A 55,166-nucleotide genomic window follows, 5' to 3' on the forward strand; every position below is an offset into this window, starting at 1 on the left:
GACTTCCCGGGCGGTCCAGTGGTTAAGGCCCCACACTTCCAATGTAGGCGCTGCAGGTGCTATCCCTGGTCAAGGAACTAAGATCCCACATGCATTGTGGTGCACTCAAATTTAAAAAATAAATAAAAATATAAAATAAACACAAACCCAGTGTCTGAGTCCTGAGAGCTGCCAGTGGAGAGGATTTAAAACACAACACCTACAAGTCCATTGCCAATATCAGAGAACCAGAGGTGGCTGGTGGAGGTTACTAAGAGACCTGCCAAGTGCTGCCCAGCCCCATTTGCACTCTTGGGAGGTTGGGGGAGGCTCGCAGGCCTGGGGCTCCCTGGTCCATGAGGCTAGGGAAGGGCTAGGCTGACCCTACTTGGGCGCACAGGGTCAGGCCTCCCGGCCGGCAGACAGAGCTAGAGCCTGGAGACTCAGCCGCGCCCCTGCTTCCCTCCCTTTGCCAACCCCCACCGCTTCCGCCAAAGGTCCTTGTAGAAAAATTCCAGCCGCGCCCCTGGACCGGGGTTTTTCCAGTGGGGTGGGAGTTGTGAGGCGTGTCTGGCGGCCGCAGAGGGGGTAGTAATCGGGGCTCCCTTCCCATCGTTGTCCCCAGGGCTCTGGCTGGCCTTGGCTCCTTGGGGACAAGCAGGCCGGCCAGGGGAGCCAGGCTCGGGACGTCCTAGCAAACAGGAAATGAAACAAAGGCAGCCGCTTATCGGTCGCCCCGCATTCCTTTCAGGTGATGCCCAGGCGGCCTGGGGGACGTGGCTGGCTCTGAGGGGCTGCCCTCCAGGGGATACACCTCCCTGCTGCCTCCTCCAGTGACTCTAGCTGGGGGCAAGGAGGACTGGTGCCGGGGGAGGACTATGCCCAGGCACAGCCTCCCTGAGCCTCTGGAAAGACAGGGCTCCACACTGACCTCTGTGCCTAGAGGCTTGGGAAGGGAATGGAGAGGAAAGAATGGGTCGGGTTATTCAACCATCCCACAAACTGCAACGCCACCTTATCCAGGGGACAGGTCTGGGTACCAGGACTCATTAGTGAGCCAGACCCAGTCTCTGTTTCTCAAGGAACTGCCAGCATAAGGAAGATAGTGAAATACTGGTGAAAGGGCAGGATGCAGTTGAGTTCAGGGAGGGGGTGTCTAAGCCATGTCAAGAGGGGTTGGGGTGGTTTGGGGAACCATGGCTCCCTTGCACAGCACCTGGCACATTCCTTGCTCTCCCCCGATACTGTCTGAGTGAAGAAGCCTTGGAGCTGGGTTGGGAACAGCAGTGCGACGGGGGTAGGTGGCATGGAAGGGCATCTGGACTGAGAGAAAACAGCATGTGCAAATGCCCAGTGGTCTGCGTGTGTGCTGACGTTAGGGAGCAGGGAGGACTCTGGGGTCGCCTGGGCAGTGGGTGAAGGAGCTGGTGAGGTCCTGATGGCCTTGAATGCAAGTGAGGTCTGGACTTCATTCCGCTGGCACTGATAGCCTGGGGACATGGGATAGAGAGAGGGCTCACAGAGGCAGGCCCAATCTGGCCTAGGGGTAGAGGTGGGGGGGGGTCCCTTCGCCTGGGTGGCTTGGAGAAGCTGATCTGCAGAGACAGAGGCTCCAGCTTCTATGGGGCTATGCCCCCCTTGCCTGCTGGGCACTGGCGCCAGCTCTGCTGATTGGTGGGTTGGACTGCCCCCCACCCCAGGCAGCGCTGACTCAGCGTCTGAGAGGTGATTCCCACGGGCCCGCATCTCTCTGGGGGCCAAAGGCCGCGCCATCCATGTCCCACCCCAGTGGATCAGTGTCCAAGGTCACTGAAATTCGGGCTGAATGGAGGCTAAGATTTCTGGTCCCCGACCCCCACCCCTGCCAACCAGCAAAGCCTCAGGCAGTCCGTTCTGCAGTCCCCCCATATGCCACTCCAACTCTGGCCTGGATTTCCACGCCCAGAAATTTCAAGATACCATAGTTATCAATACTTTGTATTTTTTATTTTAAAACAGTGAAAAGAAAAATAAATATCTTTGAAGAATAAAAGTACAAGGGTGGGGTGAGGTCATGGGCTGGAGACTGGGGCGGGGGGCCGGTGTCCTGGCTTCAGTGATCTTGCGTAGGGGTCTCGCTTCTCCCCGGCCAGCCCCTGCCTGGCCTCGCTGGGAGGTCTGGGGGCTCCGCCAGCCCGTGGCTCCCAGGCCGGGCGCTGCGTCAGCGGAACCGTGCAGGGATTAGACCTCTGGCGCCTGGAGTCCCGTCGGGCGGACGGGCAGGCGGGGCGGGGGGCTGCCGCCCCACGAGCGGGGCTCTTCCCAGTGTGGTGCCCGTGGCCTCAGTGGTGTCCCATGTCCTCCATTCCCACGCGGCCCCAGACGCCCAGCACGAAGCTCTCGATGTCGCACTCGTTGGCGCCGCGCACGATACGAAAGTGGCCCCTCTCGCCCCAGGCCGGGCCCCATGAGTTGGCCGCCGTCTGGGAACACAGAGGGGGCTGTGAGGAGGGGAATCGCAGTGGGGGAGAAGGGCAGGAGGGCCAGGGGAAGGTGACAGTGGCCGCAGGGCACGCGGTGCCGGGACTCACCCAGTACTTGACGGTCCTCCCGTCAGGCAGTGTCTCCTCGCCCCACCTGCCGGGCAGAGCCACAAGGGCGCTGATTCACCTACTTTCAGGGGCTCCTGCCCACTGCGGCCTTCCCTAGCTAGGCCCCTGCTGCCTTTGGTGACTTGGTGTCCCCTCAGGACTTGGGCCGGAGAAGGCAATGGCACCCCACTCCAGTATCCTTGCCTGGAAAATCCCATGGCTGGAGGAGCCTGGAAGGCTGCAGTCCATGGGATCCCAAAGAGTCAGAGTCGGTCGGACACGACTGAACAACTTCACTTTGACTTTTCACTTTCATGCATTGGAGAAGGAAATGGCGACCCACTCCAGTGTTCTTGCCTGGAGAATCCCAGGGACGGGGGAGCCTGGTGGGCTGCCGTCTACGGGGTCGCACAGAGTTGGACACGACTGAAGCAACTTAGCAGCAGCAGCAGGACTTGGGCAGTTCTCTGTCCCTCTTTGCCCAAGTCGCACCAGGCTCCCCAGGTGGTGCGAGCGGAAAGAATCCCTGGGTGGGGAAGACCCCTGGGAGAAGTGGATGGCTACCCACTCCAGTATTCTTGCCTGGAGAATCTCAGGGACAGGGGAACCTGGTGGGCTACCGTCCAGAGGGTCACAAAGAGTCGGAAAAGACTGAAGCGACTTAGGACGGCACACCACTGTCCCTCTCTGCACCTCCCTCAGTCTCCACATCTCTAAGTCCCCCACGGGGCACAAAGGGACATCTGCAAGGGGGAGCAGAAAAGCCTATACCTTCCAGAAACCCACATCGGGGAGGGGGCACACATCTGCCTGTCTTCCATCCTTACCTGGCTGGTTGAGGGGGTGGAGGTGGGTACGAAGTATATTTTATCGATTAGACTATTGAAATCAATGACTCTGGCATCTCCTGTTACATCAGTGGGGTAAACTGAGGGCTGGAGGTATGAGTCAGTGAGTCAGGCAAAGCTGGGACAGGCGCTGAGCTGCAGAGAGCTGGAGCAACCCTTGGATCCTTGTCTGTATTTGATTTGGAGTGATTTCTCCTGGTGTGTAAGGAACTGTTCTAGAACACTTTGAAAGGCCTCTAATTCTTGGTGTGCCCTGAGGCAAGTACTTCCTCTTTCTGAGTCTCAGTTTCCTCCTCTTTGAAATGGAGCTTTGCAGAGAGGTGGCAAGGATTCAAGGGAGGTTTAGAGCCCCTAGCTGCCCCCAGCCCCCTTGCCCACCAAGCTGCTTACCCTGTGATCTTAACCGAATGGGTCCCATGCCGGCGGTATCGCTCCGGCCTCCCGAGGCTCACTGGTGTGTGGCTGTAGATACCGCTCTGATATAGGAAGAAGTCCTCATGCACCTCCATGAGGGCTGTGGGCAGAGGTCAGAGGAGGTGGCTCAGCCCATCAGCACAGGCACTGATGCCTAAACCTGGAGATACATGCCCAGGTCCCAGAGCCTCTGGTACCAAGGCTCTAAGTGGCCCCTCCAGGTGCCACCCCTGAGGAGGGGACACAGTCCCCCACTCCTGGCCCCAGTGGACTTGCTGCTCAGGGCTGTAGGGACCACCTGTGCCACGGTGCCCAGTCTCAAGCAGGCACAAGCTTCTGATATCACGGGGCAGGATGAGGGGCATTTACCTTGGACAGGGCCATTCTCCATCAGCTCCTTCATGATCTCTTTCTCCTGGAGGGTGAGGGGGTGAGGAGGAGAGGATGCATCAGGCGTGAGGCTCCAGCCTTTGGTCAGGCTTCCAGCTCTCTCCTGCCTTTGCCCCTCACTCAAGTGCAGACTTACGTTGGAGCCGAGGCGGTAGGCAGGAGTGACCTGGTAGATGTCATTGGCATGGACATAGCTATTGGGGCAGCGCGCGGTGGCCTGGCGTTTGCCCCGACCCATGGCCCGGCTGTGCATCATGCAGGGGGGTGCGGGGACAGCCTCGTCCCGCCCATGGCCGGAGAATGGGTAGCAGTGGTCAGACACAACTCTGCAGGGGCAGCAGGAGGGAGCGGGAACAAGAATGAGCATGGGGCAGCATGGCCCAGCCCTTCCTGCAGGCTTTTGCTTCCTGAGACCCCAGCTTATGCCCTCTTCCCTGTCCGTGCCCCCTGCTGCTCACCCTCGTCGGCGCAGGAACCACCAGGCACCATCCAGTCGCCCACCATGGCAACCCTGCTGGTTGTGCGTGTCACAAGACAGCAGGTTCTGGGGCGACAGGACAGGTGACATGTGCCCCAGAGAATGGATTGAGACTCGATCGGATGCCACAGCTGGGAAGGGAGGTAGAGGGGCTGTCAGGGGGTCAGGCCTTGGCCCCTCTTTCCCGCCTGGCAAGCCCCTGCCCTTGAACCTACCTGCCGTGGAGAAGGCCCAGGAGCCTGCACAGTTGCCCTGGTCTAGAGGGTCGTGGATCAGGTTGGGCCACTTCTCAGAGGCCTCGAAGGTTCTGGGCAGCACCTCCCCTGGACCCAGCATTGTCTGCAAGGTAAAGGCCACTCTTGTCTGTCTCCTGCCTCTGCCCCAGCCTGACCCTCCAGGGCCCTAGGCATGGGAGGTTTCCCAAGAGTCCAGAACCTTCAGCAATTTGATCTTGAGCCCGCCAAGATTTGAGAGATTTGATCTGAGAGATTCCAGCAACCTCTACCTTGACCCAGAGGGAGACGCAGGCACCATTTAGTGCCTCCCTAGCGTCAGCTGGGGAGTGACTAGTCCTGTTTACAGGTGAAGCAGTTGAAGCCAGGAACAGGTAAGTGACTGGGCCACCTTCCATTCCGGCTTCTTTCCTGCTCTGCACCTTCTGATCCACTTACATCCTTCTTTCCAACAGGACCTTGGGATTCGGGCCCCAAAGGGCAGGGGAGGGAAGAAGCAGTAAGGTCCCGTGACTGGGCAGGCTGCCAAAGCAAACAGCAGGAGGCAGAAAATAGCCAGAGGCCCCAGGGAGTAAGGGCAGGGGCAGGGTCTGGTCACCCCAGCCTTGAGCTGAACTCCCTCTGCAGGGCTGGCCACACCAGCCAAACACCAGCCCCTCCTTGCCCGCCACTGACAGAGCCTCCGGCATATGGCCCAGCCCTGTCCCGCTGAAGCGCCCCTTCCTCACCCTTGGAACTGTCCTGGCTCTGGTTCCCATTTCTCCCTCTAGAGGGTCCCATTGGTGGGAAGGGAGAAACCCCCTCCTCCCTTGAGGTTCTGCTGAGATGGCATTTGTTTCCGAGAATTGCTGCTCTCTGGCCAAAACTGGGGGAGTGCCTGTCCCTTCCTTCCCAAAATACCAAGGTGACCTCCTGGCCCTTTAGGGCCCTGACCCCATCATACTGGGACCAATGACATTTTTTCCCAAGCTGGGGAGGCTCACCCAGGGAGGGTAAGATGCCGGGACCACAAAACTCTGAATCTGAGCACCAGTTCTTACAGTGCAGTCTATCGAGTTATAGGCAGAAACTTAAGGCCCAGAGAAGGGGAGTCACTTGGCCACAACACACAGTCTATCAGTGGGCCTGGGCCCTTGGAGAAACAGGGCACACGGGCCAGGGTCCCTGGGGTCATAGGCCAAAGGGAGATGGCAGGATTGTAGGCAGGGGTGCACTTACGTGAATCTCATTCATATTGGTGACGGAGGAAGATGGGCGGACAGTGCCTAGGCGGTAGCGAATGCCCTCATCCAGGGTCATGCCCCAGAAGGCACTGTGGTTCCCAGCCCGCCAGCTGAAAGAGAGGGGGTGGAGGTCACAGGCCTGCCAAGGCTGGAGGTCCTGGAGGAATGCGCATGTGAGTGGGAGAGACGCCTACTGGCTGAGTGTGCGCACGAATAAGACCTGAGTGTGGGCGCCCCTGGCAGGACGCGCCTCTCAGGCAGAAAGTACCCATGTACGTGCGTGCACGTGTGCCCACTGGGGTCATGCTTCAGGCCTCTCACCCGTAGTTGCCTTGGTTGATGGCCTTGATCATGTCTTCATCCACCAGGCATGGTTCCTGGTCACACTCCCACTGCTCTTTCTCATGGCAGGTACTGGAAAAACAGGAGGGAAGAAGAAGTGAGGTAAGGCTGGGCATCCTTGGAAGGGAGGAGGCCTTGGAGGTCTGAACATGTGGGCCTGAAATTCCACATCAGCACCTACGAGAGGACCCCCCAGGTGATCCCATGCAGCCCGGTGGCTTTAAATGTCAGTTTCAAGTTCATGATTCTCAAGTTTACATCTGCTCCTCAGATCTCTCCCTGAACTCCAGATTCTAGGATCTTGGCTGCTACACAGCCTCACCTCCGGGGCGTCTGATAGGTTACACTCCTCACATCTCACATCTCAAACCTGCTCTCCCCTCTCCTACTCCCAGGCCTGCACCTGCCACAGTCCTCGAAAACAGCCACTCCATCCTTCCTGGAGCGCAGGCCAAAAGCCTGGGAGGCACCCTTGACTCTTTCTCTCACGTGCTGACCTGATTCATTGGCAGATCTGTTGACTTTACCTTAAAAACACATCCAGAATCCAAACCGCATCTCATTCTTTCCTGCAGCCACCGTGGTCCAATCACCTTTCACCTGGATTAGGCTGCAGCCTCCTCACTGTTCTCGCTTTTCGGCCCTGGGCCCCACCCCTTCAGTATATTTTTAACACAGTGATCCTGTTAAACCCAAATCACATCATGCCATTCTCCTGCCCAAAACTCGCCATTGGCTTCACATGACAGGATAAGAGCCAAAGTCCTTCCATGCCAACAAGGCCTCGCACGATCTGTCTTCTCTCTGGCCCCCTCCTCTAAGACCTGGTTCCTAAGGCCACAACCAGCTGGTCCCCTGACGGTCGACACGAGTCGTGCTCCTGCCTCTGGGCCTTTGAGCTCTCCTTCCTAGGAGGAAGCATCCTCATGGCCCCCTCTCACTTCTTCAGATGTCACCTTCTCAGGGCGGCTTGCCCTGAACACCCTATCTCAGCATCCTCCACCCTTCCTACCCTGCTTTCCTGCTTTATTTTCTCCTCAGCCTGTCATCACTATCTGACATATTATAGCTTTAGTTATTTATACTCTTTATACCTATTTCCTCATAGGATCTAATGTCCTTGAGGGCAGGTATTATTTGATATCATCAGTGCCCCCAAACAAAATCTAACACATGGTAGGGACCTAATAAATATTTGTTGAATGAATGAATGAATGAACGGGGCAATATAGTGAAATGATTAAGACCATGGATTCCGAATCGAATCGAGGGTTCTGATTTTAGCTGACTAGTGGCCTTTCTGTTCTTTGCTGTTTAGTTGCTGCATCATATCTGACTCTTTTGTGATCCCATACACTGTAGCCCGGAGCTTCCCTGGTGGCTCAGTGGTAAAAAAAAATATCCCCCTGCAATGTGGGAGACCTGGGTTCAATCCCTGGGTTGGGAAGATCCCCTGGGGGAGGACATGGCAACCTGCTCCAGTACCCTTGCCTGGAGAATCCCATGGACAGAGGAGCCTGGTGGGCTACAGTCTACAGGGTCGCACAGAGTCAGAGATGACTGAAGCAGCTATGCAGCAGCAGACTGTAGTCCATCAGGCTCCTCTGTCCATGGGATTTCCAGGTAAGAATACTGGAGTGGTTTGCCATTTCCTTCTCTGGGGAATCTTCCCGACCCAGGGATCGAACCTGCAGCTCCTGCATTGGCAGGCAGATTCTTCACCACTGAGTCACCAGGGAAGCCCGTGTGACCTTAGGTAAGTTATTTAAAACTCTCCCTCAATGTCATCTGTAAAATGAGGATAATAATAGTGCCAACTTCCAGGGATTAAAAGGCAAGCTTGCAAAGCCCAAGGCCTGGCCCATGTTATGTGCTTAGAAATTGTCATCTCCTATTATTGTTCTCAGTACAGGAACCCCGACTCCCCACCCCCTTGAGTTTCAGATTCAGATCCAACTGGCCTCCTGACATCTCCTCTGGGTATGTGAGTAGCATCTCAAAATGACTAAACTATCTCCCCCAAACCTGTTCCTCCCCCTAACAACATCCTCAGCTCAGACAACACCACCTTATCTACTGGGCTGTTCAAGCCAGAACTCCGTGTGGTCTGTGACGTCTCCACCATTACTCACCCCTGCCCCCACCACCCACATCATGTTGAAGATTGCTTTCTGCCACATGCCTCCCCAATTAGCAGACCCAGCATCATGAAAGACTCGGAACCCACTTGCCTCTTACCCCTCCACCACTATCACCCTACTCTGGTCCCGGGACCACGGCAGTGGCTTCCTTACCAGGCTCTCTAACACTTTATAATCCCCTTCCCCCAGTACACACATCCCACTCTTAAAGCCAATAAGATCTTTGAGCAACACACATCAGTGTGTGCTCCCTAAGTGGCTTCCCACAACACTTGGAACAAAATGCAACATCCTAGGCACAGTGTATGAGACTCAGGGGACATGGCCTGCACTTCCCCAGGCGTCTCTCCCCATTTCACAGCTCCAGCTGCAATGAGCTTGTCCCCACCTCCTGGCCTTTCCACCAGCCATCGCCCCCCTTGTTCCCTCCTCCTGGGCCTGGGCCACTGACGCTCTCATCTCCCTGGTATCTGCATAAACGTCCCTTCCCGAGTGGACTTCCCTCGCCCCCACCCCACTCAGAGCTAGGATCCCCTGTTGACCTCTGTCCCCCGTCACACCTGGAACAGGTTGTAATGACAGGTTTATGCTTTGTGTCACCTAGGCTCTCGTGCAGAGACAAGGACTGTCTGCCGCATACTGGCTGCAGCTCCTTGACCCAGCACCACGCTGGGCACATAGTAGGTCTCTGATAGGTGTCAACTGAACAGCTGAATCCTGTGAATTCTACAGTGCTGTGCCAAGCTCATAACTCTGCTATGACAAGATGCTGAACTTCGTCCTTCTGAGCCTGCCCGAGGCTCCCGCCTCCAATGTTGCCTTTTAAGGAGCCTCAAGGGGACAAGACCCAGTACGGCTGGGCTCTCCAGCCCCGGGAGCTGCAGGCATGTTCAGGAAGGTTCTTGTCTTCCCCTTCCCCCTCTGGCTCTCAAAACATCCCTGGAGGGCTCCCAGAGTCTGAGAGGCCCCCAGACACTGCCCCAAACCCTCCCTCAGGTGTCAAGTGCAGGGAACACAGCCAGAGCTGGACTGGCAGGGAAGTGGCTTGGTCAGGCCTCTCTTGCTGCCTCCCTCTTTGCCCCCGGGGCCGTCCGAGCAGGTCTAGGCAGGGCTGGTGGCAGCAGGTCCCAGCATTCCAGAGGGGGCCTGGGTGGCCAGGCAGAGGGAAGGGACAGAGTGTTAACCCCTTCATGTCCATCCTATCGGCGCCAGCAGAATCATGCAGGCGTGCTCCATCTTTTGAAACACACACACGGGTCACACACACTCAAAGCGTGCACATGTGAGTGCATCTGCACTCACCCTGACACATGCCGAAACGCATACATCCTCACTCTCACTGCGACCCAGGCACCCCTCACACCAGTGAGGCAATGGAAATCACTTACACATCACGCATTCCTAAAAGTTTCCTCCCCCCAGAGGCCCTCTCAGTCCCAGAGCAGGGGGTGGAGTGGGTGCAGGGCCTCCTGCTCTAAGTCTTAGGGTCCCCCTTATTTTCATTAAAGCACTCAAGGCTTCCCCCCTCACATCTCAGGCCCTCGATTAGGGTAGTGGCGTACCCCAACCCCTTCATCCTCTTGCTGGGAAGTGTGGGGAGGGGTGGGGGAGGGAGGAGGGGCCACATTCCAGGGAAGGCCCCACTACACTCTGGCTGGCTGCCAGTTCAGCCATCCCTGACCCTCATCCGGTCCAGGTCAGCGGATGCTGCAGTCAGAGGTTTCCTTCCTGGCGCCCCCTTCTTGGACTCTCCCGTGACAGTGAGAAAGGCTAGGAGGGGAAGTAGCCCGGCCCCAGACAGGAGGAGCTGCACCTGAAGCCAGGCATCCACGGTTAACTACTCCTGGGGACTGCTGTTGGAATGCTGGTGTAGAAGCTGACATGGTCCGGGTAAAAATTCCCATGTTACAGATGAGGAAACTGAGGCCTTGCCCCCAGCAAATGAGTGACAGGGATAGGATGTGAAACAAGTCTGTTGCCACAAAGCCCACCAGGCAAGCCCCCTCCAAGTCCCAAATACTCACCAGCGGTTACAGTTGTCCCAGTAGGTTCCCAAGACTGGATAGACACGACCCTTGTGCATACATCCTGGTGGAAGGGAAGACAGGAAGAGAAGCGGAACTAAGACCAGGGACGATGGGCTGAGATGGTCAGATCCTCAGAGGTCTGGTGTCCTGAATCCTCCCAGACACACACCAGCCCTCACTGAAAGCCAAGCCAAGCTACAACTTAAGACATCTCCTGAGAGTCTCCATATCAACTTCCCACTACTTGGAAGTTCTTCACTGACTCTAACCCAAATCCCTCTTGCTTCACTTGGAAGCCAGCCACAACATTCCTTAGATCCTATGCCAGTTAAATGAGCTGGTGTTTGGAGATGGGGAGTGGGACGAATATAGGAAAGCCAAAGCTAAAAGAAGGTACATGAGTCCCTTGAGATAACACGGGACTTCGGGATGACAACCCAGGCACACCTGCAGCCCTGTGGAATTGAAGGAAGGAAGTCAAGTGAGTCTCCTCTTGGACTGGGGTGGGTGGATGGTGGTAAGGGCTGAAGGTAGGAACAGACTTGACCCACCTCCCAGGGGTGACCAGCCATCTCAGAGATAAGGAATCCTGAGCAGAAGCAAAGGAACTGCTAGAATGACGCTGACCGAGGCTTGTGCGCTTTATCAGCCTGAGAGTGAGTCAGCAGGTGGGGCCAGCACCTTCTCAGTCCGGAATACAGAGACAGGAAGGACTGGGAGAAAGGGCAGGTGGCTGCCCTTCTCCTGGGCCAAATGAAAATCCCACCGACCGAGGCGCTTTTTCAATCTTACAGGAGAGATTCAAGTTAGACCAGAGTGTAAAAAGAGAGGGGTGGGGTCTCTTTCCAGATGCTACCCTGAAGCCTCCCCTGGAAACGTCAATGCATCAGCCTTGCTCCTGAGCCTTGATGAGTTTTGGGCTTGACAACATGACCCACCCCTGGCCGTCTGGTGCCCACCTTGGATGGGGGGGAAGGGGGGTGGCACGCCAAGGCAGAAGTCCCAGAAGTCAGGGCAGCAGTCGGAGACGGTGCGGTTGCAGAAGAGGTCACAGTAACAGGTCACACCCAGGTAGGGCAGGGCGCAGTCATCCGCGCGGCCACGGCAGCAGAGGTCCTGCTCCTGGCAGTACCGGCCCCCCGCGTCCCGAATGCCACGCTGGTGCAGAGCCGGTGCTAGCTCCCGGCGCCTACGACCCCGCCGGGCGCCCACGCCCAACTCGCCGGCCAGCAGCAGCAACAGCAGCAGCAGCAGCCCCAGTGGACGGCGCCACATGGTGCCTCCTGGGCCCAGGGAGGACAGAGGTCAGGTGTTAGAAGTGGCGAGCAGCAACGATTCCCTGGCACCCCCGGTGACCGCTCTCCCCTTCTTCCTGGGGCTGCGAGTCTGCGGGGATCCAACAAGGACCCTTGACTCCTGCGTCCCCTGGCAGGACAGGGGCGAGGAGCCACAGTCTATGTGCCCTGGTTTACAGGGCGGGGAGGGAGCTTGGGCAAGAAGTGGAGCCCCTCTCTGACCTGCCAGGGGACCCTCAGGGAATGGGAGGTGGGGACGATGGCCACACCCAGGCTTCGAACTCCAGGTCTCCTTCAATCCTGGATCCCTGCCCAGCCTCGGTCCTTGATGGGGGCCCTGACTTTGTCCCCTCACGTGTCCCTCGCGCTGTGCCCCTCTGCCCCCGTCTACTTTCCCTCTCTGCCACCTGTCTCGGCCCCTCCGCCTGCCCCTCCTCCTCTCTGCTCCTTCGGTCTACAACTGTCTCTCCCCCTCCGAGCAGGGGAGAGGCCCTACCTGGTGAGGGGTGTGGGCTGAGCCCCGCTGCCTCTCTCGCCTCCGCCTCCCCGCTCCCCGCGACCGCCGCGGGACACTCAAAGTCAAGTGAGGAAAGCTGGGCGGGATCGCTTTTTGTACCGCCCCGCGGGGCGCGCCGCCCTGGCCGGCGGAGGAAGGGAGGGGCCCCAGCGGGTTCGCACCTGGAATCGCCCCGCCGTAACCCCCGACGCCGGGACTTGGGGAGAGGGATCCTGAGCACGCGACTCACCTTGCCGGGTCTCGGGTGGAAGCCGTTCCCTTAGGGGGCCAGCTCCAACCGAGGCAGAAACGTTTAGTGGTCTGCTGACCCTGGGAAGGACTGCCCGGTGGGCTTCGCGGTGGGGCCGAGGGGCTTGCGCCGACAAAGGAAGATTAGGGGGCGGCGGAGTTCCGAATTTGGAACCTAAGTTAGAGAAATGATGCGGAGAGTGTGGGCGGCAAAAATGACTAAGCCTCCCTGCGACCCCTCAGTAATAAATACAGTCTTGGGCACCCTCTTCACTGGGCACCGCCCCCCTCCTCCCAAGCCTTGGAGCTGCCCCAAGCCGTCTCGGTTTCCAGGAATGACTGGAATCTGCAGGAGGATAGTTTAGGACCCTGCAGATGCCTTGGGAGACTCATCCTCCCTGGGGGGATTTCGGGGAAGATGGAGTGGGTGTGGTGGGGGGGGTGCTGCCTCCCTGCCCTAAGATCCCTCTTTGGGTCTGCCCTCCCCATCAGCCCAGGCATCTCACCAAACACTGCCCCTTCTATCAAATCCACCCCTTGGTGGGGTGGGGGTGGTCCTGCTCGGCACCTGTGCCCCTCCAGGGTCCCAAGGCAAGAGCCCTGCCAGCTGGCACCCCCTGCAGAGCCTCCCTCCTTCCTGCCCCAGGCTTGAAACTTTCCTTTGCCCAGGCTGGCCTGGGCCCCAAACAATGGGGCTTCTGTCCCGCCAGGCCCGCCATCACCTTTTACCTCCCCATTGCGCAATCCCCTGTCTTCCAAAGGTTGGGCCCGGGGCCAGAGGACTCTTAACAGCGGGAGGATGAAAGAGATTCCACCTGGACAGACCACCCCTCATCCTGGGCCTGAGCCTCACAGTCGCCCCTGGATGGAAAATGCAAGCACTGGGAATTCCCTTTGCCCTTGCTCTGACCTCCCTGCCGCCCTCCTCCAGACTTGGGGCATCTCAGCTGGCTGGCCCCTGGGGGAGGGGAGGGACCTGGACAACGGGCATCTGTGGTTGAGTTGACTGAGTTACCCCCTGCCTGGGGGTACTGGGCAGGGAGTCAAGAAGGGAATCCTGCCCTGAGGAGGGGTGTGGGGGTTAGAGGAGTAAGGTCCTGGAGCCCTAGCATTGGTGCGAACACTCAGGAGCTGGCCATCTGCTCCTTGCAGGGACCTGGGAGGACAGAACCAGATGAGACCCTTGAGGCTCAGAACAGACTTGCCCAAGGTCACACAGCCAAAAGGCAGGCTCGCTACCTGCCAACACTCCACTCCTTTCCCCCAGCCATCCTTAGTCACCCCCTTCGCAGGTCTCAACACCCTCCCTGTAGGGAAGTCCCTTTCTATGTCTAGCCTCCATTTGTCTTACTGCAAAGCCGGCCCCTCGTACTGGGAAGGAGATGGAGGCTGCCTTCAGAAGAGCTCGTGCCCAGAGAATCCACTTTCATGAATCCATTTCAGTGTGGTTCTGGGGCTGAGGACTGGCCCTGGGGCATCTGGCCTGTCCTTTGCCCCAGATCACCCCCTGCAGGCCCTCCATGTGAGTCTGTGTCATGCGCGTATCTGGGTTTGTGAGCGGTTTCTGTTTGAGTGTGTCTGAGTCTGCCTGTATCTCTGTTGCCTATCTGTCACGTGCCGGTGTGTCTGGCTGTTGCCTCTGTGCAGTCATGGGCCTGTCCGTACGTCAGTGTACTGCTTGCTTGTATTTGTGTGCTTGTTGGCTCCTGCGTCGGTGTGCATAGCTGCGTGACTGTCCCTGTCTGTGTCTGCCTGTCTACGAGGTGTCTGTGTATCTGGGTAGGTGTCTGTTTGTGTCTCTTCAGGGGTTTTAGCTATCTGCCTGTTCTTGCCTGCCTGTCTGCCCATGCACAGGAGACAGGAACGCAGAGTGAGGAAAGAGATCGGAGCCAAGAGCATGGCTCCGAGGTCCCTCGTCATCACTGAGCTTGGCACCGAGCCCGCCCCAGTGGAATCTTGTGACTCATTTGGTTCCTTGGCCAGGGAGGAGAGGAAAAGGGCAGGGCTCTGGGAGAGGGGCTGGAACCCCACTTTCCTTTTCCGCAGCTCCTCTCCTTCCTGGTGACTCGCTCTCTGCCTTTATTCTTGTCCAAGGGCCTAGGGCAGAGCAACAGGTGAGGAGATGGAAGCAGGCTTTGCCCTCTGAGCCCTGTGGCCTCTCGGGAGGCAGGTGGCCTGGGGCTCCACAGTGATTCTGTCCTTCCTCACTTTTCCCCCGGGCAGACCCTGCCCCTCTCGGGGCCTTGGTTTCCCATCTGTACCCTGATACTCCCTAGAGGCTCTTAGGTGCTCTTTTCTTTCTGCAAAGGGTGTGTGTGTGTGTGTGTGTGTGCGCTCGCTCATGTCCCACTCTTTTGTGACCCCATGAAACTTAAGCCTGCCAGGCTCCTCTGTCCATGGGATTTTGCAGGCAAGAATACTGGAGTGAGTTGCCATTTCCTACTCCAACCCAGGGATCAAACCTACATCTCTTGTGCTTCCTGCACTAGCAGGCAGATTCTTTACCACTAAGCCACCTGGGAAGCCCTTCTCCAAAAGGAGGTGAAGCTAAAAAGAGGCAGTGACCCACCTAAGGTCACACAGCAGAGCAGAGGCCTGGGCCTCCTTTCCTCTCCCCAGAATCCGGCACCACTCCCTCCCCTTTCGGGTTCCTCAGCTGCTCAGGGTGCTCAGCAGGGACCATTCTCCTCTGGAGGTTGAGCGGGGCCTCCTGGGAAGACAGTGACCCATCGTGCTCTGCTCAACCCAGGTCTGTGGCTGAGGACCCGCTACTTGAGGCCTGCAATCTCAGATGTATGGATCCCAAATGGCACTACATCCAGGGCTGGGAGGTCCCTTGGGAACCCCTGTGGTCAGCTGGGCAGGCCCAGAGCTTGAAGCAGTGTCTGAAATCCAGGGCAGGCCTAATATGGTCCATGCTGAGTCTTGTCCTGAACATGTTGGGCTTTTTGAGGCCTGCTGGACTGTGTTATTGAAGCACTGTTCACGGGGCTGTGTGGCAGAAGGTTGTGCTTTCGTGGCATGCTGAAGCTTGTGGGAGATAAGATTCGGGGCCAGAGGAAGGTGTTCCTGCTTGATGTTCTCATTCATTCCACAAATGTTTGTTGAGCATCTACTATGCGCCAGGCTCTGTGCTAGACGCTGAGTGTTCAGGATTGAACCAAATGTTCTACTGTTGCAACGTCTTCAAGCTAATGGGAAAAGAGACAAGCAAGCAAACACACAGACACACACACACATATATTCATTCTACCATGTAAAGGGCTATGAAACTGCCCATGACATGGGACCTCGAGTGCTGTGATTGTTGACAGTGTCAGAAAGGAGATGGCATTTGATCTGAAACTGAAGGATGAGAAGGAGGCAGCAAGTCCTGGAACCCGGGGGAGGGTGTTCCAGGAAGCCAGACCAGCATGAGCAGCAGTCCTGAAGTGGCACAAGTGAGTCAGTTTGAGACACAGAAGGAGGCCCAGAGTGGCCGTGCTATAGTGAAGACCGGGGCGGAGGAACAAGATGAGGCTGGGAGGTGGTATGCACGGCCCATCACCTCGGACCCTCAGGCTGTAGTAGGGAGCTTGAACTGTCTTCTGAGCACGAAAGAGATCTCAACGGGGCAGTGAAATAATCTGATTCACGCATGTAAAACCCCACTCCACCTGCTCTTTAGAGAAGAGATGAGTACAAGGTAAGAGTGAAATCAGGGGGCCCAAGGAGGAGGCGATGGTGTGGCCCAGGCTAGAGATGCTAAGGCTTGAATAAGGCTGGTGGCTGTGGAGATCCTGAGAAGAGGGCGTGTTGGAGACCTCTTCTGGAGGTGGAAGTGACAGAACTTGCTGGAGGGTCAGATGAGATGGGTGAGAGAGGAGGAATTGAGGACTTCTGGGTTCCTAGCCTGGTGGGCAATTTCTCTACCGTTCCCGTCCTGGGAGTCTGGGCAGGCTGGGCCACGGCTTGGACCCACAGAGACTGTGTGACCTAGGCTGGTTTCCAGCTCAGACTGGAAAAGTGGGAGGAAGACAGAGTCCAAGGACACTCCTAGGCAGAAGCTGGGCAGAGAAGAGGAGAGAGTGCAGTGGACTGAGCAGAAGCTGTCGGGGAGGAAGAGGAGGGCCAAGGTGAGGAAGCCAAGGGCAGAGGGTGTTTCAAGACCCAGGAGCGGGAGCTCCCCGTGAAGGCTGAGGAAGCTGAGGACAGAGACGTGTCCACAGCAAGGACGCCAGGGCAACCTTGATGGAGCAATCTCAGTGAAAGCCGACTGGCAGGAGTGGAACAGCAAATAGGAGCAAATGAACCGAAGAGAACAACCACTGGCAACTTTTTAGATTGTTTTACTGCAAGGGGAAGTCGAGAAATGGGGCTTTGGCTGGAAGAAAATAGGGAGGGTGAAGGGAGAGTTCTGTCCAAATACGGAGACTGTCATACCGTGTCTCTGTGCTGATGGCAAGGAACTGGGGAGGAACTGGTGTTCCAGAGAGAGGGGATTACCCAGGATCAGAGTCCTTGCTAAAGTAAGAGAGAGGACACCTAGAGCCCAAGTGGACAGAACTTAGGAGCAGGGACAGTCGTCTGAGAGGCAGAAGAAGAGGAGGTGCGTTTGTACAATCAGCCATGTGAAGCCGAGGGACCCTCCGCTGATGGTTTGCCAATGGGGTGCAAGCAAGTTGCAGCCAAAGCGAGACTGGAAAAGAGGAATAGACATGAAACAGTCCTCACAATCAAGCCCCCTGGAGACACAGAGTGGGATTTCCGGCAGTGCGCAGTGGCCACTCGAAGTTGCTGGCCATGCATTTGTAGTGACTGGCCAGCCCGTCTATTCGCTACTATGTGTTCCGCCATGCACGGCGTGTGCCAAACGTGGGCCTTTTCCCAGGTAACCCTATTAAATCAACTGGCAGATGGGAAAATCAAGACTCAGAAAGCCTTTCTGGCTTGCCCAAGGTCACACAGCTGGTAGGGGCAGAGCAGGACCTTGAGCCCAATCCCTGGAGCCTCTGCAGAGGCCAAAATGGTCTAAGGACTAAGCTGACTCTCACATCCGGTGGCGTTCATAGTCATCACTTGTGGCTGCAAGTGGGGAAATGCAGAAAAGAGAAACAGCTTTCCCTTTTGTGTAATATTTCTGTGAACTGGTGCTTGGGGTCAGTTGAGTACAAAGCGCCCTGAGTGCTGCTTCCTGCTGAGTAAGGACACCATTTCGTCACCTCTCTCTCTATCTAAATGACAAGCTTCTTTCAACTCTAGGCCAGGAGTGCAGAGATATTTGGGGCTGACTGCTCCCCCTCATCTGCTAATCATCTGCCCTCCTTCGATTCAGCATTACTTTCACTAAAGAGAGCTCCCTGGGGAACAGTAAACTTGGTGTTATCACCAGCAAACATCTTAGAAAGCAGGTTCTGTCTTCCCGTGCCTATTTACGGAAACATTCCCACACCTTGCTTGGTGTTTCCAGGAATTCCTGATCTTCCCAGCCAGGAAGAGCAACAAAAGAGTCTTGAAAAGTACAAGAGGTTCTTCCGTGGCTGCAAGCACATTGAATACTTCTACCTTTTAATTCCTCAGCAGAAAGTAATAAAATCCTAAAGGCTGAGTTAAGAACCAATCTATTAGAGTCCCTCTTAAGAGCTAGGTTCTCAGGGGGAAATACTGTGATGTGACCCTAGTGATTGCAGTGGGTTGAATGGAGCCCCCCCGCCCCCCCCCACACACACAAAGATATGCCCAAATCCTAAACCCTGAAACCTGTGGCTGGAAACTTACTTGAAAAAAGTCTTTTCAGATAAATTAAAGATCTTGGGATAGATAAGCCTGAATGTCTAGAGGGGTTGGGGTGTGCTAAATCCACTGACAATCTCCTTATAAGAAACACTCAGAGGAAGAGCAGGAAGTAATGAGACCATGGGTGCAGAGGTTGGCGTGAAGGGGCCACAAGTCAAGAGACACCTGGCGCTCCCCGAAGCCCAGTTCAGTTCAGTCTCTCAGTCGTGTCCGACTCTTTGTGACCGCACAGACTGTAGCACGCCAAGCTTCCCTGTCCATCACCAACTCCCAGAGCTTGCTCACACTCATGCTCATTGAGTCGATGATGCCATCTGACCACCTCATCCTCTGTCGTCACCTTTTCCTCCTCCCCTCAATCTTTCCCAGCATCAGGGTCTTTTCAAATGAGTCAGCTCTTCACATCAGGTGGCCAAAGTATTGGAGCTTCAGCTTCAGCATCAGTCCTTCCAATGAATATTCAGGACTGATTTCCTTTAGGATGGCCTGGTTTGATCTTCTTGCAGTCCAAGGGACTCTAAAGAGTCTTCTCCAACACCACAGTCCAAAAGCATCCAGAAGCTGGAGGAGGCAAGAAGCATATTCTCCCCCTGAGCCTCCAGAGAGAGACTAGCTCAGCCAAAACCTTGATTTTGAACTTCTGGCCTCCAGACTGTGAGAAATTACATTTTAAGCAGTCAAATCTGCGGCAGTTTGTGCCAGCAGCATTAGGAAACTAATGCAGTGGTCTAGGCTCTGTGAGGCCTGAGATGGTGTGTCAATCTGAACGTGCCAAATTCAGGGCTGTTTGCAGATGGAGCCAGCACCAAGCAGCTTGTGTTGGCAAAAGCAGAACAAACTGGCTCAGACGGCATCGACGTTTATCAAGAAATGGCTCAAATGCTCATTGGCAGTGATAGAGTGTAACGTCAAGGTTCAGAGCACAGACTTGGCAGCCAGAAGGAATAGGTTCAAATCCTGGTTCTGCCTCTCAGTGAGCTGCAAACCTGGGGCAGGTTTCTGAAGTTCTCTGTGCCTCAATTTCTCCACGTGTGAAATGAGGACACTGGGGACTTTCCTGATGAAACAGAGGTTAAGAATTCCCCTTCGGTGCAGGGACATGAGTTTGATCCCTGGTTTGGGAACATGCCTCGGGGCAACTAAGCCCACATACCACAACTAGAGAGCCTGGATGCTGCAACTGGAGAAAAAGCCTGCAGGCAGCGACGAAGACCCAGTGCAGCAAAAATAAAAATAAATAAGCAGATGTGTTCCAAAAAAAGAAAGAAGAACACTAATAACAGTCCCCACCTGCATAGAAGTTGTGACAATTATGACTTCATGTAAAGGCCTTTTAATCGACCATGCTGACTTATCACAAGTGTGAGAAGAGTGTCTGCTATTATTATGATAACCCAAATCCAGACAGCCACAGATGAGCTCAGAACAGACAAATAGATGCAAACGCGCCTGTGCCGATGTAAAGTGAGTCAAACCAGCTGAAACTACCATAAACCTGCTCCAACCTCTTGGGTCAAGCCATAGGAAAACCAGATGAAAGGAGTCAAACAGCATTACAGTGGTCTGAAATCTGCACACGTGTTTGCATACGTGAGGGGATCTCTGTTCTCTGCGTCAGCTTAGACGGTGACAAACAGCCCCACATGTGAGAGTGATGCTCAGGCAGAGACTATCTAAGAGACACCAAGACATAGTTCCCTGTTGGAAGCATGACCAGCAGGTGCTAAAAGAAACACTCACATGACTTCTCAGAGGCCAAGCCTCAGATGTTAGGAACCAACCTCATGTGACTTAGACAAGAGACCCGGTAGCTTGCCCCCAGATCCCTAGGGAAACTCAGGGACAAGAAATATAGTCAGAGTCCACAGAGACCTAGAAGGTTGTGAGAAGCCAAGGCCACTCTCTCCCTGGCTCAGGAAGGGGAGGTAACTCCCTCAGGACCTAGTGAGCCACAGGATGAGGGAGGGAGACCCTGGGGAGGAAGAGAGTTTCAGGCGAGAGATCAAACTTCAAGGCCTCTGTGGGTCCTCACGCTGTGGTCACAGGGGCCTTCACTGGCTCCGCACCACCCCAAGGGTGCTCTCTCCTGTTAGTCACTGTGTCTCCTGCTGGAGGGGGCAGATGCTGGGGAGGGGCTGGGGAGACTCCTGGGTGGGGATCTGGGGAGCTGGAGCCTTGAAACTCAAGGCTGGGTGAGCAGCAGCCCTTCTGTAGTTAACAAGCAGAGGAGATAAGGAGAGACCCCAAGAAGTCTCCATGGGATGACATGGCTGCTTGGACACAGAGGGGCTTGGGCAGAGAGAGCTCTAGGGTGCGGTGAGAGTCAGGGGCCTTGGGTCCCAGTCCTGGTTCTGCCTCTGACATGCTCTGTGACCTTGAACAAGTCGCCACTCTGTCTGTGACTTACTAACCCATATCTGAGAGAGAACCCTCCATAGTAACTGAGGTCCCTAAACTCATGCAAAAGAGAGAGAGGATGCATTCAGTCCAAACTTCCCACTTGCAACTGAAGATATGGAGACTAGACAGAGGAACTGAGCCACAGTTACACGGTGAGTGATCGGGGCTACTTACTATGTGCTCAATAAACTCCTTCTGCAAGGAATGCCCTTTCCAGCCAGCACAACTGCCAAGAGCACCTTCTAAGGGGCGGGAGTACGGGGTGGGGTGGGGGTCACTTGATGTGGTTTATTTTATGTAATCCTCCAACAGCCCTCTGAGGTATGCTCATCCCCATTTTACAGATGGGAAAACTGAATCCCAGAAACATGACTTGCACAGACACAGCTATTTGAATCCCCGTCTCTAGTTCCCCTAGGGCAGAAGGGAGAATGAGGACCCTATGTCAGAGGTCAAGGGTGTTGTGGAGGACATGCCCCAGAATCAACTTTTGGGGGCAAAGGAAGGGAGCAGGCTCAGGCCCACAAAGAAGCTGGGGGGAGGGTGGCACCCTACTGACTCATTTTATTTATTTATTTGGCCACACTGTGCAGCTTGTGGGATCTTAGTTCCCTGATCAAGGACTGAGCCTGGGCCCTCAGCAGTGAGAGTGTAGAGCTCTAACCACTGGACAGCCAGGTAATTCCCTCTCTGGCTCATTTTAAGGCAATTAGTTTTATTTGATTTTTCATTAATACATCCTCATGGTTCCAAAAATGTGTATAAAAAGCATACAGTAAAAATCTCACTTGGGGACTTCCCTGGTGGTCCAATGGTTAGTCCAGCTTACTTCACACTTCCAATGTGAGGTGGGCAACAGTTTGATCCTGGGTTGGGGACCTAAGATCCCACATGCTGCTCAGTGCAGCCAAATAGAAATAAATAAATAATTTTAAAATAAACTTAAAAAAATGTTCTATCACTAACAAAAGTCTCCTTTGGACACATGTGCCTCATTTGCCCTGTTCTGATTCCTCGTCCCCACCCCTACAGGTCACCACTTTTTATAGTATCTGAGGTTTTCTTGCAGAGTTCTTTGTTATGCTGTGTTAAGTCACTTCAGTCGTGTCCAACTCTGCGACCCTATGGAAAGTAGCTGGCCAGGCTCCTCTGTCCATGGGATTCTCCAGGCAAGAGTACTGGAGAGGAGTTGCCATTTCCTACTCCAGCACAGTTACTTTATGCACCTACAAAAATGAATATATGTTCATAACACCCTTTCTGCTTAAAACATAACAAACTACATATGCCGGGTTGTGCCTTTTCCCACTAGCCACACATCTTAGAGATTTTAATCAGCCAGTAGAGCTTCCCTGTTCTTTTTATCACTGCCTGATATCTACTGTAGATTGAAATAATCCATTTAATCAGTTTGAGTCCTTTCTAATTTCTCTCTCTTTTTTTGGTATTACGATAAGGCTGTGATGAATAATCAAGTACATACTTTGTTCAACATATGTGCAAGTGTATTTGCAGAATTAATTCCCAAAGTATCACAAACTCAGCAGCTTAAAATAACACCCTGAGAATCTGTAGGTCAGTCCTGCATGATGTAGCTGGGTCTCCTGCTCAGGAAGGAATCAAGGTGTTGGCAAGGCTTAGTTCTCATTTGGAGCCTCAGGAGGCAGATCCGCTTCCACGCTCACTCCAGTCATTGGGCGAACTTGCTTCCTTGTGGTCTCTGGTTTCTTGCCGCAAACAGCTGAGGGCGCTCCTCAGCTCCTAGAGGATACCTACATACTCTGCCATGTGGCTTTCTCCAAAGGGCACAATGCATCCTTCTCATGCTTCAAATGTCGGACTTCTTCTTCTGAGACCAGCTGGAGAAAACTTTCTGCATTTAACAGGTTCAGCTGATCAGGTCCAGCCCCCTAGGGAGAAAGTTCTGCCAATGACAGGAGTGCTCGAGGAAGTTGATTTGCCCCCAAATGAGAACTAAGCCTTACCAATACCTTGATTCCATCCTGAGCCCCCTCCACTGACTTGGGACCTTACTAACGTCTGCAAAATCTCTGTTTTAAAAAAATCTATATTTATTTTTTTTAAGAGTTTTTAAAATGTAGACCATGTTTTTTAAAGTCTTTATTGAATTTGCTACAATATTGCTTCTGTTTTATGATTTGGTTTTTCCGTAATCAGGCATGTGGGTGCTTGGCTCCCTGACCAGGGGTCGAACCCACCCCTCTGCACTGAAAGGCAAAGTCTTAACCACTGGATGGTCAGGAAAATCCCTGCAAAATCTCTTTTGCCATATAAAGGAACATAATCATTGAGTCCATATTTTTATCATATTTACAGATTCTGCTCACATGCAAAGGATCACACAAAGTTGAAAGCCGAGAAGGATCACCTTAGAATCCAGTCTAACACCAGGGTATTTGCAAAATACCCTGGATAGATAATGCCATCTTGTCCCCCACGGGTTGTCCCTCCCCCAGCAATGATGAGTGTTCCTGCTTTTCCACAGTGTCACCTAAACAATGATATCAAACTTGGGGATTTCTGCCAATCTGATGGGTGAAAATGGAATCTCAGTGTATTTTTAATCTCTGGTAGTCTTCGCATCAATAAGGTTGAGGATTTCTTCAAAAGCTTAAAAGTCATTTACGTTTCTTATTTGCTAATGGCTTGTGGTTTTGCGTCATAAAAAGGTCTTTCAAACTCCAAAGTTAATCAGAAACCCTTCTGTGTTTTCTTCTGCCGTTTTTATGGTTTCATAATGTATCCATGGGTTCATGGAACTGGAAGCTTTTCTTGTCATTTTCTCAGCGGAGAGCACCAAGCTGGATCCTGAAAGGCACTTGAGTTGCCAGTGGAGCCCGCTAGGTGCTGGGCTCCGATCCCCTTCAGCTCTGCCAGAAGTCTCAGCCAGTAGACCCTCCACCTGCCTCCCTCCAGTGCTCCTGTGTCCTGGGCTGGCACAGGGGGCCCAGGGTTGAGGCGGCCACTGCCCTGTCTGAGAAGTGAGATGAGCACAGGGCCAGACCAGGATTCAAGATGCAGAACCAAGCCTGTAGGCACAGGGGAGGGGAGGGGGATTCTGGTGGGAGTGTTTAGGAGACTCCAGGGAAGAGCTGGCATCTGAGTTGAGCATTAAAAATGAGGAGAAATGGCAGCATTGGGGGAAGGAGAACAGCAGGAGCCAAACAGGGAGGTGGAAAAATCAGCCTGAAATCTAGCCTGGAGAGAAGGATTTAGTGAACCATGAAGTCCTCCAGGGTAGAGGCAGGGGATGACTTATCTCTGTGCACCAGCCAGAGTTTGTCAAATGAAACCAAGCAGAAAGGACACAGGGCTTTGGATCCCAGGCAAAATCATTTTCCCTTTTGATGGTGAGAAGCAAAGACCTCCAAGAAGAAACCCCTGGCCATGATGTCATCTCAGAACCTGAGCGCTCTCTGCACACAACTGCCCCCTTGTGGCTGATCTGGGAACTCTCCGTGACTAGCCTCAGGTGTCAGATCTAAGCTGAGCCAATTCACTAACTGAGGGTGGAGAGGCGGCTGAGTGGGTCTCAGAGGATTGAAAAACTATGGCATTCTGTTCTGAGTCCAGTAGGCTCTCAGAGACCATCTGGTCTGACTTCTTCATTACATACAGAGAAACCGAGTATCCAAGAAAGTACTGCTAGGTCATGGGTGGAGAGATTACCAGACTTGGTAAAGTCTGTAGGCTGGCTCCACTTCTCACAGGTTGTAAGATCCCAGGAAAGTGGCCCTACCCCACTGACCCACAGTCTCCGTCTCTGTCAAATGGAGTCTGGGGCCTGGCAGAATTCCCTTTATGGTCATGTCAGGCTAAGTCACCAAGATCAACTCTCCCCTTGGAAACAATGAAAACTGCTGGTAAAGTAGTGTAACCAGAGGGTTACAGAGTTACCAGAAAACACACTGAAGGGAAAACAAAGACTTTGAGAGAGAAACCAAACAGAAAAAGTCTGTTTTCCTGATTCTGGCCAGTCTGGACTGTTGTTTTGCTGACTCTCTTGGGCCAGGGGCACAAATAAAGTTAGAGTACATAGTGAAAGATCGTATAGAAAACCTTCCCCACAACACGCTGGGAATCCCCAAAGCCGTGCTCCTAGAAGGAAGTCAGCCCTAGTGCAGACTTGCAGCCCCAGTTCATATGTGTTGGATGATGAAGTCTTGAACGTAGATTGACGTAGACTGATTCTAAGTGAGTAAGTGAAGTCGCTCAGTCGTGTCCGACTCTTTGCGACCCTGTGGACTGTAGCCCTCCAGGCTTTTCTGTCCATGGGATTCTCCAGGCAAGAATACTGGAGTGGGTTGCCATTTCCTTCTCCAGGGGATCTTCCCAACCCAGGGATTGCACCCAGGTCTCCTGCATTGCAGGCAGATACTTTATCCTCTGAGCCACCAGGGAAGCAAGTGAAGATCTTCTTTGGAGAGAGGGTTGATTAAATCTAGACTTGAAGGAGTTAAGCATATAGATTATAACCTCTAGGATAAACAGTAAAACAATAAAGACAGCACAATTTCCAGGTCAGTTTAGGGAAGTGGAGTCCCCTCTGGGTGCAGGTCTACTGACCAAATACCTGGGCAGATTAACATCAGACAGAGTGTGGGCTTTAAGGCAAGAAGTACTATTAGGACACAACTCAATATCAAAACAAACAAACAAACAACCCGGTCAAAAAAGAAAAATGGACAGAAGATATAAACAGACATTTCTCCAAAGAAGACAGACAGGTGGCTAACAGGAACATGCAAAGATGCCCAACATCGCTAATTATTAGAGAAATGCAAATCAAAACTACAATGAGGTATCACTTCACATCAGTCAGAATGGCTTTCATCAAAAAGTCTACAAATAATCGGCTTCCCTGGGGGCTAAATTGTGAAGAGTATGCTTTCCAATGCAGGAGACACAGGTTCAATGCCCGGTCCAGAAGGATCCCGTATGTCACAGAGCAACTGAGCCTGTGTTCCACAACTACTGAGCCTGTGCTCTAGAGCCGGAAAGCCACAGCTACGGAAGGCGCAAGACCTAGACCCCATGCTCCACAGCAAGAGACGCCATCACAGGGAGCTGCCCATGCACCGCAGCTAGAGAGTAGCCCTCGCTCACCACAGCTAGAGGAAAGCCCGTGCAGCGACGGAGACCCAGCACAGCCAACAGTTAACAAAAAAGTAAATAAAATTATTTTAAAATCTATAAATAATAAATGCTGGAGAGGCTGTGGAGAGAAAGGAACTCTCCTACGCTATTGGTGGGAATGTAAATTGGTACAGCTACTATGGAAAACAGTATGGAAGTTCCTTAAAAAACTAAAAATAGAGTTGCCGTGAAAGTTGCTCAGTCATGTTCAACTCTTTGTGACCCCATGGACTATACAGTCCATGGAATTCTCCAGGCCAGAATACTGGAATGGGTAGTTTTCCCTTCTCTAGGGGATCTTCCCAACCTAGGGATCGAACCCAGGCAGAGTCTTTACCAGCTGAGCCACAGGGAAGCTCATGAATGCTGGTGTGAGTAACCTATCCCCTTCTCCAGCGGATCTTCCTGACCCAGGAATTGAACTGGGGTCTCCCACATTGCAGGAGGATCCTTTACCAGCTGAGCCACAAGGGAAGCCCAAGAGTTGCCATATGCTCCTCCAGTTCCACTCCTGGGCATATATCCAGAGAAAACTATAATTTGAAAAGATACATGCATCCTAATGTTCATTGCAGCACTACTTAAAATAGCCAGACATGGAGGCAACCAAAATGCCCACTGAAGCTGTGGTACATGTATACAATGGAATATTACCCGCCATAAAAAAGAGTGAAATAATGCCATTTGCAGCAACGCAGATGGACCTGGAGATTACCACATTAAGTGAAGCACACCAGACAGAGAAAGACAAGTATCATATGATATCATTTACTCAGGGAATCTAAAAAATACAAGCGAACTTTTTTATAAAACAGAAATAGACCTACTGACATAGAGATGCAATAGACATGAGTTTGATCCTTGGGCTGGGAAGATCCCCTGGAGTAGGAAATGGCAACCTACTCTTACTCCAGTATTCTTGCCTGGAAAATTCCGTGGACAGAGGAGCAACAGTCCATGGGGTTGCAAAGAGTCAGACACAGCTGAGCAACCGAGCATGCATGCACTATTGTATATAAAATAGATAACCAATAAGGATCTACTGTGCAGCACAGGGAACTATACTCGATATTTTTAATAACCTATAAGGCATAAGAATCTGAATGTATCTGAATATAAAAGAACATCTGAATCACTGTGCTATATACCTGAAACTAACACAGCATGGTAAAGCAACTGTACTTCAATAAAAAAAAAGACGTACTATTAGGAATAGAGGGGACCACTCTACAAATAATAAAGAATGCTGGCAAATAAACTGAACAGGCATTCCACAAAAGAGAAAACCAAATGATTGATAATATGAAAAAATGCTCATCCTTACACATAATCTAAACATGCAAATTAAGACCACAATAAGATGATACTACACGCTTATAATGGGATAATATCATATTGGGATAAGTTACAATTTGAACAATATCATATATTGGAGATTACTAGATATACAGAGGCAGGAAAATATGACTGGTAGTCAAGAGAAAAAATAGGAAATTGTGTCAGAACCACAATGATCCATATACCAGAGTTAATAAAACTTTAAAACTTTAAAATAACTTCGATAATATGCCAGATAACATGAAGAAAAAAAGATTGAAAAAGTGGATATAAAATAAAGATTGTCAATAGAGAAGTAGAATGTATTTTTTAAAACTGAATATTCTAAAACAGATATACAACACATGAAATCAAGAATTTATTTGATATGAAAAAGAGTACAGCAGAAGGATAAAAGACAAGCTTAGAAAACTTGAAAACAATTCAGTAGAAAACATCCAAGCTGAAACAGAAAAAACAAATTCTAACATTTGTATAATTAGAATCCCAGAACAGAAGAAAAGAGATTTGGGACAGAAGCAATATTTGACGATTACTTCAAGTGACTTATTATTTTTCCAAAACTGTTGGAAGACATCAACCCACAAATTCAAGAAGCTTAGTAAAACCCTTTCTTTCACTAAAGAAAGCCACACTTAGACGTGTTCAACAGCTGAAAACTGAGACAAAGACACATCGCAAAAGCAGCTAAATAAAGGACACTATCTTTAAAGCCCAACAGTAAGACTGATGCCTACATTTCAACAGAAACTATAAATCCAGAAGAAAATGGAATGACATTTTAAAAGGTCAGAAATGGAATAATAATAATAAAGCCAACACTGCTAACCTAGAATTCCATACCAAGGAGGGATCATTTTTTTAAGAATTAACAGGAACCAAAGACACTGGTACAAAGAAAAGTTGAGAAAATGTGTTGCTGACCAAATTGTACCACAAGAAATATTAAAAGAAAAATTTCTGGCTGAAGTAAAATGACTCCAGATGAAAGAGCAGACCTTCAGAAAGTAATGCAGGGCACTGGCAAGGAGAAATGTGCGGGTAAACATTAAAACACTGACGAAACAGTGATAGAAAGGTCTTGTAGGGCTTATAGTGTTTACAGAAGTGAAACACGCAACATAGCTCAAAAGCTAGAAGGGGGTTAAAGGAGCTGAGCTGTTGTAAGTTTCTTGCATTGTTAAAACAGTGGTAAATATATTTATTTAATACTCCAATGAGCCTGCAATATTGTGATATGGGCTGAATGTGTCTCTCCCTCCCCACCTCCTCCCATTCATACAATGAAACTTTAATCTCCAAAGTGGTGGTATTTGGAGATGTGGCCTTTAGGAAGTAGTTGGGTTATGAGGATAGAGTCCTCATGGGATTAGTGCCCCTATGAGAAGAGGGGTGAGAGAGCTTGGTTCCTCTCTTACCGTGTTAAGACAAAGCAGGAAGACCGCCCTGTGCAAACCAGGAAAAGGGCTCTCACCAGACCCTAATCATCTGGGGTCCTGACCTGGGTCTTTCCAGCCACCTGAACTGTGAGAAATACATTTCTATTGTTCACGTCCATCCATTTATAGTATCTTGTTACAATAGTTTGAACTACTGCTAAGTCACTCCAGTCGTGTCCAACTCTCTGCGACCCCATAGATGGCAGCCCACCAGGCTCCCCCGTCTCTGGGATTCTCCAGGCAAGAACACTGGAGTGGGTTGCCACTTCCTTCTCCAATGCATGAAAGTGAAAAGTGAGTGTGAAGTCGCTCAGTCATGCCTGACTTCGCGACCCCATGGACTGCAGCCCACCAGGCTCCTCTGTCCATGGGATTTTTCCAGGCAAGAGTACTGGAGTAGGTTGAGCTTGAACTAAGACATATAATAATATGTCAAAGATGCATATTTAAATCTCTAAAGTAACTACTGCAAGGATTTTGTAAAACTGTGTAGCTAGAACCTAATAAAGGAAAAACATGAAATAATAAAAGCTAGATGATTATCCAAAAGAAGAAAATAGTGGATGAGAACATGGACAAGGAACAGATGAGATAGAAAAATGAACAGCAAATGGTAGACCTAAATCCAACTATATCAGTAATTACATGAAATACACAGGGTTAAAACAAACTGGCTAAAAGACATAGAACATTAGAGTGGAGTTTTTAAAAGCCCTATTGTGTTTCATTTATAAGAGACACTTTTAAAATATAAAAACACAGAAACAAGAGGGTCAAAAATGATATACCATTCAAACACTACTTTTTAAAAAAGTAGTGTCACTATATTAATACCAGATAAAATAAGCTTAAGACAAAAGATAGAGATAAAGACAGACATTTTATAACAATAAAAGTCCAATTAGAAGCTTCCCTGGTGGTTCAGTGGTAAAGAATTTGCCTGCCAATACACCACAGCTATTCAGCCTGTGCTCTGGAGCTGCGACTACCAAGTCCACGTGCTGCAGCTGCTGAAGCCCACACCTCCCAGAGCCTGTGCTCTGCAACAAAAGCCACTGCAATAAGCAGCCTGTGCACTGCAGCTAAGGGGTAGCCCCCACTAGCCGCAGCTAGAGAAAAGCCTGCATGAGCAGCAACAAAGACCCAGCACAGCCATAAGTAAACAGATAAATAAAGAAAATTATTTTTAAAAGTCCAATTCAATAGGAAGATATAACAATTCTAAATTTGTATGCACCAAATAACACAGGTTAAAAATATATAAAGCAGAGACTTCCCTGGTGGTCCAGTGGCTAAGACTCTGAGCTCTGAATACAGGGGGCCTGGGTTCTATCCCTGGTCAGGAAACTAGATCCCCCAGGCTGCAACTAAAAGATTCTGCATACCGCAACGAAGATCAGAGATCTCAAATGCTGTAACTAAGACCTGGTACAGCCAAATTAATTAGTTAGAAAAATACATAAAAATTGTTGAGACTTATGTTGAAATACCTAAATAAACTAATGTACATTTTTTAAAAACAAAAAACAAACAAAAAAAAAATTGTTGAGACTAAAAGAGAACTAGACAAACATACAACCACAGCTGGAGATTTCAAAATACTTTTTTCAGAAGCTCAATCAAAAAAAAAAAATCAGCAATGGTACAGATGATTCAAAGTAGTTCGCCAGTGTGATTCAGTTGAGGCATAGAATATTTATGCAGAACGCATTTCACGAAAGAAGATATACCAATGGCCGAAGAGCACATGAAAATGTGTTCAACATCATTGATTGTTAGGAAACTCCAAATTGAAACCACAATGAAACAACATTTTATACCACTTGAAGGGCTAAAATAAGATCCAAGTACTAAATCCTGCTGAGGATTCAGAGCAACTAGAACTTTCATACATTGCTGATGAGAGTGTGAATAAGTTCACCACTTTAGAAGACTGTTTAATAGCTTCTTAGAAAATCCTAGCTATTAATAGTCACCCAAGATATCGGAGCTGATTTCAGATCTAGGGTGGGAAATGTACAAGATGAGAGAAACACAGTCATGAGCCCCTGATGATGAACACACATCACCTGTAAAAGCAGGCTTGTCAGAAATAGAAATGCAAATCTGATTAGTCTCTGGATCCAATGACCAATTAACAGGAAATTCCAAGAAAAGAGGAATGTGCTACCTCCACCATGGAGATGTAATTAGCAGTGATTGCAGGAAACTCTATAAGACAAATAATCTGGTTTCATTAGTAAATGAATCACAGGAAGAAGAAAAAGATGGAAAGAGAACCAAGGATTAAAAAAATTAATGACACATTAAAATAAAAAGGCAAAGTGAAAGGCTGCTGGGGGTGGAGATGGGAAGTGATAGTTAGGGAGGCGATGTGTGGAGAGTTCTGGGGTCGGGGGCAAAATTTTGCCTTCAGACAGGTGTGGTGGTCATACAGGAGTTTGCCTGTATGGATGTGAGAGTTGGACTGTGAAGAAGGCTGAGCGCTGAAGAATTGATGCTTTTGAACTGTGGTGTTGGAGAAGACTCTTGAGAGTCCCTTGGACTGCAAGGAGATCAAACCAGTCCATTCTGAAGGAGATCAGCCCTGGGATTTCTTTGGAAGAAATGATGCTAAAGCAGAAACTCCAGTACTTTGGCCCCCTCATGCGAAGAGTTGACTCATTGGAAAAGACGCTGATACTGGGAGGGATTGGGGGCAGGAGAAGGGGACGACCGAGGATGTGATGGCTGGATGGCATCACTGACTCGATGGACGTGAGTCTGAGTGAACTCCGGGAGATGGTGATGGACAGGGAGGCCTGGCATGCTGCGATTCATGGGGTCGCAAAGAGTCGGACACAACTGAGCGACTGAACTGAATCTGTACATTTGTTTTATGTGTTTTTTTTGTATTCATGTTGTATTTTGCCATTAAAAAAAAGATTTAAGAAAATCATTCAGGAGATGTGGGTGCAGGTTTTTAGGCTTCAACTCCAGAGATTCTGAATCTCTGAATGAAGCTTCCTAAACCACCACCTATTAGAAAGCTTCTGATGTTTTTATGTAACCAGCATTCCAAGATGCATTTTAAGGAACATTGGTGAAGGAACTGAGGAGCCAGGGACGGATTTCACAGCAGAACAAGCTGAGTTTTTGCTTTAGAAAGATCCCTTTGCCACATGGAGTATGGGCTGGAGGAGTCTGGAGTCTGACTCACAATGTCGGAAGTGATGGCAAAGTTCTGGCAATCAGAGCAGTGGCCTTTGGAGATGGGACTGGATGTAGAGTTGAGAAATGTTCCAGAGGTAGAACTTCAAAAAGCATTTCCAGATTCTTCAGTTCAGTCGCTCAGTCATGTCCCACTCTTTCAGACCCATGGACTGCAGCACGCCTGGCCTCCCTGTCCATCACCAACTCCCAGAGCTTGCTCAAATTCATGTCCACCGTGTTGGTGATGCCATCCAATCATCTCATCCTCTGTTCTCCCCTTCTCCTCCTGCTTCAATCTTTCCCAGCATCAGGATCTTTTCCAATGAACGAGCTCTTCACATCAGGTGGCCAAAGTATTGGAGTTTCAGCCTCAACATCAGTTCTTCCAATGAATATTCAGGACTGCTTTCCTTTAGAATTGACTGGTTGGATCTCCTTGCTATCCAAGAGTCTCTCAAGAGTCTTCTCCAACACCACAGTTCAAAAGCATCAATTCTTTGGTGCTCAGCTTTCTTTATGGTCCAACTCTCACATACATGACTACTGGAAAAACCATAGCTTTGACTATACGGACCTTTGTTGGCAAAGTGCTGTCTCTGCATTTTAATCTCTTCTGTCTAGGTTTGTCATAGCTTTTCTTCCAAGGAGCAAATGTCTTTTAACTTCATGGCTGCAGTCACCATCTGCAGTGATTTGGGAGCCCAAGAAAATTAAATCTGCCACTGTTTTCATTTTTTTCCCATCTATTTGCCATGAAGTGATAGGACCAGATGCTATAATCTTAGTTTTTTGAATACTGAGTTTTAAGCCAGCTTTTTCATTCTCCTCTATCACTTTCATCAAGAGGCTCTTTAGTTCCTCTTTGCTTTCTGCTATGAGGGTGGTATCATCTGCATATCTGAGGTTGTTGATAGTTCTCCTGGCAGTCTTGATTCCAGCTTGTAATTCTCAGGAATTCCAGGAATCATACATTATTCTGTATTTTCCCCAACACATCATGTGTTGGGGAAGAATAATGATTGACCATAATAAAAAATAGTGAAAATTTTCTTGAGAGATTGTTATACTAACCATTTCAGGAAAACCCCTGGCAGTGCCGTGGTTAAGACTCTGTGCCTTCACTGCTGAGGGCTGAGAGTTTGGGTTCAACCCCTGGTCAAAGAACTAAGATTCCCAAAAGCCTGGCACAGCAGCCAAAAATAAAAATTCAGAGATTTTCTGTTTAAAAAATCATGATTGCAGATGCATGGTTTATTATTATTATGAGCCAGTACATGACAGGATGGTGTATAGTAATCCCCCTCCTCCCCTATCTATGGTTTTGCTTTTCATAGTTTCTGTTACCCATAGTCAACCATGGTCCAAAAATATTAAATAGAAAATATCGGAAACAGTTCATAAGTTTCTAAACTATTACATGCATTTATGTATTTAATTAATTTTTGGCTTCACCACATGGCATGTAGGACCTTAGTTCCCGGGCAGGATCAAGCCCATGTCCCCTGTATCGGCAGCATAGCATCTTAAGCACTGGTCACCAGGGAAGTCCAGTGTTTTATGTTTTAAACTGAGTGCCATTCTGAGGAGTGTGATGAAATCTCTAGCCATCCACTCCATTCCAACAGAGACATGAATCATCCCTTTGTCAGCATAATCCTGCCTGTGAGTCATTCAGTAGCCATCAGTTACCAGACTGACGGTCTTGGTATCTGGGTGTTTGTGTTCAAATAACCTTTATTTTATTTAATAAGGGCCACAAAGCCCAAGAGCAGTGATGCTGGCAATTCGGATATACCAAACAGAAGCCATCAAGTGCTTCCTTTAAGTAAAAGTTCTAAACTTATAGAAAAAGTGCGGAGGTTGCTAAGATCTATGGTAAGAATAAATTTTCTATTCATGAAATGGTGAGGAAGATAAAAGAAATTCATGCTAGTATTGCTGTCTTGCCTCCAAGTGCAAAAGTTACGGCCACAGTGCAAGGTAAGTTAAGATGGAAAAGGCATTAAAGTTGAGCAATAAGATGTTTTGAGAGACCACATTCACATAACTTTCATTACAGTGTGTAATTATCATTGCTTTATTTAGTTGGTATTAATCTACTGTTCTTATTTTATAAAATGAACTTTAGCTTAGGTATGTATGTATATGGAAAAACACAGCACCCTCTGTAGTTTCAGGCGTCCACTGGGGGTCTTGGAACCTATCACCCCCTTGGATAAGGGAGACTACTGTATTCAAAAACATGTAACAGTGACCTCTACCACATATAGACACTTGATCATTTAAAAAAACATTAAAAAGGGGGAAACATTAACTCAACATAAATGCCAAATAAAGGTCATTTTAAAAACTGAGTGATATCACAAATGTTTGTTGATTTATGGCAAAAACCATCACAGTATTATAATTATCCCCCAACAAAGTAAATAAATTAATTTTAAAAATAATAATAAATAGATAAACAATAAGGTCCTACTGCATAGCACAGGGAACTGTATTCATTATAATATAATGAAAAGTGGTATGTATATGTACAACTGAATCACTTGGCTGTACACCAGAAACTAACACAACATTGTAAATACTCTATACTTAAATAAATAAGTAAAAATAAATAAAAGACAAAAAATAAAAGAGTCTTGACAATTTTAAATACAGTATTAATTGCCCTTGATCTTTGTTTTCATGATAAATATTCCTGGTGTGGAAGAACTGATTTCATTTGCACTGATGTTGGTTGAATTGAGTGTCTTGCCTCATGTTGGGTATTAGGTACATGTTTCTTCCTATAACTTTGCTGTTTTTAAGGATGCAATATTTTGCTTTACAAAGAACTATAGCCTAGAGCAAATATTCAAACACTGGAAAATATCAGCTGACATAATTGGGTTCAGTACAGTTCAGTTCAGTTGGCCAGTCATGTCTGACTCTTTGCAACCCCATAATTGGGTAGTATTAGAATAACATGGCGAAATTACCAAATTAGGGACTTCTTCCCAGATAGCTCAGTTGGTAAAGAATCAGCCTGCAATGCAGGAGACCCTGGTTTGATTCCTGGGTTGGGAAGATCCGCTGGAGAAGAGATAGGCTACCCACTTCAGTATTCTGGCCTGCAGAATTCCATGGATGTCGCAAAGAGTTGGGCACGACTGAATGACTTTCACTTCACTTTGCTTCTAAAACTTATTTGTTGGAACACTAATCATAGGATTTGAATAAAGCTTACTCATATAATATATATATAAACATAAATATTCATTTTATTTGCAAGAATGGCTCACAGATTAGCAGCAGACAGGTCCACAAACACATACTTATAACATGGCAAAAGCTACGTGCAAAACTGATGACATCACCAATTCTCTCCTACATGCTCCTGTTCCAGATCCCAGAAATGTTGATCTTGACCTTTGACTCTGAGTGTCAGTATTCCCTGCTCTAACTTTTAACAAGTCAGTGACAGTGAAGTCGCTCAGTCGTGTCCAACTCTTTGCAACCCCATGGACTGTAGCTACCAGGCTCCTCCGTCCACGGGATTTTCCAGGCAAGAATATTGGAGTGGGTTGCCATTTCCTTCTCCAGGAGATCTTCCCAACCCAGAGACTGAACCCGAGTCTCCCGCATTGTAGGCAGATGCTTTACTCTCTGAGCCACCAGGGAAGTCTGACATGTCAGTGGGTTCCTTCAAACAAGAAACTTCTGTATGTTGATTGCTAAGCTTTGATTTCCACAGAATAATCATAGATTTTCCTACCACCAGCAGTTAGTATCATACAACCCAAGAGAGGAGAGAGTTTCCAGGAGGGAGGGGACAGCTGTGTGAGTCAGATGGGTGCTGATCAAGGCTGTGAACTGCCTGAGGGAAGGTCAGTGGCATGCACCTCCTACTAGAAAGTCCTGCTCTGACCTCTAGACATTCTACACAGATAGCTGGGCTGGGGCGTTGGTAGGCTCCACCTGTTCTGGACTGCCCACACCTTCCACAGCCTCCGAGCCTTTGCAGAGCTGTTCCTTCTTCCTGGAGCATCTTTCCCGAACAGCCCCAGTCACTGGGTCTCTCTTCAAACGTCACCTCCCACCACCCTCTCCAGTCACTCTCCTTTAATTCCTTCTCACCATCCTCCAGAGTCTAGCATTGCTTTATTTATTTGTTTGGTTCCTGTCCTCCCCCTTCCTCACCTCCACCCTCCATGGAATGTCAGGTCTACAAGAGCAATGATCTCTGCTCAATTCCCAGACTCTAGAACAGTGCCTGGCACAGAGGAGGTGTTCAGTGAATACTATTGACTCCATGGAGTAGACAGGTTCAGACAGCTTTTTAAAGCCACCTCTCTGGATTTCTCTCTCGTTTCTCGTTTGTCAAAGGGGGAAGGGAACTCCTCTGCAGCCCTTTTCAAAAAGGCATTGTTAGTCCCATAAACCGAATCCTTAGATGAGCAAACGCCTTGTAGGTTTCTGGTCGGCTGCAACACTGATTGTGGCCAGTGGGTGGAAGCAAATCACTGTGGCTGAACCACGACAAAGCCTGGGCCACTTGGTGCTCAGAACACCTGAAATTTAATCTCCCAACAGCCAAGCCCGTTATATATATAATATATATATATATGTATGTATATTTGAGAAGCACACACATATATATATGTATATATATGTATGTATATTTGAGAAGCACACACACACACACACACACACACACACACACACACACACATATATATATATATATATATATATATATATATTTGAGAAGCAAGACTTTCTTAAACATAGTGTGCTCACCCCTGCAGCCCTAAAGGAAAAACACTGAACTGCTTTGAAGTCAAATCTCAGTTCTGCCATTTACCAGCCAGGTGACCTGAGGGTTCACGTCTCTAAAGAGGGGGTGTTATTTGCTCACTGGGTCATTATGAGTCTCCAGCAGGTAAAGGCTGTGGAAGGCAGCATGTGGGCTCAGGAAAAGGCTTTGAGGACTGCAGGTGGAGCCTGGACCTGCAGAGAGTCCCCCCTCAGGAGCACCTCATTCTCTAAGCTGTCTCCACCTGCCTCGCTCTCTTCCTCCCCAGTGACCCCCACTCATTCTGCACCCACAGAGCAGGTGCCCATGTGCTGAATACAAAACACACCGCATGGCGGGGTTCACTCTACATGGACCCCCACAAACCTCGAGTGTGCACCTGCTCTGGCATTGCCACCCATTTCACTGGCCCATTCATCCTTCCACGCTTCTTGTCCCTTTTCCACTCCGCCCCTCTCCTGAGAACACCAGGACCTTCTGCCTCCTCGCTCCCACCATGTTCTTGCTTCTTATTCCGCTAAGAAAGAAACAGTAGAGTTCCATGTTCTCCCAGCGACCTGCCTGTCCCTGTGGAGGCACTGGAGGAGTTCCCATCTGGGCGCACCCCACCTCAGTTCCCCAACCCCGCCCCAGAGCACAGGACGCCAACCGCTCCCACCAACCCAAGGACGTTGCTTTGCCACTGTCGCCTCTCTTTCTGCGTCTTAGTTATCTTGCCTTCTGTCAGTCATCCCTGTGAGCCTACAAACAAGCTGTAATATCTCTCATCTTAAACCTTCCTTGACCTACACAGGCGCCTCTTCCAGCAACTCTCCCATTTCCTGCTCCTCTTACAGCACAACTAACTTTCTGGAAGAGGTGCCCACACCCCATCCTCTCTGGACCCCACTTCCACCAACCTTCCTAGGCGTTAAAACCCGCTGGTTAAGATCACCGATGACCTCCGCTCTCCGATGTCGTTCTCAGCTCTCACCTCACCCACTCTGGGGGGAGTCCTGGGCACAGAGCTGTGGGCTGCCGTCCTGGAATATTTCTCCTCTCAGTTCCCAGGACTTGTGTCATCCCTCTGCTTATTTACTTCCTGGCTGAGCTGGCAAGCCCCAGGGATGGAAAGTCCAACCAGTGCGGACCGCGCCCCATGGACGGTCATATCTGCCCTCCCGACCTCTGCCCTTCCGACCTCTGCCCTGAAATCTGATGCTTGTACCTGACTCCATTTGGATGTTGGATCGGCTTTTCATACGTGCCTTTTCCAAAACAGAACTCTCCATTTTAATCCCTCCTAACCCGCTTCTCCTCCTGCCCTGCATCCCCATCTGTATACCACAGCCACAGCCCAAAGCCCTGGAGTTGTCCTGGACTCCTCTCTTTGCCTCTTACCCACCTCTGACCCCTTCAGAAAGTTCTCTGCTCTTGACCTTTGCAGTCCATGCTGAACCTGGTGCAGCTCACCACCTGTACTGTGACCACTGTCATTTCCCAGGACTGGCAGGAGCCCTTTAACTTCTCCCTGCATCCTGTCACACTATTCACCTGCCCAAACCTGCCAGGGCCTCCCCAGCCCCTTCCCCACCTTTTTCGCCTCAGAGCTAAGTCAGATCCCTGACCCACCTGAAGCTTGATGAGATCAGCCCCCAATCCTCCTCCTGCCTCAACTCCCAACACCTCCCCTCACTCACTCTGCTCACCCACACGGGCTTCTTGCCTGTGAGGGAACACTGTCTGTCCCTGGCCTTGGACTTGCTGTTTCCAATGCCTGGAACTCTCTGACTCAGGTAAGCACGAGCTCCCTTCCGGTCTCTGCTCACCTGCTATGTCCTCGGAGAGGCCTCCCCAGACCCCTCTATCTAAAATAGCACTGTCTTTTATCACTCACTGGCCCCTTGCTTGCTTTATTTTTCTTCACAGCCCTTATTGCTTCCACTTCATTTTATTAGATTTAGGGGTTTGTTTATGCTCTTTTTCCAACTAAAAAGTTAGCTCCATGAGCTTAGATTCTTGTCCATCATGTGTCACCTGTACCTAGAACAGTGCCAGGCAAGGTCTAGGCTCTTGCATTTTATTTTATGGATGGATGAATGAGTAGATAGATCAATGGGTGAATGGATGGATGGATAGATGGATTGGTGGAAGGGTGGATAGATGGATGGATGGATAGATAGGTGGATAGATGGATAGATAGGTGGATGGATGGATAGATGCATAGATGGGTGGATGGACAGATGGGTGGACGGATGGATGGATCGATAGGTGGATAGATGGATAGATAGGTGGATGGATGGATAGATGCATAGATGGGTGGATGGACAGATGGGTGGACGGATGGATGGATAGATGGGTGGATGGATGGAGAGATGGTTGGATGGATGGGTGGGTGGGTGGATGGATGGATAGATGGGTAAATGGATAGATGAATGGATGGATAGATGGATGGATGGGTGGATGGAGGGATGGATAGATGAACGGATAGATAGATAGATGGATAAATGAATGGATGGAAGGGTGGATGGATGAATAGATAGGTGGATGGATGGATAGATGAATCAATGGATGGGTGGATGGATGATGGCTAGATGGGTGGGTGGATGGATAGATGGGTGGATGGGTGGATGGATGGATAGGTGGATGGATAAATGAATGGATAGAAGGGTGGATGGATGAATAGATGGGTGGGTGGATGGATGGATGGATAGATGGGTGGGTGGATGGATGGATAGATGGGTGGGTGGATGGATGGATGGATGGATAGATGGGTGAGTGGATGGATGGGTGGATAGATGGGTGGATGGATAGATGAATGAATGGATGGGTGGATGGATGGATGGGTGGATGGAAGGATAGATGGGTGGGTGGATGGATGGGTGGATAGATGGGTGGATGAATAGATGAATGAATGGATGGGTGGATGGATGGATGGAAGGATAGATGGGTGGGTGGATGGATGGGTGGATAGATGGTTGGATGGATAGATGAATGAATGGATGGGTGGATGGATAGATGAATGAACGGATGGGTGGATGGATGGATGGGTGTATGGAGGGATAGATGGGTGGATGGATAGATGAATGAATGGATGGGTGGATGGATGGATGGGTGGATGGATGGATAGATGGGTGGGTGGATGGATGGATGGATGGATAGATGGGTGGGTGAATGGATGGGTGGATAGATGGGTGGATGGATAGATGAATGAATGGATGGGTGGATGGATGGATGGGTGGATGGAAGGATAGATGGGTGGGTGGATGGATGGGTGGATAGATGGGTGGATGGATAGATGAATGAATGGATGGGTGGATGGATGGATGGGTGGATGGAGGGATAGATGGGTGGATGGATAGATGAATGAATGGATGGATAGATGGGTGGGTGGATGGATGGGTGGATAGATGGGTGGATGGATAGATGAATGAATGGATGGGTGGATGGATAGATGGATGGATGGGTGGATGGAGGGATAGATGGGTGGATGGGTGGATGGAGGGATAGATGGGTGGATGGATGGATAGATGGGTGGATGGATAGATGGATAGATATCCACAATCACACAGTAAAATGCCCAAAGGGCAAAACACAGAACACATCAAAATCTCTTGCATCTGAATAAAACTTTATTTTTTCCCTAAAGCCCACTCACATTTGTACTTCCAGACACCACTGGGGACGTAAGGGTAGATGTTCCCATTCAGAATTTTCAGTCTCTGGGAGGAGACACATTATCCAAAGGCTGTCTGAACCTGCTGCCTTCCTTGGGTGACATCCGCAGATTCATTCCCTCCTCCTGAGATGTTTGCAGGAGAAATATCTGTAGCCCAAGGGTGCATGAGCAGTGGAGGCTGCAGTAAGATTGATAAGGCTGATTCTGGCAGAGGGGGAGGACCCTCTGCAGAAGCTGGAGATCAGAGACTGTCTTGCTTTATCAGGCGAAGCTGTGAAAGGACACAGGACATGAGTGGCTTTAGCTTCTGGGGTCTTCTCTCCCTTTCCTTCCTACAAGAATGTGACCAATCATTCTGAAGTGACTCTATCATCTTCCTTCCCTGCAGGATGCATTCTTTTTTTGAGCTCAGAACTCCTCAAATGTTGTTTTTCAAGTTTTAGCCTGCCGGGGGAACATGCAGTAGCATTTGCTCTGTTTCTGAGTTGGCTGTATTCACACCTGGTCCATTCAAGCTCCAAACCTGGGTGTTTCTTAAGGCCAAAGCCAGGTCTGAGGCACCCACATGGTTCATTAGCTATGTGGCTAGATGCTGTACATATTCGCTGAGGATACCCAGACCTGTGGGGGCAAGAGTGATCAGACTCAGGATCAGGGCCAGCCAGCAACAAGTGGACGTGAACTGACCTTGAATGAGAATTTGCATTATCTCACTTAATCCTCTCAACAATCCTGCAAGGGGAATACTAAGAGCACCCTCACTTCACAGATGAGAAAACTGAAGCTCTGACCACACTGCCAGGATGTGGTGGAGCCTGGATCCCCTCCAGGCTTGTCTGACTACAATGCCAGGGCTCTCTCCGCTTGATCAGGTGCCTGTGGTTCATATGTATGTTTCTGGAACAACGGCAGGGATCACTAACAGATTGAAAGGAAGGACAAAAGCATCTCAAGGTTCTGGTGAAAGCACGTTGTTGCATATTCCAGGGCATGACCTCCAGGGGGCTCTCTTGTAATAGCGCAGTTTCCTTACACTGCCTCCCTCCAGGGTCAAGAGGAGGCAGGGTAGGCTGCCAGGAAGAGCTAACCGAGGCTTCAGGCCCACTGCAGACAGAGGACAGTTTTGTTTAGTTTTGTTTTGTTTTAATTACTCAGAAAGTGTGTTTGTTTTTGGATTTTAGAAAACCAGGAGCAGAGCGCTTTAGAGTTCTGGGCAATCATGTTTTATCTTCATTTGCTCTGTCATTGGCAGAGGAGTAGAGAAAATAGCGTTAAACCTAGTTCGTGATTGTTGCTGTTCAGTCGCTAAGTCATATCAGGCTCTTTTGAGACCCCATGAACTGAAGCCCACCAGGCTTCTCTGTCCATGTGATTTTACAGGCAACAGTACTGGAGTGGGTTGCCATTTCCTTCTCCGCAGAGGACAGTTTTGAACCTTAGATGTTGCCTCATTTCAGAGGCACCCTAACCCGGCAGTCCCCCAACATTTGTGGCATTAAGGACTGGTTTCCTGGGAGACGATTCTTCCACGGACCAGGAGTGGGGGAATGGTTTCAGATGATTCAACCACATTCCGTTGACCGCATCACCACCTCAGTCAGCTCCATCTCGGAACGTCAGGCGTTAGAATCGTAAAAGGAGAGCGCATGCGCGGTTCATGATCGGCGCACAGGGTCCGCGCTCCTATGAGACTCTAACCCCGCCACTGCTCTGACAGGAGGCGGGGCTGAGGCAGTAACGTGAGCGATGGGAACTGGCTGTAAATAGAGTTAAAGTTTCTCTCACTCGCCCCCCTCTCACCTCCTGTTCTGCAGCCAGGGTCCTAACAGGCCACGGACTGGTACTGGCCTGTTTCTAACTTCTGTTAGAAGGTTAGAAACTAACCTCTGTTTCCTCCACGCTACTCCTCCCCACCAATTCCTGCCCCCAAGCATCCCTCACGAGCGCCCCGAGGTGACGAAGCCTTTCCATTCTGACCACGTCTGGCCTACAGTGTGATCTCCAGCAGGCTCCTGTGGAAGGAATGCGCCAGTAAAGGGGCGTTCCAGAGCCCCTTCCACTACCTCAGGAGGCAAACCCCAGGTTGGACCCAGAGGAGATCCTGGGTCAGGAGCTGTGAGGGAGCCTGGAGTTGATGGGGAAGGGATACCTGAGGAGGGAACTGGGGAGCAGCTGTAAATGGGCAGAGAGGAGTGGGGCCTGATAGTTGGGACCTTGGCTATGGAACTGAGGGTCAGCTGGGGCCACAGGGCTGCCTGATTCTGCCCACAATGGCATCTACCTGTCAGGACTTTCAGAGATGCCCAGGTGGGCTAACTTGGGCTTACCTGGGGAGAGGTTGTAACAGGGTCAATCCCATAGGCAGAGGCTAGTGTCAAAGGTCAACCAGACATCTTGGGCTTTGCTGGGGCCAGTGGGGGGACTAGGGTATCCAGGGCCTGGGATCCCAGGGTCAGCCACCAACTCCCCTTAACAAGGTCAGATCTTGGTGAGAGCCGCTCACTGCCCACCCCCTTTCCTCCTCCCCCGGACACCTGAGCTCAGGTCCCACGGCATAGCAGATGGAGGTGGGAGAGAAGCCATTGAAGGTGGAGCTCATGACAGATGTGCAGGCGCCCATGAACGGGAAGACCAGCCAGTCGCCCACATCCAGCTCCAGCAGCTGCACCTCCTTCAAGAAGAGCTTGTCAAAGGCATCACACGTGGGGCCAAAGAGGGTGCAGGGGAAGAGCGGCAGCTTAGGGCTGAGCTCCTGCAGGGACACGGGGGTGGGGAATCAGAGAAGACCCCCCGCACACACACACCCCTACCCACTCCTCATCAAGCAGCACATGCCCCAGGGCACCAGCAGAAAGGACTCTATCATCCACCAACACTGACCAATTCCTGAATGGTCCCTGTGTGCCAGGCATTGCTCTTAACCCGCCCTCACGGAGCTTATGCTCTAGAGACTGACTCCAGCCCTGCCAATTCACAAGTGCAGACACAGATGGGACCTCGGCTTTCCCATCTATAAAGTGGGAAGATTTTATTTAATAATCACTCAAAATGCTGGGCCTCAAACCTAGCTTCACTGAAAGTGCTTGAGGAGTTTTCATAGAGGATCATGCCAGGGTCCCAACCCATGAGAAATTCCGATATCAGTGGTGTGGGGCCTGGTCCAGGCAGAGAAGTATTAAAATTTCCCAGTTGATTCTGGTGTGAAGCAAAGTTTGAGAATCTCTACTTCCTAAGTCTCCTGCATCTCCAAGATTCAGGGACTCCAGAACAACAAACAGACAGAAAGACAGATAGCCAAAGAGAAGCATACACCCCTCCACAGACCGATGGACCTAGACACCCATCTTCCCGCATAGGTGTGAATCGCCAGGCCCACACAGAAGTGCACATGCCAATACACACAGACACACTTGCACATCCTGGCACACTTAGAGGGCGTGACAACCCACTAAGCCACCAGTAATCTGAGCCCCTTCGCCTCTCCCACTGGTAGCAGGGAATCCTGCCCAAGGGGGCTGGACCAGGTGAGTTCTAGGAGGTGCCAGAGCCATGAAACCGTCTCCTTACCTTCACCACAATGGGCATCCTGGGTTCAGACTCCCTGGAAAAGATGCGGAATGTGCCGTAGTGGCCATCATTGAGATAGTACAGCAGCTTCCGGCGGCCTCCTGAGGGCGGGCAGAGGGCAGCATTGAGCTGTGCTCAACCAGGGCCAACCCTCAACACCCAAGCCCAGCACCTGTGGGGGAGCCCTGACCCTCTGCCCAGCACTGGATACCCCCTGTTCCCTGCTCCAGGAGTCTTCTCTGAGCCCATAGACAGTTGGGGCCTGTCCTCTGCACCCCCATTGCCCCTCCGCCTCTACCCTCCACCTTTCAGTGTTCCCCTCTTCTCCTCTTCATCTTCCTCTTCCAAATAAGAATAATCTAACTAGACCTCCTTAGTGGTCCAGTGGTTAAGAATCCACCTGCCGATTCAGGGAATACAGGTTTGATCCCTGGTCTGGGAAGAACCCATGTGCCGTGGAGCAACTAAGCCTGTGTGCCACGACTACTGAGCCCGCGCTAGGGCCTGCGAGCCGCAGCAACAGAAGGCCTGTGCCTACAGCCCGAGCTGTAGAGCTAGAGAGGTCCCCGCGATGAGAAGCTGGTGCACCACAACCAGAGAACAGCCCCCAAGTGCCAAAACTGGAGACAGCCTGCACGCAGCAACGAAGACCCAGCACAGCCAATAAATAAACAAGAGAACAATCTAACATGCCATATAACTCAGGCATTGTTCTCAGTTCCCTACATGTATTCAACTATTTAACCCTAACTACCCTCTGAGCGGGTTCAGTGAGCCTGCTTTGCGGTTGAGAAAACAGTCTTGTCAGCAGTCATGTAGGGGACTGTGGCAGGGCTGGGATTTGCCCCCAGATCTCAGGCCTCATGTTCTCTGCCCTCCCCTTAGACCAGGTGCCCTGAGCACCTGCTGCATGAGTCAAACTGGGAGCAAACAGTCTTTTCATGACTTGATTCCATCATGCTTGGTCCTTAGTGATGTGCTAATTTATCAGTTTCCTTCCTCAAAGGGGTACCTGTCTAAACTACATTTTCTTATGTTCTATATTCTTTTTTCTTTTCTCTATATTCTGGATGCTCCAGCATCTGGGGCCTTGCTGACCCAGCGAGACTGCTCCTCCCTGGGTTGGTTAATTTCTAGAGACAGCAAATAACTGCCTTGCAAGTATGCCTTGCCCGTGCAAGCCAACCAATCCAGTGTCCGTACTGCAAACCACCTCCTGGATGGAACTCACAGAACTTGAAGCACTACCTCTGGCCTAATCTTCCTAGGGCGGTCCTTACCCCCCACAACCCACTGAAATTATTCAAACTAGCCAATCCCAAACCTGCCAGTCCAACTCACCCTGATTCACCCATTCTGTTCCTCAAAAACCACAACAGAGGCTCTGACCAGTGTTCCCCCGTGTCCTTCTGCTTCCTGATCCATCCTGTCCTTCCCCTTGTGGCCCTGAGGGGCCTGCCTCGCCTCTGGGTTCTCCAGAGGAAGCTTTATGGCAGTTACTTCCAGGTCTTACACAAACTGATTAAAACACATCCCAGGTATTATCACCCTGCTTATTTAACTTATATGCAGAGTACATTATGTGAAATGCTGGGCTAGATGAAGGTCAAGCTGGAATCAACATTACTAGGAGAAATATCAACAACCTCAGATATATAGATGATACCACTCTAATGGCAGAAAGTGAAGAGGAACTAAAGAGCCTCTTGATGAGGGTGAGAGAGGAAAATGAAACAGCTGTCTTGGAACTCAACATTCTGGGGAGGGAGGTGATAAGCAGGTTCAAGAGAGAGGGGACACATACTTTATTACTGGCTTCTTTGGTAGCTCAATCAGTAAAGAATCTGCCTGTAGTGCAAGAGACCAGGGTTCAATCCTTGGGTTGGGAAGATCCCCTGGAGAAGGAAATGGCAACCCACTCCAGTATCCTTGCTTGAAAAATCCCATGGACAGAGGAGCCTGGTGGGCTACAGTCCATGGGGCTGTAAAGAGTCGAGCACGACTGAGCAACTAACACAACATGGCTGATTTGTGTTGATGTTTGGCAGAAACAAATACAATTCTATAAAGCAATTATCCTTCAATTAAAAAAATAAAGCTCAATATTCAAAAAACAAAGATGGTCCCATCTCTTCATAGCAAATAGATGGGGGAAAAGTGGAAACAGTGACAGACATTCCTTTCTTGGGGCTCCAAAATCACTGCAGTTGGTGACTGTAGCCATGAAATTAAAAGATGCTTGCTCCTTGGAAGGAAAGCTATGACAAACCTAGACAGTGTATTAAAAAGAAGAGACATCTCTTTGCCAACCAAGAACCATATAGTCAAAGTTGTGGTTTTTCCAGTAGTCATGTGTGGATGTGAGAGTGGGACCATAAAGAAGGCTGGCTGACCACCAAAGAATTGATGCTTTCCAGCTGCGGTGCTGGAGAAGACTCTTGAGAATCCCTTGGACAGCAAGGAGATCCAACCAGTCAATCCTAAAGGCAATCAACCCTGAATATTCACTGGAAGGACTGAAGCTGAAACTGAAGCTGCACTACTTTGGCCACCCAATGGGAAGAGCCAACTCCTTGGAAAAGACCCTGATGCTGAGAAAAACTGAGGGCAGGATGAGAAAAGGCAGCGACAGAGAATCAGATAGTTGGATAGCATCATCGACTCAATGGACATAAATTTGAGCAAGCTCTCGGAGACAGCGAAGGACAGGAAAGCCTGGTGTGCTGCTGTCGCAAAATCAGACACACCTTAGCAACTGAACAACAACAAAGTACATTTAAAAACATTGCCCTACTCTGACAAGTATGGGGTACAGCACAGTTGTCACTTCCCTCCATCTAAACACTCTGCCTCTGTTGATGTTGCCAATGTAAGCATGTGATAGCTTTCTCTCCAGCACCATCATACTTCTGATGCATATTGAAGTAGTGGTCACCTATGACCCCCAGACCCTTTGGACAGGACCTACTACCAAGGCAGTGTCTTCACAACCACTCTTCATCTGTTCTTAGAATATTGCTTTCTGGAATCTAAACTCAGGATTTTGCGCTGATTTCTGTTAGCATTTGAAGCATTTCATAATATTTGGGCATTTAGATGCCCAGATCCTTCTGAATACTGATTTTCTGCTCTCCCCACTGACCCCAATGTACTTCCTACCATCCTCTCCCCTCTTTCTTAGTTGCCATCACTGAAGCCACAGCCCCAGTTGTCCCTAAACTACTTAGTCATGAGAGGTAGTCAAGACACTGCTAATGTCAAGAGCTCAGGTCTACTTGGCATGTGGTGCAAATCCAAGTGCAAAGGTGTGCGTCAGGCAGACCAGGTCCAGTTGTATCTCTGACTAGCTGTGATGCCTCGGACAAGTTCCTTCCTCTCTCTAAGCCTCACTATCTCTGCCTGTAAAATGGGAATGAACCCAAATTACTTCACCCCAAGCTCTACTCACAAACTGTTGAGCAGAAAGGAGAGAAAATGCATATTTCACACATGATAGATATTTAATAATTGGCAACACTTATTATTATGGGAATAAGAATAATGAGTCCCTAAGGACTTCCCTGGTGCTCCAGATTAATACTGCGCTTCCGCTGAAGGGAGCATGGGTTCAATCCCTGGTCAGGGAGCTGAGATACCACATGCCCCATGGGGTGGCCAAGAAAAAAAGCAACACACATACAAAAATTACCCCTTACCATAGTAAAGATGCAAATTTTAAAAATAAGCCCTTAATACTTAGAGTTTTGTTAAATGATGACTTGAAATCATAGGCTTCCTATCACAATATCCTTTAATCAGACGTTTTGTGAAGAAGCGCAATCAGCTGACACAAGTTTCTTGGGATTACAAACCTGTGGGCCAATCATTTGTCAAAAGGATAAGGGAGGAGATTAAAGCAGCTTATAAATATTTATATGTCAGTTATCATAAAGCGGCAAAGAATAAAAGCACTAAGCCAGTGGGGAAGATCTATTCATGTTCTCCATCTTATCGTGAAATGGAGTTTCTGGTTAGCTCACTTTGTGTGAAAACCAAAAGCTGTAAAAATAACAGTCTAAAAGAGCTCCTACGGTGGTTGACCTCGACTGCCAAAGGTTTACCATTACCCTACAGATGTCACCCTTAACCTTCAGGCCATGACGACAATGGTGCCTTCTTATATGTATTGTAAGAGTTTGCATTTACTCACTATATTTTTGGCACCGGAACCTGCACCTGTTAGATAATGCTTGCTGGATGAATTTAAGGTGCACAGCAGCACGATTTTGTCCTTGAACCTCATGGGCTATATTCTGTGACTTTACCTCCATAAATGCCGTATAAACCCATTGGCTACTTAGGAAAAATGAAGACCTTTCATCTTGCTTCTCACCTCCCAGTCTGAGAACAATAAAATAGTGATACTAACAGGTTCATTCTCATATCCAATTCAAAGCTTGTTTACTGCTAATTAGGCATTCGGGGCTGGAGCCCAGACCCTCTACCCATCCTCCACTCCAGGGCCCGGGAATGCCTGGACAGTGGCCTGCCCACCCACCGGGCTCTAGCACAGCCTTCTTGGCAATGATGTTGATAGCGGTCATGCAGACAGATGTTGCATAGAAGCGTCCGGGCTCTGCGATGATCTCGATGCCACTCCCCTCGGGGAAGTCCTGCGCCAGGGCGGCGTTGATCACTCCTGCCACCTGCGGGGACAGACCCAGACTTTAACATGGCCAGTCCATCTGAGGAGGCTTTACCTGCACACTATCCCTTCATTCCCTTGAGGGCTGTGTGGGGAGTCGTTATCTCCATTTTACTAGGGAGGAAACAGGTCGATGCTGTGGCCCATGGTGGGGAAGCAGCTTGTCCAAGGTCACATAGCACCCTGAGATGTCTGAATTTGGGACCACTTAAACACAGTCAGCAAAGACAAAATGTTTCCCAAGTCTCAAGGATAACAAACTTCTACCTGACTGTAGCTTAAGGGGGGATAGCAACTAACACCTCTAAAGAGACACGGAGCCAGATACACAAGGGCTCATATATGTACACAGGCCGTGCAAGTGTAGTCAGACAAAGACCTCTCAACAAAGACAAACCTCAGTTACACACAGGCATGCGACTCACAGTTCCATGACCTCCTCATACACAAACAAACACTCAGTCTCCTGAACCCAAGCTGGAGCACCCAGCTCCCTCTCATCCTCCCCGTCACCTCCTCGAACTCAGAGTTGGAGCCTTCCTCTCCGGGGAAGCCCCCTCCGATGTCCAGGAGCCTCATGTCATGCCCGATCCTGCTGCCCATCTCAAACACGCGCCGGCAGTCGGTGATGGCCTTCATGAAGTTACGGGGTGTCTGGCATCTTGAGCCCACATGGAAGCTGAACACACATCAAGTGACATGTAGAGAAACACCCGTGAAAAAGCAAAGGTCAGTAGGAAGAGAGACATGGGCAGAAACACCGAAGCATGGTCATCCTTGAGTTGGAGCACTCGAGACTGTGTGGTGGTCACCTCTCTTAGCAGCCCCTTCCAAGTACCTCATTGCAGGGGCCTCCCTTCTTCTCCCTCTTGGAAGGCGTGTGCTCAGAACCCGGATCCCCATGCCTGTGAGGAGGGCCAGGTTGGATGAGGCCAGAGCAAAAGTTCAAGGGGGTGCCACAATACTAAATTATCAAGATAAAGAATATTTAATGTAATTGTTGTAAAGAGCAAAACTGATTTAGAAACATCTACAATGATGAAAATACTAAAATGTAAATAAAGACAAGATTAGTAACAGTAGGGACTTCCCTGGTGGTCTGGGGGTTAAGAATCCACCTTGCCATACAGGGGACCCAGGTTCGACCCCTGATGGAGAACTAAGATTCCACGTGCCAGGGAGCAACGAGGCCCGTGTGCTGCAGCTACCAAGTCCACACGCCACAGCTAGAGAGCCCGTGCTCTGAAACCAAAGACCCCATGTGACACAACTAAGGCCCAACAAAGCCAGATTAAATAAACATTAAAAATAAAAAGGTGCTTTATATATACAAAAGTGGTAACAGTAGTTGAACCCTGAAGCAAAAGGAAAAATGAGAAATGCCAATCTTGTCTTTCAAGTTTTAATATTTTTCTCATCATGATTTTTTTGCATTATTTTTCATTTTTTCAAATATTGTATTCAGTTCAGTTCAGTCGCTAAAATATTCTTTAGCTAGAGTACTAACTTTTTTAACATCCCCTTAAATTTTGCACCCAAGACCTTTGCCTCCTTTGCCCCACCCTAATCCCAGATAACATCCAGCTTCTTCGCTGAGAAGAGAGAAGCATCATGAGGCCCAGAAGGGCTTCGGCTGACCAGAGCATAGCCAGGAAGCCAAAGGCTGGAGGTAGACAGTGGAAATTTTGTCAAGAGAACACACTGGTCATAGCAAACACTCTTCTTCCAACAACATGAGATGATGCTACACATGGACATCACCAGATAGTCAATAGTGAAATTGGATTGATTACATTCTCTGCAGCTGAAAATGGAGAATCTCTATATGTTTAGCAAAAGCAAGGCCTGGACCTGGCTATGGCTCAGATCTGAGCTTATAGCAAAATTCAGGCTTAAATTGAAGAAAGTAGGGAAAACCACTAGGCCATTCAGGTATGACCTAAATCAAATCCCTGATGGTTATACAGTAGCAGTGACAAATAGATTCAAGGGATTAGATAGACAGAGTGCCTGAAGAACTGTGGACAGAGGTTTGTGACATCATACAGGAGACAGCAAGAAGACTGCCTCTTCTTAGAAAACAAGAAAAAGAAATACAAAAAGGCAAAGTGATTGTCTGAGGAGGCCTTGCAAATAGCTGAGATAAAAAAAGAAGTGAAAAGCAAAGCAGAAAAGGAAAGATGTACCCAACTGAATGCAGAGTTCCAGAGTGTAGCAAGGAAAGAAAAGAAAGCCTTCCTAAGCAAACAATGCAAAGAAACAGAGGAAAACAACAGAATGGGAAAGACTAGAAATCTCTTCAAGAAAATTGGAGACATCAAGGGAACATTTCGTACAAGGATGGGCATGATAAAGGACAGAAATAGTTAGGACCTAACAGAAGCAGAACAGATTAAGAGGTGGCAAGAACACACAGAAGAACTATACCAAAAGTGTCTTAGTGCCCCAGATAGCCACGATAGTGTGGTCACTTATCCAGAGCCAGACATCCTGGAGGGTGAAGTTAAGTGGGCCTTAAGAAGCATTACTATGAACACAGCTAGTGGAGTTGATGGAATTCCAGCTGAGCTATTTCAAATCATAAAAGATGATGCTATTAAAGTTCTGTACTCAATATGCCAGTAAATTTGGAAAATTCAGCAGTGGCCACAGGACTGCAAAAGGTCTGTTTTCATTTCAATCCCAAAGAAGGGCAGTGCCAAAGAATGTTTGAGCTACCACACAATTGTACTCATTTCACATGCTAGCAAGGCCATGCTCAAAATCCTTCAAGGTAGGCTTCAGCAGTATGTGAGCCAAGAACTTCCAGATGTACAAGCTGGGTTTAGAAAAGGCAGAGGAATTAGAGATCAGATTGTCGACATCCGTTGGATCATAGAGAAAGCAAGGGAATTCAAGGAAAGCATCTACATCTGCTTCATTGACTTTGTTAAAGCCTTTGACAGTGTGGATCACAACAAACTGTGGAAAATTCTTCAAGAGATGGGAATACCAGACCACCTTACCTGCCTCCTGAGAAACCTGTACGCAGGTTAAGAAGCAACAGTTAGAACAGGACATGGAAAAATTGACTGGTTCAAAATTGGGAAAGGAGTATGAGAAGGTTGTATATTGTCACCCTGATTATTTAACTTATATGCAGAAAACATCATTTGAAATGTTGGACTGGATGTATCACAAGCTGAAATCAAGATTGCCAGAAGAAATATCAACAACCTCAGATATGTAGATGATACCATTTATTGGCAGTAAGTGAAGAGGAACTAAAGAGTCTCTTGATGAGGGTGAAAAGGGAGAGTGAAAAAGCTGGCTTAAAACTCAACATTCAAAAACTAAGATCATGGTATCCAGTCCCATCACTTCATGGCAAATAGAAGGGGGAAAAGTGGAAGCAGTGACAGACATTATTTTCTTGGGCTCCAAAATCACTTTGAATGGTGACTGCAGTCTTGAAATTAAAAGGCACTTGCTCCTTGGAAGAAAAGCTATGACAAACCTAGACAGTGTATTAAAAAGCAGAGACATCAGTTTGCCGACAAAGGTCTGTATGACTAGTCAAAGCTATGGTTTTTCCAGTAGTCATGTGTGGATGTGAGAGTTGGACCACAAAGAAAGCTGAAGAATTGATGCTTTCAAATTGCGGTGCTTGAGAAGACTCTTAAGAGTCCCTTGGACTGCAAGGATATCAAACCGGTCAATCCTAAAAAAAATAAACCCTGAATTTTCATTGGAAGGACTGATGCTGAAGCTGAAACTCCAATACTTTGGCCACCCGATGTGAAGAGCTGACTCCTTAGAAAAGACCCTGATGCTGGGAAGGATTGAAGGCAGGAGAAGGGGGCAACCTGATGATATAGTTGGATGACAACTGGCTCAATGGACGTGAGTTTGAGCAAACTCCAGGAGATAGTGATGGACAGGGAAGCCTGGTGTGCTGCAGTCCACAGGGTCACAAAAGAGGCAGACACGACTTAGCAGCTGAATTACAACAATGGACAGTGGAAACCAAGACTCCTGGCTCCTCCTTTCCAGGCAGGGAAAGCCAGTGCACTCACCTGGTTCCAACCACAGCCAACCCCAGGTCCCTGGCAGACTTGAGCAGATGTTCACATACCTCCAGCCTGGCCCTAAACTTAGAGCTCAGGGGAAAGAGGCTGCCACTGTCCTGGGTCCACAGCCGGAGGACCAGCCTGGGAGAGGGGTGCAGAGGGTATCAGAATTTCTTAGGCACATGAGCCCCAAGGCCCCCCATCCTACCTCCCTCCAGCTTCCCACCCACTTCTGCCTAGCTCGTCTGGACTGTCTAGCCATGGAGACCCAAAGAGTGAACACACTCACTACCTACAGGCTTCTGTCCAGGCAAGAAAAAGCAGGAAAATGATAAAATTATAAATACACCTTCCATAGGCCTCCACATTACAGGATCAGAGATGTTAAATAACTTTCCTAAGATCACACAGCGTGTGACAAACCAATCTGAAGTGTGATCCCTGGCCTCCCTGACTCTGATACGAGTGTCTTTTCCACAAGGTCAGCTAACGCCGGACCACCTAGTGCTAGGCTCTGCCCAGTGTCCATGCGGACACAGGCATTGTTTATTTGGCATCAATGGACACCAGCGAAGGCATCAGGCCACTGGCCCAAATTCTTGTACTTTGCTGCTTTGGCCTGTGCCAGTCACCACATGAGTCTTCCTGCATCTGATTCCTGCAGCCAGTTCCAACAGCCGGGGTCCCAGCTTTAAGGTCCCTTTTTCCACCTGTCTCTACTTGTTTGCACCCACTCCCTGCTGGTCTCACCTGGCCCCAGGATGATGCTGGGCCACCCTGATTAGCTCCTCCTCGCTGTCGAACACCAGGAGCTTCACCCCGTGGAGGGCAGCACAGCGGATGTGGGAGACAGGCTTGCAGGGGTTGGCATAGATGATGCGTGAGGGAGCCACGCCCAGGGCCAGCACCTGCTCCAGCTCGCCCTGGCATGGGTGAGAGCCAGAGTGGGGAGCTACCCTGATGCCCCTCTATTCTCTGGGGATGGGAACCCTGGGCATGAGCCAAAAGGACTGCCCTTAACTGAACCCCTATTGTGCAGTGTGCTGAACATGACTGTGTCCTTTAGGTTCCTAGAATCTTCCAAATGATCAGGCTGTGCTAGGACAGGGACAGCATCTGTGTCTTCAAGCTTGTGCTTCCCCTCATTTGCTCAAGCTGTCTGCCTTAGTCACAGGGACCAAGGGGAGACTGATCCCCTGCAGGGCACTCATTTATCCTTTCCCAAACAGTTGAGGACTAGGAGAGTCAGCCCCTGTTGAGGAGCTGCAGTCTCCACTCCAGGACCCCCGGCAACCCGCCTTTTTTCCCCAGGAAGTGTTGGGCTTGTGAATGAGTCAGCTGGCCCAGGCTCACCTGGCTGGCACAGTCGAAGCTGGTGCCCAGGGCAGCCAGGACACGCAGCATCCAGGGGCTGCTGTTGCACTTTACCGCATAGAAGGGTGAGACCCGCGGCAGGGCCTGGCGGAAGACCTGGTGGCGGTTGGCCAGCACGCCCAGGTCAGCCACCATGAAAGCATCTCGGCAGTCCTGCCAGGACAGTGAAAGAGAAACAGAAGGCTGGGTAGAGGGTTATCTCACCTGATCCTCAAAACAACACCATGCAGTAAGTACTATTGCTGTTGTCGTTTCAGATTTGGGAAAAAAAGGTTCAGAAAGAAGTCACTGGCTCAAGGTCACAGAGAAAGTGCATGGCTAGGATAGAGTTTGATACCAGGTCTTCTAACTCTTTTTTCCAGTAGTCATGTATGGATGGGAGATTTGGACCATAAAGAAGGCTGAGAGCTGAAGAACTGATACTTTTGTGGTGCTGGAGAATACTCTTGAGAGTCCCTTGAACTGCAAGGAGATTAAAGCAGTTAAATCCTAAAGGAAATCAACCCTGAATTTCATTGGAAGGACTGATGCTGAAGCCCTAATTCTTTGGCTACCTGACGCGAAGAACCAACTCACTGGAAAGGACCCTGATGCTGGGAAAGATTGAAAGCAAAAGGAGAAGGGGCTGGCAGAGAGCGAGATGGTTGGACAGCATCACCAGCTCAATGGACACGAATCTGAGCGAACTCTGGGAGCCAGTGAAGGACAAGGAAGCCCGGTGTGCTACTGTCCATGGGTCACAAAGAATTGGACATGACTTAGCAACTGAACAACCACAACTTCTAACTCTTAAAATAGGGGGACAAGAGGGAAACAGTCTTTGTAGATCAAGAAAGGGGAAAGACAGCTCCAACCCTCAACCAGGCAGCTTGGCACTGGGTAAAACCCCCAAGTGGTAGCATGGGGAGGGAGCTAGAAGGGGACAGAATGATTCTATCACCCCAGCAGAGCAGAGCTTTGAAATAAGACCTAGGAAACTGACATAAAACCAGAAAACAGAAAGTCTTATTTCTTGCCCCCCAAAGCAGGCACTGAGACAGCCTCATCCTTCCT

The 55,166-nt window shown here is 49.6% G+C and overlaps 2 protein-coding genes across 3 annotated transcripts in view; both read right to left on the reverse strand.

Annotated features, from left to right (window-relative positions):
• Positions 1–1,943: 1,943 nt before the first annotated feature.
• TINAGL1 (tubulointerstitial nephritis antigen like 1) lies at positions 1,944–37,868 on the reverse strand. 2 transcript variants are annotated; one of them, XM_069578758.1, is made up of 13 exons: positions 37,681–37,868; positions 12,687–12,860; positions 11,605–11,928; positions 10,643–10,706; positions 6,457–6,549; positions 6,131–6,245; positions 4,895–5,018; positions 4,660–4,810; positions 4,338–4,527; positions 4,181–4,226; positions 3,788–3,911; positions 2,550–2,595; positions 1,944–2,441 (listed from the first exon to the last, which is right to left on the reverse strand). In XM_069578758.1, exons 3-13 carry the CDS (start codon positions 11,918–11,920, stop codon positions 2,301–2,303), a joined length of 1,410 nt encoding a protein of 469 aa, XP_069434859.1. In that variant the 5' UTR covers positions 11,921–11,928; positions 12,687–12,860; positions 37,681–37,868; the 3' UTR covers positions 1,944–2,300. The 2 variants fall into 2 exon arrangements, with proteins under 2 accessions (XP_069434859.1, XP_069434860.1); XM_069578759.1 differs by lacking the exons at positions 12,687–12,860; positions 37,681–37,868 and adding an exon at positions 12,437–12,534.
• Positions 37,869–42,426: 4,558 nt separating this feature from the next.
• The window catches only part of LOC138432481 (antizyme inhibitor 2-like), a 12,956-nt gene continuing 216 nt past the window's right edge, over positions 42,427–55,166 (reverse strand). The window contains exons 2-9 of the mRNA XM_069573784.1: positions 54,093–54,266; positions 53,490–53,662; positions 52,746–52,880; positions 49,204–49,369; positions 48,544–48,691; positions 44,007–44,107; positions 42,974–43,191; positions 42,427–42,451 (exon numbers count right to left, since the gene is read on the reverse strand). Of these exons, the coding sequence (XP_069429885.1) occupies positions 42,427–42,451; positions 42,974–43,191; positions 44,007–44,107; positions 48,544–48,691; positions 49,204–49,369; positions 52,746–52,880; positions 53,490–53,662; positions 54,093–54,266 (1,140 nt within the window). The remainder of the gene's footprint in view (positions 42,452–42,973; positions 43,192–44,006; positions 44,108–48,543; positions 48,692–49,203; positions 49,370–52,745; positions 52,881–53,489; positions 53,663–54,092; positions 54,267–55,166) is intronic.

Source organism: Ovis canadensis, chromosome 2, assembly GCF_042477335.2.
Source record: "Ovis canadensis isolate MfBH-ARS-UI-01 breed Bighorn chromosome 2, ARS-UI_OviCan_v2, whole genome shotgun sequence".
In the NCBI taxonomy this organism is placed as follows: domain Eukaryota; kingdom Metazoa; phylum Chordata; class Mammalia; order Artiodactyla; family Bovidae; genus Ovis; species Ovis canadensis.

Bases quoted from the DNA above. Each gene is read 5' to 3' on its own strand.
- TINAGL1 (XM_069578758.1), bottom strand. From the start codon at position 11,920: ATGTGGCGCCGTCCACTGGGGCTGCTGCTGCTGCTGTTGCTGCTGCTG. The intron at 6,550-10,642 runs GTGAGTATTTGG...CTGTTTTTCCAG, and splicing joins TGGGACAACTGTAACCGCTG to TACCTGCCATGAGAAAGAGC. The intron at 4,811-4,894 runs GTAGGTTCAAGG...CTCCCTTCCCAG, and splicing joins CTGGGCCTTCTCCACGGCAG to CTGTGGCATCCGATCGAGTC.